Consider the following 71,675-nt stretch of genomic DNA (forward strand, 5'->3'; position numbering starts at 1 on the left):
AGTGGCTGCACCATTTTACATTTCCACCAGTGATATATGAGGGTTTCTCCACATCCTCATCAACATTTGTTCTGTCTTTTGGTGAGAGCTGTCCTAGTGGGTATAAAGTAGTATCTCATTGTGGTTTTCATTTGCATTTCCTGAATGGCTAATGATGCTGAACATGTTTTCTTGAGCTTATTGGGCATTTGTGTACGTTCTTTGAGAAATGTCTATTCACGTCCTTGATCCATTTAAAAAATTGGGTGATTTATGTTTTTATTGAATGTAATAATTCTTTATAGATTCCAGATACAAGCCCCCTATCAGATGCATGACTTGCCAAAGTTTTCTCTCATTCTATGGGGTATATTCATATTTTCTTATTTCTTTAAATATTTTTTCAACTCTAACCACATCCTCCTTCTGGGATGTAGGTGACACAAATGTTAGATCTTTTGTGATGTCCCTGAGGCTCTGTTTACTTCTTTCTAGTCTGCTCTCTGTTGTTCAGATTGGATAACTTCTATAGTTTCGTCTTCAGGTTCAGGGTCACTGATTATTTTCTGTTTCCTCTCTATTCTGCTCTTGAGCCCATCTATTCAGTATTTTTATTTTGGCTGGTGTATATTTCAGTTCTAAAGTTTCCATTTGCTGCTTCTTTTCTCTTCTATTTTTTTCCAGAGATTTTGTTTTTTTTTTTATTGTTTCAAGAGTGTTTGTAATTGTCCGCTGAAGCAGCTTGATGGTGGCTGCTTTAAAACCTTTATCATATAATTCCAACATCTGTGTCATCTCAGTGTTGGCATCCTTTGACTGTCTTTTCTCATTCAAGTTGAAAAATTTCTGATTCTTGGTATGGGTGTTTTGGCTGTATCCTGGACATTTTCAGTATTATGTTATGAAATTCTGGGTGACATTTAAATCTCTTTTAGCAGGCCTCCTCTTGGCTGTGCTGATGGTGGAATGGGGGTGCTGCCTCCTTACTGCCAAGTCGTGGTAGGAGTCCAGGTTCCCTACTCAGGCTCCCCTCTAGGCTTCCCTTCAGCCTGGAGGGGTGAGGAGCACCCAGTGACATATGGGTTGGGGAGAAGGCCTTATGAGGCTAGACGGTCATGAAAGTTCTCAGCCTGTGACATCATCAGATGAGGATTCTTTTTCTGTGATATTTGCCTTGAGTAAGGAAGGTAGTAGGGGCCGCCCTGGTGGCGCAGCAGTTAAGTGCTCATGCTCCGCTGCGGTGGCCCGGGGTCCGGAGGTTCGGATCCTGGGCGTGCACCAACGCACCACTTATGAAGCCATGCTGCGGCAGCGTCCCATATAAAGTGGAGGAAGATGGGCATGGATGTTAGCTCAGGGCCAATCTTCCTTGGCAAAAAGAGGAAGATTGGCATCAGATGTTAGCTCAGGGCTGATCTTTCTCACAAATAAAAAAAAAAAGGAAGGTAGTTATTTTCTAAAAGTTTTCTGTCTTGCTAGGTTACCCTGCCTCTTTAAATATCTAAGAAATATCAAGATATTGTACTTTAGGCAACAAAGGAGAATGACCCCTTAGAGATGGGAAGCAAATAAAATTATCCCCACTTACTATCTGGGGCTCCAGGAAGGGTCATCTCCTCAGGACCTGGTGCTCTCCCTGGGTTGTAAAGATGGAGTTGGGAGTCAAGGGCAGTCAAAGTGACTAGAGTTCAGAGGGGAGAATTCCTTAGAAGAGAGCTGCACAGCAAGGGAGCTGAGGAGATCTGCAGAGGGTTCCCATCAAGCATTCCATTGTGTACCAAACAGTGCATGCCTGTGAGGAAGCTACCCAAGACCAGGGAAAGACCCACCCAAAAGGATTAGAGGGAACAGTGTTTGGAGCTGAAAATAGTGCCTGTTTTCAACAGCCAAGGCAGAAAACTTTGTAATTCACATGGCATTGGAAGAATCCTAAGAAGAGTCTTATCCTGATAGCGGAATAGTTAACCCAATACTAAACCTAGCTCTGGTCCCAACTCACAAACCTTAAAAGCAAGACCCAACTGGAACACAACTGTTTCCAAGTAATTTAACTGTGTTCCAAAACAAAGCTCAAGAATATTTATAGGAATACACAAAACATCTAACATGCAATGAGGTAAAATTCACAATGCCTGGCCTCTAATAAGAAATCACCAGGCATGCAAAGAAGCAAGAAATAAAACTCATAATGAGGGGGGAAATAAGCCAATTGAAACTGACATAGAAGTAACACAATGATAGAATTCATAGACAAGGACATCCAAACAAACTAGTTTCTGTATTCCACGTGTTCAAAAAACTAGAGAAAAAAACATGTTAAAAAGAGAAATAGAAGATACAAAACATGTAAATTAAGTTTCAAGAGATGAAAACTTCAACATCTTGAAAACTTCGATGAATGGAGTTAACAGCAAGTTGGACATTGCAGAAGGACAGATGAGTGTACTTGAAGACATAGCAATAAAAAAAATACTCAAAATTAAACAGAGGGGAAAAAGACTGAAGAAGAAAGGGGCAAGGGAGGAAAGGAATATTAGAGAGCTATGGGACAACTTCAGTAGTCAAATATATATGTAACTGGAATCCTTGTAGAAGGGAGTTATAGAAAAAATATTTGAAGATATAATGGCTGATTTTTTTGTGTGTGTGTGAGGAAGATCAGCCCTGAGCTGACATCCATGCGAATCCTCCTCTTTTTGCCAGGGAAGATTGGCTCTGGGATAACATTTGTACCCATCTTCCTCTATTTTATATGGGACGCTGCCACAGCATGGCCTGACAAGCAGTGTGTTGGTGCACGCCCAGGATCCAAACCTGTGAACTTCAGGCCGCGGAAGCGGAGCTCGCACACTTAACCGCTACGCCACCAGGCTGGCCCCAATGGCTGAGATTTTTTTCAAATTGATAACAACTATAAACCCGCAGATCCAAGAAGTTCAATGAACCCAAGCACAAGAAACATGAAGAAAATTACACCAATGCATATCATAATCAAATTTCTTTAAACCAGTGACAAAGAGGAAATCTTAAAAGCAGGAGAGAAAAAATATATTAAGTATAGAGGAAAAAAGATCAAGACAGCTGCAGATTTCTCATTGGAAATAATACAAGCTATAAGAAAATGAACCAATATCTATATGATTGAAAGAAAAACACTGCCAACCTAGAATTCTTTGCCTAGTGAAAATATCTTTCAGAAATGAAGGCAAAATAGAGGGTTCCAGACGTAATAAAATCTGAAAGAATTTACCACCAGCAGAATTTACCACCTTTAAGAATTGTTAAAGGAAGGGCCGGCCCTGTGGCTTGGTGGTTAAGTGCGCGCGCTGCAATGCTGGCGGCCCGGGTTCGGATCCCGGGTGCGCATCGAGGCACCACTTCTCCATCCATCCTGAGGCCGAGTCCCACATGCCGCAACTAGAAGGATGTGCAGCTATGACATACAACTATCTGCTGGGGCTTTGGGGGGAAAAATAAAATAAATAAAATCTTTAAAAAAAAAAAAAAAAAAGAATTGTTAAAGGAAGTTCTTCAAGCAGAAGGAAGATGATAACAGATGGAAACAAGAAAGCAATGAACAATGGAAACAGTAACTTCATAGGTAAATATACATGTATGTGTATATATACACACATACACATATATACTTTTTTAAATGTAAATATCTTTAAAACAAAACTGACTATTTAAAGCGAAAATAATACCTACATATTATGTGGTTTTAAACATTTATAGAGAAGTATGATGACAACAGCACAAAGGCCAGGAGGGGAGAAATGGAAGTAACCTGTCATCTGGTTCTTATATGTGTGAGGTAATATAGTATCATTTCAAGGTAAATTGGTTAAGTTAAAAGATGTATCCAAAAAACCCACCCTAAGGGAACCACTAAAATGACAGAGAGTTATAGCTGTTAAGACAACAAAGGGGATAAAATGCAATGATAAAAAGAACTCAATCTGTAAGAAGGCAGAAAAAGAGGAAAAGGGGAACAAGGAACAGATGGGCCAAACAGAAAACAAGACACAGGAGGACAGATTTAAACCCAAGCTAATCCATTATCACATTAAGTGTAAATGGTCTAAACAAGTCAATTGCGTCCAGTTGATTGATGGTGCTGTTGAGTTCAACCATGTCCTTACTGATTTTCTGCCTGCTGGATCTGTCCATTTCTGATAAAGGGGTGTTGAAGTCTCCAAGTATAATCGTGACTTCATCTATTTCTCTTCGCAATTCCACCAGTTTTTACCTCATATATTTTAATACTCTTTTGTTAGGCTCATACAAACTAAAGATTGTTATGTCTTCTTGGAGAATGGACTCCTCTATCATTATGAAATGCTTCTCTTTATCCCTGATAATTTTCCTTTCTCTGAAGTCTATTCCACCTGAAATTAAAATAGCTATCCCCCTTTCTTTTGATTAGTGTTATCACGGTGTATCTTATTCCATCCATTTACTTTTATTATTTTTTTATAAGGCAGTCTCCTTATTTTATTTTATTTATTTATTTATTTATTTATTTATTTATTTATTTATTTATTTATTTATTTATTTATTTAGTGAGGAAGACCAGCCCTGAGCTAACATCTGATGCCAATCCTCCTCTTTTTTGCTGAGGAAGACTGGCCCTGGGCTAACATCCGTGCCCATCTTCCTCTACTTTATATGGGGCGCCACCACAGCATGGCTTAACAAGCGGTGTGTTGGTGTGTGCCCGGGATCCAAACCGGTGGACCCCAGACCGCTGCAGCGGAGTGCACGCACTTAACCGCTTGCACCACCGGGCTGGCCCCCATTTACTTTTAATCTATATTTATATTTACATCTTTATGTTTAAAGTGGGTTTATTGTAGATGACATGTACAGTCATGCACCTCATAATGATGTCTCAGTAAATGACGGTCCTCTAAGATTAGTACCATATAACCTAGATGTATAGTAGTCTGTACCATCTATGTTTGTGTAAGTACACTCTATGATGTTCACACAATGACAAGATGGCCTAACAATGCATTTCTCAGAACATATCCCTGTCATTAAGCAACATGACTGTAGTGGGATCTTGCTTTTGGATCCACTTTGACAGTCTCTGTCTTTTAATTGGTGTATTTAGACCTTGACATTTAAAGTGAATATGGAGGGGCTGGCCAGGTTGCCCAGTGGTTAGGTGCACACGCTCCACTTCAGCGGCCCAGGGTTCGCAGGTTCAGATCCCGGGTGTGGACCAACGCACCGCTTGTCAAGCCATGCTGTGGTGGCGTCCCATATAAAGTAGAGGAAGATGGGCACAGATGTTAGCCCAGGGCCAATCTTCCTCAGCAAAAAGAGGAGGACTGGCATTGTGTTTCAGCTCAGGGCTGATCTTCCTCACAAAAAAATAAAAATTAAAAAAAATAAAGTGAATATGGATACAATTGAGTTAATATCTACCATATTCATTTTATTGCCCTTGTTCTTTTCTTTACAATATTAAAGCTGCAATAAAATATATATAACATAAAATTTACCATCTTAACCATTTTTAAGTATACAATTCAGTGGTTTAAATGCATTCATAATGCTGTGCAATCATCACTACCATCCATCTATACAACTATTTTCATCTTGCAAAACTGAAACTCTACACCAACTAAACAGCACTTCCCCATTCCCTCCTCCCTGTTACCCTTGGAAACCACCATTCTACTCTTGTCTCTATGATTCTGACTACTCTAAGGACCTTATCTGAATGAATCATACAGTGTTTGTTTTTTGTGACTGGCTTTCACTTAGCATAATGTCCTTCACGGTTCATCCATGTTACAGCATTTGTCAGAATTTCCTTCCTTTTTAAGGCTGCATAATAATCTATTGTATTTATAGACCACATTTTGTTTATCTACTCATCTGTTGATGGATACTTAGGTTGTGTCCACGTTTTAGCTACTGTGAATAATGCTGTTATGAACATGAGTGTACAAATAACTGAGACCTTGCTTTCAGTTCTTTCGAGTATATACACAGAATGGGTATTGCTGAATCATATGGTAATTCTATTTTGCAATTTTTGAGGAACGTCCATACAATTTTCCACAGCAATTATACCATTTTACATTCCTACCGACAGTGCAACTCATTATCTGTTGACTTTGTGTCCTGCTATTTTGCTGAATTCATTATTCTAACAGTTTTTTTTGTGAAATGTTTAGAATTTTCTACATAGAAGATCATGTTGTCTGCAAACAGAGATCATTTTACTTCTTCCTTTCCAACTTGGATGTCTGTTATTTCTATACATGAACAACGAACAATCAAAAAGATATTATGAAAACAATTCCATTTAAAATAAGATAAAAAAAATAAAATACTTAGGAATTAAATTAACCGTGGAGGTTAAAGACTTGTACACTGAAAACTACAAAACATGGTGAAACAAAAGAAACAAGACATAAATAATGGAAATACATCCCATGGTCATGGGTTGGGAGATGTTAAGATGTCAATACTACCCAAAGTAATCTGTGGATTCAGTGCAATCCCTATCAAAATCTCAATGACATTTTTTGCAGAAATAGAAATATCCATCCTAAAATTCATACGGAATCTCAAGGGACCCTGAATATCCAAAAGAATCTTGAAAAAAGAAGAGTAAAATGGGAAGACTCATATTCCTGATTTCAAAGCTTACTACAAAGCTATAGTCATCAAAACAGTGTGGCACTGGCATAAAGACAGACATGTAGACCAATGGGGTAGAATAGAGAGCCCAGAAATAAACCTTGACAAATATGGTCAAATGATTTTTGACAAGGGTGCCAAGACCATTCAAGGGGGAAAGGACAGTCTTTTTGACACATGGTGCTGGGAACACTGCTTATCCACATGCAAAAGAATGAAGTTGTTCTCTTACCTAATACCATATACACAAATTAACTCAAAGTAAATCAGAGGCCTAAATGTAAGACCAAAACTCTTAGAAGAAAACATAGGACAAAAGCTTCACAACATTGGATTTGGCAATAATTTCTCAGATAGAAAGTCGAAGGCACAGGTAACAAAAGAAAAAATAGACAAATTAGACTTCATGATTTTTTTTTTTTTTGCTGAGGAAGATCATCCCTGAGCTAACATCTGATGCCAAGCCTCCTCTTTTTTTTTTTTTTTTTTTTTTTGCTGAGGAAGACTGGCCCTGGGCTAACATCTGTGCCCATCTTTCTCTACTTTATATGGGACGCCGCCACAGCATGGCTTGACAAGTGCTGCATTGGTGCACGCCCGGGATCCGAACCCGCGAACTCCGGGCCGCAAAAGCAGAGTGCGCACACTTAATCGCTGTGCCACTGGGCCAGCCCCTCAGGAAAATTTTTAAATCTTGCACATCAAAAGACACCATCAACAAGGCAGTTTCCAAAATGAGAGAAAATATGCAAACCATATGTCTGATAATGGATTAATATCCAGAATATAGGGAGGATTCCTAAAACTCAACAACAAAAAAGCAGACAACCAGATTCAAAAGTGGACAAAAAAACTGAATAGAGATTTATCCAAAGAAGAAGACATACAAATGGCCAAGGAGCACATGAAAAGAGGCTCATCACTAATCATTAGGGAAATGCAGATCGGAACCACAATGAGACATCACCTCAAACCCATTAGGATGGCTGCTGTCAAAAAAAACTCAGAAAATAACCATTGTTGGAGAGGATGTGGAGAAATTGGTACCTTGTGCACTGTTAACCATGAAAAGATGCTTCTCGATCATTAGGGAAATGCAAATTAAAACCACTAAGGGGTACCACTACACTCCAAATTAGAACGTGCAAAATTAAAAATTCTTATACCAAATGCTGGTGAAGATATGGGAAAACTGGCGCTCTCATGTGTTGTTGGTGGGAAGGTAAAATGGTGGAGCCACTTTGGAAAATAATTTGGCAATTTCTTAAAATGTTAAAGACACACTTACCCATATAACCTGGCCATCCCCTTCCTCAGTATGTATCCAAGAGAAACAAAAGCCCCTGCCTTTACCAAGTCTTGTATAGAGATGTCCACAGCAGCTTTAGTGTAATAGACAAAAACTGGAAATAATGCAAATGTAACTCCACAGGTGAATGTACACACAAATTGTGTTCTATACGATAAAGATTACTACTCAGCAATAAAAAAGAATTAACTATTGATACACACACAACATGGATGTATCTCAAAATAATTATGTTGAGTAAAAGAAGCCAGTCAAAATGAGCACTTACTATATGATTTCATTTATATAAAATTCTAGAAAGTGAAAACTAATCTATAGTAACAGAAAGTAAATCAGCGGTTGCCTGGGGATAGGAGGGGGGGGTGGGTAGGAGGAGGGTGACAAAGAGGCACAAGGGAACTTTTGGGGTAATAGATCCTTTGTGATAGATCTTGGTTGTGGTGATGGTCTCACAATGTACACATGTGTCAAATCTTACCAAGTGTGCGCTTTAAATGTGTGCAGTTTATTATTTAAAACTCATTAACACTGTTAAAAAGTTATAGTCACAACCACCAGGGGGCAGGGAGCGCTCCCCGGGGGACCCTGTTGTTGAATGAGGCAGAAGCTGATGATTCCAGCAGAAACCCAGCTCTCCTCTCAGAGAAATATCTGCAGTAGAAAATGCTGGCCGAGCATACTGGAAAATCACTCCCATCTGAAATGCTAGACACGGGCTCCCCAGGGGCTATAAGCACCTACTAGCTACATGAGTCAAGTGGTCAAGTGAAGCTTCCAGATTTGTGCTACAAAGACTGTCTTGAAAGAATCACATTTGCTTCTCTTCCTCTCACGAGGGGGTTTTAGAGCTTCTTTCAGCTGCGTGTCACTGCATTCAAGGTGACCTTTATCACAAGACCAAAGTGTAGTCAGGGTCCTGGGGCGGCTGCAGGAAGCACGTGGGATCCCTGAACTATAGCTTGAAAGTCCATCAACTCGCTGTGTGACATCAGTCAAGTTGCTTAACCACTCTGTCCACCACCAGCCCCAGACTCAGCTCTCTAAAAATGAGGAATGAGCTCTACGTGAACCGAGTGTTGTGTATAAAACCCACACGGCCTGCCAGTGCAGCCCAGGGCCCGTATAGCTGCTGGAGGAGGGAGGGCAGCATGCGAGCCAGGGACGCAGAGGAGAGAGCGGTGGCTGGTGGGCTGCCACCAGGGGACAGAGGGCAGACCAAGGAGTGGAGCCTTCTGAGTCAGGCGTCCTGGACCTGTGGTGTGTAAGGCGGAGCCAGCTTCTCTCACAGTCCAGCGCCGCTGCTGCTAAGAGGCCCATCTTTTCATAAAAAGGCAGCACTTGCCAGCAAGTGTGAACTGGGCACAGGGGGGAAGGTGCCTCCCTCTGAGACTCCTGGGAGCAATGAGCTGTCTTGATGCTGCAACCTGTGCCAGACAGGCACACCCCTGCCTTTTTCTCAGTGCTACGTAGGTGATTCCAGACTCTCAGAGACTTGCTCATTGCTTTGATGGTGAGACCCTCATTCTTACTGGAATGTTGTGTGGCGTGTACGTACGTCCTGTGACTTGAACAGTGTTTTACAATGAGCGTGGCGATGGCTTACATTCATTTGAGTACTTAACATGTGCTACACAGAGTTGTAATCCACTTACGTATTGAAACTAACAACCCTTGAGCACTGAGATTCCCAGATTAAATAACTTGCTCAAGGTGACACAGCTGGTAAGAGGCAAGGTCAGTGTTGACACCCAGGCAGGTGTGCTCTAGTGCCCAGCCCCTAAGGCCAGGCTGCCCCCATAAGGCTGGAGAAGTTCCTTTATCCAGAATCCTTTTGGAGGCAGAGGGGAGAAGCCCAGCTCAGAAGGGTGAGGGGAGATCACTGGGTTCCGTAGGCCTTTGGGAAGAAAGTTCCAGGAGCCCTGAGAAGTGATTTTTGCGTAGGGTCTGAAGGGATGAGTAGGAGTTGTGTGGGTGTGTGTCAGGGGCCCTCCAGGCAGAGGGACTGCGGGTGGACGCCCACAGAAATCAGGGAACGTGGCTGGTTCGGAGCCTTAGCTGGAGGCTCTGGTGGGGGAGGGCCAGGGGGGGCCTGAAACATCCCGAGACACATCGCTGCGGGGGCTTTTGGGGAGCAGAGGGAGGAGCTGTGGACAGCCGGGCAAGCGCCTGTCGGGTGTGCCTAACAGTGCCCGGGACTCGGGCCAGCTCCACCTCGCCCCCGCTGACCTTGGCGCCTGGCTGGCTGGGCCGCTATAGTCCTGGACCTTCCCGGAGCCCAAAGATCCTGGTGGGGAGGTGCCCCGAGGATGTCCATCCTGGGCTCCCTGGGTCGTGGAAGTCCTTACAGTCCCCAACTCGGAGTTAGGGAGGGCAGGCGCAGGGGCATGCTCATGTTTGGGTCCTGGTTGGCGCCCCCCCGGGCGTCCCCTCCCCACACGTGGGCAGCCTGCCTACCACCTCGCCTGGCTGGGCAGCTGGACTCCTTGCAGGAATGGGCCTTTGTTCTTTTTTATCAGGCAGTCTCCACCTCCGGGAATGTTTGAGCCGCTGGTGGTTTAAGGAGGGTTCTGTGCCATCCAGATGCCCCTCCTGACATGGTGCTCTCTGAAGGAGGGAGCAGGTCAGGAAGCCACATGTGCTATTTCCCCTGGGAATACCAGTGTCTTGCCCCTATGTGGGACCGGAGTTTTAAGAGAGAGCTGAAGCTCGAGGCACCCAGAGGTAGGGGACACCCACCCCTGCCAGAGTGAGAGGCATCCAGGAGGTAGCTTCCATCAAGGGGGTGACCTGGTGGAAAGATGCACAGAACTCTGATGATTGTGGCTGTCAAACAACATCTTTAGAAAAAACCCAAGAGCTTCAGATTTAAGCACTAAGTGGAACACAGTGATTGGGTGACAGCTGCCTTACTCTGGAGACTGACACATCCATGGGACCCCCACTGGAGCTACCTGCCTGAGCAAACAGCTATAAGCCCTTAGCTTACAGTTCACCTTTGGCAATGGTGATTCCTTGGAAAGAAAGCTGCCCCTGCCTCCTGGGGGTCCACGGGGTGCCCACACAGCAGGGCTATATTATTTTTGTCTCCTCTTATCCCTGGAGATCAGTTCAATTCATGTCTAGTAAACATAAACTATGACTCTCTCTGTAAGAACACTGTAGATATAACTAAAGCTCAGGGTCAGATTTTCATCTTACAAATGCAGATGCTGAGGCAGAGGTGGTGCGGACCCCAGGCCCATGAGGACTCAACTCACAAAGACTCATGTTAGCAAACACTCTAACAGCATGTCACCCTCAGGGCCAGGGAGAGAGGCTCAGCACGTGTTCTCTCTGCCTCCTGAGGCTGGGCCTGGGAGAAGTCTCTGGGGACAGATGCCAGGGGGCTCATCCCATCAGCATGGCCAAGGGCATTCCTTGAGGCAAACAGAGGCCCATTAGGCAGGTTCTCTGTGACTCAGGAAACCCTTCGATGCCTCTGCACTTTGAAAGGGGAGTTTAATCTCACTCAGGCCCTTTGCTAATGCTGGGACCACAGCCGTCTTCAGAGGAGACCCCACAGCTGCATCCTTCCTTATGTCCCATTGGCGACCAGCTCTCCTGCTACCTGCAGTCTCTTCCTGCCTGAATGCTGTCCTGCCCTTTCCAGAGGCCCCCTGCTTGCACTGCCCTTCTGGGTCCCATCCTTCTCCTAGGGAGCAAGACTTTCCCTCCAGCCCCCAGCTGTCCTCACTCACCACCCTGGGGGCCTTATCCCCGTTTACTCCAAGCCCACAGGCTGTCACCAGGCCACAACAACCCTCACCCTCTGCTCTCGGGGGTGGGGAGGGCCTGTCTCCTACCAGAGCCATCCTGGCAGCCCTCAGACTGGCAGCGCCTACCCCAAAGCTGGCAGCCCCCAACAGAGCAAGGAACCGCTCCCACCACCGGCTCCCGTCCGGCCCCTCCTTTCCCTCCATTGAAATAAACACAACCTGAAGGAACTCCTTGTTATTACCCCGGGCAGCAGGGAAGACAGCTGCCAAAGGAACGTCTCCAAAGCACCAGAGCAGGAAAGAATTTCACAGGGTTTGGGGATGGAGGCTTCTGAGAACCAGGGCAGAACTTCTGAGGATGGAAACAGGAGCAGCGTTCTAAGCATCTGTCCTGCAGGGTTTAGCAAAATGGAACGACTGACAGGAGCAAGAACAAAGGCCCCCTGAAGCTTCCTTGAGAAGGTAGGAGTGACTATTCCTCAGAAACTCTGCATAGAATTCCCAGCTGGGGTGAACGGGGCTTGGGGAAAATGCTGTGAGAACAGGGGGATTTGAGAGAGTTCAGGAGAATACAGTCTTCCACCTCACACACACGCCTCCCATGTCCTGTGTGCTCTCAAGATGGCGTCGTCGTCGGGGCTTCCTGTGCCCTTGGGATTCACAGGAACAAAGTCTGATCTCAGCAGAGAGCCATGCAGGACTTTCAGCGGCCATCCAATGGAGCCTGTGAATCAGACACTCACCAGGTCACCCCAAATCCATAGCTTGCTCACACCGAGGGAAGGACCATGAGGTTGGTTGGGTAAGGAGGGCTTGTTCATGATGTCTCTGTGGGCTTTACAGAAGCCTTTGAGACCATTAACACACAGATCCTTCCACTCAGTGTTGGACAGGCTGAGAAATCCCCTAAGAATCTAAGAGTCAGCCTGAAAGGTAGGGGCAGGAGGGAGGAGCCCACTTGGGTGATGCTCATGGTTCCCTCCCCCTCACTACCCCTGCTGTTCCATGGTTAATTGACTCACTCCAACCCCAGCCTCCTCTCTAATGGAGCCCTCACTGTCAGACTGCAATGACTCAAGTCCTGGAAAGCACCCAGGCAGCTGTTCACCCGAGAGGGGCAAGGGTAGAGGTGGGAGTGATGGCCCACCCAGTGGCCAGGGCAGCAGCCACCCAGCTGCTGGTTAACTCAAAGGCCACTGCTGGCTCCAGGGAGGCCCTCTCCCAGGACTTCCCAGGCTTTCTCTGGATGAAGGTCCCTATTTAAAACTTTAAAAATATGGGGCTGGCCCAGTGGCGTAGTGGTTAAGTTTGCATGCTCTGCTTTGGTGGCCCAGGGTTTGCCAGTTCGGATCCTGGGCGTGGACCTACACACCACTCATCAAAACATCCTGTGGCAGCATCTCACATACAAAATAGAGGAAGATTGGCGAACATGTCAGCTCAGGGACAATATTCCTCACTAAAAAAAAGAAATTTAAAAAATAAAAAATAAAATCACAGATTGGCCCCCTACCCAAGACACATATAATAATAGTAGGTGTGCTTCTAGTACCTGTTAATAGAGAACACCAAAATCTATAGAAACCTACTCTGAGTTCAATAGTCTTTTTAAACGACATTGTATTACAGGCATCACAAACACAGCCATACATATGTGAAAAATAACACTAAAGAGTACATAGGTGCTTGGGCCACAGATAGACACTCAGATCCAGTCCCCAGGGTCCTCACGGTGGGAGCCACAGGTGTATGAAATCAGAGAGTCCTCCGATTCTCCAGGGAAAGCTGGATTCGGCAGTGTACACACGGGCACACACCTCTGCTTCTAGCTAGAACTGGCTCAGAGGATCAGGCTGTAAGGTCCGTGGGGGTCCACGTGATCTCTAAGACACTCTATGAACCCTTAGATCTCAACGGTGACGAGGCTGAGGCCAGGACTTTCCAGTAACTTCTGAGTCAGTGGTTTCCAAACCTGGCTGTCCATAGAACCCTCTAAACAGTTTCTTAAATATGCAGATTCCTGTATCCACCTCAGAGCAACTGGAGCAGACTCTCCAGGGCTTGGGCCCAGGGCTGTATTTATTAAAACTTCCCAAGTCCAGGCAGCACATGTAAAGAAAACTACGTCAATCCCATATATGTATCCAAAAGCCAAAATCTCAAATTAATTATGGCACGTATAAAGAACATTACACCATTACTCTGCTGGATCCTGCTGAAATTAGGAATTATTCCCTTTCCGGGTGAAGCTTCACTTTGATTCCTTTGGTCTCAGGGAGACAAAGTTTCAAGACACCAGGAGATGGAGACCAGCTAAAGGGCTGCTCACCCCCAGGCACCTCTCCACCAATGGTGTGATTTCTCCCAAGGCTGAATATCCTGGACTCCGGAGCTCATGGCTCACTTGGTCCAGACTGGACACAGAGGGGCTTGCCTGCAATCCATAGCCAGGCCCTGAGGGCATGACCAGGTGGGTGGGGTATTCTGAGTGCTGCTTCTATCCCTTAAAGCAAAAATCACATGTCTGGATCACAGCCTGGCTTGGCTCCTCCCTCCTTCCGCACCTGAAGTGTGCAACTCTTCACTGAACAATAAGCAAGATATTTGCACCCTTATTTTCATTGCCGAATTATTCACAATGGCCAAGACATAGAAACAACCTAAGTGCCCATCAACAGATGAACAGATAAAGAAAGTGTGATAGATATATACAATGGAATACTACTCAGCCACAGAAAAAGATGAAATCTTACCATTTGAGACATCACGGATGGACCTTGAGAGTATTATGCTAAGTGAAATAAGTCAGACAAGAAAGCCAAATACCATATGATCTCACTCATAAGTGGAAGAGAAAACAACAAACAAACACATAGATAAAGAGATTAATTAGATTGCTGGTTACCAGAGGGGAAGGGGAGAGCCGGAGGGCAAAATGAACAAATGGGCACATGTGTACAGTGACAGATGGTAATTAGTCTTTGGGTGGTGAACACGATGACGTCTACACAGAAATCAAAATATAATGATGTACATGTGAAATTTATATAATATTATTAACCAATGTTAACACAATAAAAATAAATAAATAATAAAAGCTAAAAAAAGATAAAAAGGAGAAAAGCAAGCCCAATCTCCAAAGACTGGTGAGACAAGGAAGCGCGCAGACATGCACAGTGTTGCTCCCTGGGGTTATCTTCCAGGAAGGGGCTCACAGATGCTGGTGAAACTTGCCTGAGAACGTGGGCCCTGGTTTATTCTCTCTGTCTGCTCCCCAAGAAGGAGCAATCCTCACATGCTGGGGTTAGGGTGTCCAGAAGGCTGCCAGAACAATGGCTCCAGGATTGGTTCTACAACAGTCTATCAATGCAATTTAGCAGAGTAAGAGTTTAAAAGGGGAAAACCTTCAGATCTCTCCAAGAGAGGCCAGAAAAACTGATCAAGGTCATACCTACTCTGGATAAAATCTCTTGGCAAACTAGGGGTAGAAGGGAACTTCCTTACTGTGATAAACAGTAATGACCAGAGTAAACCTGGGACTTAATGGTGAAACCTTAGGAACATTCCTTCCACTCAAGGATGGAACGGGACACGCATGCCTGCTCCTCCACCATTCGGTTCTTTCCTGGGGGCTGACCAGCAAAGAAGACAAGAGGAGGAACAGGAAGGGACAAAGCAGTTTCCATTTACAGGGGACCTGATTGTCCACCCAGATAATCCAAGACCAATGGACAGACTCTTAGAGTGAACACAAGCGAGGCTCAAGGTGGCCAGACACAGGAGCGCTCATAGGAAATCATCAGGTGGCCAGTGCCCCAGAGCGGCCAGTGAGTAAAAGTAACATAACTCTTTTCCAACCGTGATGGCAACACAAATTATAAAGAACACAGGAACACATGGAGCAAAGAATGTGCAAGATTTTTAAGGAGAAAACAGTAAATCTCTACTGAAGGATAAAAAAATCTTGATCAAAAGGAGACGTATGACATTCATGGATGGGAAGACTCGGTAGGCTGTTGTGTACATGGATCTGGAGCTTGGGAGATAGGTAGGTGATAAATGGACTTATGGGTCACTGGCATGGGTCTGAGTGATTTCTCCAAGGAAGAACGTGGACACAGTGGGGAAGAGAAGATGGACCCAGATGGAGTGCTGAAGGTCACCAAGCCAGAGAAACAGGGGGGAGAGCAGGACAGTGTGAGGTCACTGAAGCCCAGGAAGGAAGCCGTGTCAAGGAGGGAGGCCCAATGGCATCAAGTGCTGGGAGGTCAGGAGGATAAGGGTGGATTGGGGCTCACTGTACCTGGTAAAGAGGAGTTAATTAGTGACCTGGGAAGGAGCAGTTTTCTGTGGAATGGTGGGATCAGAAGCCAGATTGCAGTGGATTGAAAATAAAAAGGAGTTCCTTGGCGGGGGCAAATATGGCAGATTAAACGTACATATCTACTTTAGTGCTTTCTTAAAACTACACTCAAGTCATAGTAAAGGTTGTTTTTAAAAAGCATAAACCTACAAGGACAGGAATAACGAGAGGAAAAAAGCAAGAAAATTTTGAAAGCTGGAAATCAGGTGGAGGACTATAACTAGGTTTTCAGACTGAAAAGCCCACTGGATCCTGAGGAGGCATTAGGGAAAGCCAACCCTGTCTGTAAGACAGAATCCTCAAAAGGCTCAGGAATCATTGACACCACAGAGCTCAGAGGTGGGGCTGGAGAAGGAGTCTCAAATAAGAATGGTAGGAAGATCTGTTTCCTAAGAATAAGATCCCTCACATTCATTCCTCCACCCAGCATAGCTGGGAGATTTCTCTGGAGAGAGTGAATCAAGTCCTGCCCCCAGGCCCCAGCTCCACAACCCTCTGAACTGGGGGACACTTCAGCCTGCACCAAATGAGGAGGTGCAGGGCAGGCCACTGAACACAGGGGCATCCAGAAACATCCATGCTGGATGCTCTCCTTCTGGGCTCCCACAAGGGAGGCCACCAGCCTTTCCCCTTGAGGCTGGAGAGTGGAAGACGCTGCTCTGGGGAATGTGACCAGGCAAGAGCAAAGACTTATAGACAGTGATATTAGAGATTCCTTCACTAAACAGCCCATGCAGATCACCCCACAGTGATGCTCCAGGAGAGCCCACCCTTGCACTCAGAACTTCCAGGCAGCTTCTAGACCCCACTTTAAATATGAGCTGTCACACAAAGAAAACTCCAGGTCCAGATTAATTCAACCAGACATTTAAAGAATAAAATAATACCAATCCAACACAAACACAGAAAATGGAAAAGGAGGGGAAACTTCCCAACTCATTCTATGTGGCCAGCATACTCTAAAACCAAAACTAGGCAAATACATAACAAGACAAGAAAACTAAAGACCAATACCCTTATGAACAGAAACACAAAAATCTTTTTTTTTTTTTGGTGAGGAACATTGTCCCTGAGCTAACTTGTGTTGCCAATCTTCCTCTTTTTGCTTAAAGGGAGATTATCCCTGAGCTAACATCCCTGCCAGTCTTCCTGTATTTTTTGTATGATGCCTCCACAGCGTGGCTTTATGAGTGGTGTGTAGGTCCGTGCTGGGATCTGAACCCGCAAACCCAGGCTGCCAAAGAAGAACACATGAACTTAACCCCTATGCCACTGGCCTGGCCCCCAACATGAAAATCTTTGGCAAAATATTAGAAAATTGAATCCAGCAAAATGTATTCCTAATAAAAACATTAGGAATACACCAGGAATAAGTGGAATTCTTCTTATGAATGCAAAGTTAGTTTAACATTAAAAAATCAAATGATGCAATTCACCGTATTAACAGAATTAAAAAAAAAACACACATGATCATCTCAACAGATACAGAAAAAGTATTTGACAAAATTTGGGAAAATTCAACAACTGTTCATGGTAAAATCTCTCAGAAAAGTAAAAATAGAAGGAAATTTCCTCAACCTGATAAAGACTATCTGTGAAAAACCTGCAACAAGTATCATATTTAATGTTAAAAGACAGAATGGTTTGTCTCTAAGATTGGAAACAAAGCAAGAATGCCCAGTCTCACCACATTTATTCAACTGGTCCTAGCCAGTGTAATAAGGCAAGGAAAAGAGATAAAAGGCATCCAGATTGAAAAGGAAAAAGTAAAACTGTCTTTGTTTGCAGATGATCTGATTGTATATGTATAAAATCCTAAGGAATCTATGAAAAACTACTAGAACTAATAAATGAGTTTAGCAAGATCATACAAGATCACTATACAAAAATCAATTATATTTTATATATAGCATCAAACATTTAAACAATAAAATTAAAAACAATATCATTTATGATACTACAGAAAAGGAAGAAAATTAACAATATGTACAAGATATGTGTCTAGAAAACAAAACAATGCTAAGAGATTTAATAAATAGAGATATATACCACATTTAAAGACTAGGAGACTCAATATTGCTAAGATGTCAGTTCTCCCCAAATGGATCTGCAGATTCAATGTAATCCCAATCTTAGACCCATCAGGCTTTTTTGCTGAAATTGACAAAAAATTTGTATGGAAATGTAAAGGACCTGGAAGAGTGAAAACAATTTTGAAAAAGAAGAACAAAGGGGGTTTACAATACCTGATTTTAAGACTTATTATAAAGGTACAATAATCAAAACAATATGGTATTGGTAAAAGGAGAGAAGCAGAGATAAAGAGATCCAGAAATCGACCTACACGTATATAATCAACTGATTCTTGACAACAGCTTCAAGGTAATTCAATGAGGAAAAAGATGGTCTTTTCAAAATTTAGTGCTAGAACTCTTGGATATTCAAATGGAAAAAATGAATTTTGACCTTACTTTAGACTACATACCAAAATTAACTCAAAATGGATCGTAAACCTAAATATAAAAGTAAGTGTTTGTGGTGACTTCATAGAACATAACTACTGAAGATAATGAAAATCAAATATATATCTGATAGACATATGCACACACACACGCACAAAAGCATATATATATATAGAGAGAACACCTAATAGAAGATGTGCAAAAGATTTCAACACACAGTTCACAAAAGAAGACACACAAATGGCCAATAAGCACATGAAAAGTAGTCTGACATCATTAGTTATTAGGTAAATGCATATTAAAATCTCAGTGGGATACCACTCCTCACCCAGGAGAATGGCTAAAATTTGAAAAGACTGACCATATCAAGTACTGGTGAAGATGTGGAGGAACAAGAACTCTCATACATTTCTGTGGGAGTGTAAAATGTACAATCATTTTGGAAAACAACTAGGTTTTTACCCAAGAATGAAGAAAACATAAGTCCACACAAAGACAAGGCTTTATTCATAATATCTCAAGCTGAACCAACCCAAATGTCCATTGACAGATGAATGGATAAACAAATTATGACATTCATACAGTGGGATACTAGGAAAATAGAGCAATAGGAAGAATGAACTGCTGAGGACTCAACAACATGGGTAAATTTCATACACTTCATGCTGAGCAGGAGAAGCCATGAACAGAACAGTAGATTCTGTAAGGTTCCATTTATATGAACCTCTAGAAATGACAAATCTCCTCTATAGTGACAGAAAGCAGATTAGTGGTTGCCTGGGGCTGAGAGGTGGGAGTGGTGGGGATTGATTGGAAGGGGCCCAAGAGAACTTTTCTATGGGATGAAAATGCTCTATATTTTGATTGTGGTGATTGTTACATGGGTGTATAGTTGGTCAGACTTATCAAAATGTATGTGCAACATGGGGATATTTTATTATATGTGAATTATACCAGAATAAAGTTGGTTTAAAAATATGAGCTAACAACTAAAGACTAACAAACATCTCAAGAGTGCCTCTAATATGAAATAGAGAGACCACACAAACAGAAAATACAACTTGGAAAAAAAAAGAGATTATAAAGGGAGAAGATAGCATCCACAAAAGTATTAATATCCTGAGAGGGAAAAAGAAGATAAAAGATCTACAAAGCAAGAGAAGATCAACTTAAAAAGGAAAATCAGAGCACAAAACAAAGCTCTTGAAAATTAAAAAAAAAAAATAAAGCAACAGTAAAAATGAAAAACTCAATAAAAGTGTTAGATGATAAATGTGAGGTTCCTCCCAGAAAATAGAGCAAAATGACAGAGATGGAAAATGGGAAAGCAAAGAAGCTTAGAGCACCAGTTCAGAAATTGTAATACCCAAATAACAGAAGCTCTGAAAAAGTACAGAATAAAAGAGAGGAGAGGAAATTATCAAAAAAAATAACAACTCTGGAATCTTGACTGCAACAGAGCAATGCTTTCCACATATGGCAGGGAAATTATTTTTAACCCAAATTCTATACCCAGCTAAACTATTAATTGAGGGTAAAGGTAGAATAAAACATTTTCACACAAGAATAGTCTAAAAAGCAATCACCTCAATTCCCATTAAACTATTTCCTAGGAATTTACTAGAGCATGTGCTCCCCAAAATGAAGGCGTGAACCAAACAAGGGGCAAGGACTGTATGGACTACAGGAAACCGCAGAGCAACGTGGGGGAGAGGAGAGAACACTCAGGCAGATGATGAGGGAATGGGTGGGGACCAGGTGTTGAGGGCAACCTGCACAAACTAGAAGGCTCTGGGAGATACTTCTTCAGGAGGGGGAAACTGATAGAATATCTGACCTGTCTGACAATCCTGAGAGATATTGAGAAGACAACCACCTTATTCAAGTTGAGTTAATGATATATACATAGAAAAAATAAACTCCTCCCCATTAAAAATAAACACAAAACAGAAAACCACAGACAATTATTAACCATATGGAAAATAAAACAGCAACAAGAACAAAACCTTAAAAGAAAGGAAAGGAGTCATGGCACATTAAGTGGTTCACCTCTCAGCAGGCATGGAGCCTACTGGGAAGTCTGACTGTGAGGGGAGGAGAGCAGGATTCAGGGAGGGACTTCTTTTTGGTTTGGTTTGATTTGAGTTGTAGTTAGTTTCCTGTATTTTGGTTTTTGCTGTTTCTTTGTTGATCTGTTTTGGTTGGTGTTGGTGTTGGCATTGTCTTGAGGAGGCAGATGTTTGAGAATATGCTGTTGGGGGAGCCCCAGCAGGGAGCAGGGCAGCCACTGAAGGTTGGGGCTGGGGGAATGTTGGAAGGAGCCCTGAGGTCCAGGAGTGTGGGGGAGCACTGGCCTAGGGTAGGTGGAGGGGCCCCACGTGATGGGAGGGTGGAGGTAGGTCTGTAGTGTGGGAGGGACGGGGCAGGAAGAAGGAGCCCAGGAGGGACAAGGCAGGGGAAGGTCCTCTGATGGGCTTCTTTTTTTAAGTTTTAGAAGTGGGAGGCGAGGGCACTTGCTATGCTGGAGGGGGTGACCAATAGGGGCTTGAGGAGAAAGGTTAATTTCAAATTATGCTTCAGGTCATGGATGGGTCTCCATTGCTGGCTCCTCAGCCAGCAGGCCCCAAAGGGCCTGCTGAGGTTGGAGGCAGGGAGGGCGGTGGCCAGATGCACCAGCTCTGCAAGTCACAGTGTTCTCTAGCACCCCGGGTAGGAGGACAGAAAGAGAGAGAACCATCTCTCCTCGACCAGAGAGGACGGAAGGGTCCCTGGTGCCCACCCTCTGGGCAGGTGACAGGAGAGCAGTCTTGCACGTTGTCTTGGTCCAAGTGCTGATGTGGAGGCCCCAAGGGAGCCAGAAATCAGGACACCAAACCCACATGTGCCTGTGTGGTGCTGCCCAAGAAAGGAAAGGGCCTTTGTACATCCTTGTCCTTGTGACCCTCTCCCGGCCACCTGACACCTCACGGACCCTGACGGCCTCTGCAGCCACATCTTTCTCGCAGCTGTCTGGGAAACAACTTCTCCGGACCTGAAGAGATAGAGTTTGCTTAAGCAAGCCGGGGGCTTCTTACCACACCTCACAGATTAGGGGAGAGTTCATTCCCTGTAGGTTTGTTCTCCCATCCCAGCAGGAAGAACGTGATCACTGAGAGGAAAGTTTCGAGGTGGAAAGAGCAGGATACTGTTGCCTGAAACACCACCATTAAAGCCTTCCTTGAGGAGTTTTGAGGGTTTCCTCCTAAAATGAAAGCATCTCCGGGAGCAGTGGCCCTTTTAAGCCCCAAAGGTGAACTAGGGAAGCTGAGAACCTGTATCCAGGCAGGCCTGGGGTGAGGGAGTGGGGGAGACAAGTGCCCAAGAGAGGTAAGGAATATGGGGGATGCATTAGTCTGTGTGACACTTCCACAAGGATGGCTCCATCCCTGCCTGGGCTCTGGGTCGGCCTGCCCTGGTTCAAGGTTTAACTCAGCCACTTTGCGGTGTCCACAGATGGACATTGTTCACTGTTAAGAACTTGATCCTCATCTGCATGTTGGAAACGATAACAGGATTGTTGTAGGACTGTTGTGCGGTGACAGCAGAGAACATGTGGGGAGCTCTTAGCTTCAGTCACACTGAGAATGCACGCTGGCCACTGGGGACCCTCACGTGTAACACAGGAGGGAACAAAGCTGAGCAGATGGTGAGAGGCTTTCTCGATCCCTCCATCACCCCTCTCCCGCCACCTTCCTGCCTAGTGAGGCCAAAACCCTCGCCCCTTCCATTACAGCAGGGTGCTGTGCCACAGCATGGAGGGCACCCTACCAGGAGATCCCCCGAATGGGTCAGACATCCTTCATCTCTTAGCATCAGGGACCAGAAAACTGCAGGACTCAGGTGAGTGGAGTGAAGGGCAGGGCAGCCCTAGCAGAGCATCTGACCAACAGGTCGGCTCTGGGCACGCTGTCTCGTCATGCATTCCTGTTACTGTTTGCCCAGGGCAGGGCACAGGCCGAGACGGGGGCCCAGCTCTGCTTATAGAAGTCAGAGGTCCTGGAAATATGCTCTTTGTCCTGCACTTCCCCTGCTGGCTGTCCCTTCCTGGCCTGGGTGACAGGAATGAGTCCTAGGAGGGGCCCTCGGGGCCAATTCCCTTCCTCCTCCCTCTGCCACAACCCATCTTGGGGGCTGCACAGAGCCCCTTGGTCCTGCTAGCCTCACTCTTTCCTGTTGGGGTGGGTGTGGGGGAGCATGTGCAGAGAACCCGACAGGGCCTCTGCCTGGGAGATGGGGGTGAAGGGGGTGCTTGCAGGCCTAAGGAGCAGAGGCTAGGGATGTAGGGAACCAGGATACCCAGGAGCAGGAGTCGGCTGGGTATGGGTACAGCTCCCTGGAGGATGTGGCATGCCAGCTGGGCAGGGTTTAGGCCCATAGATCACATTGTTGTCATCCTCACCATCATCTTCATCATCATCATTGACATTCATAGCACACTGTAGGCAGAGTGCGCTGGGTGATTTGTGTAGGATGTTTGGGGACAGCCGTGCCCCACACTGTAGCCACGGGTGGATGTGTGTCCTGTGTGATCCACAAGATTGTCATCAGTCTAACCCCAACACTGAAGGCCACAGGGTCTCCCCATAGGCTGCAGAGTCTGGACATTGGATCCTCACACTCACGGAGTGGCTGTTTTCACCCACCGGCCATGTCATCAGTGCAAGTTACTGATTCAGCCCCTGTCTCTGTTGGGCCTCAGTGCAGGTGGCAGAAAGCAGTGGGGTATCTTAAAAGAGGAGGGCACAATGCCCTGAGGTCCATCCATGTTGTTGCAAATGGCAGGATATCCTTCTTTTTATAGCTGAACAGTATTCCACTGTATATATAGATACACCACATTTTCTTTATCCATTCATCCGTCCGTGGACACTTAGGTTGTTTCCAGGTCTTGGCTATTGTGAAAAATGCTGCAATGAACATGGGGGTGCAGATATCTCTTCAGGATAGTGATTTCCTTATGATAAGTGAGTCATACAGAGAAAGACAAATGCTGTGTGATCTCACTGATGTGTGGAATTAAAAAAAAAACAAGCAAACAAACTCATAGAAACAGAGATCAGGTTTGTGGTTGCCAGAGGCAGGGGGTGGGGGTGGGGGGGAAAATTGGGTGAAGGGGGTCAAAAGGTACAAACTTCCAGTTATAAGATAAACAAGTTCAGGGATGTAATGTACAACTTGATGACTGTAGCTGACAATGCTGCTCTGTATATTTGAAAGTGGCCAAGAGAGTAGGTCTTAAAAGTTCTCATCAGAAACAAAAAAAATTTTGTGACTATGTGAGGGGATGGATGTTAGCTAGACTCATTGTGCTGATCATTTCACAATATACACATACACCAAATCATTCACGTTGTACACCTTAAACGTACACAATGTTATATGACTATTACATCTCAATAAAACCAGGGAGAAGAAAGGAGCACAGCAGGGGCAGGAAGCCGAGGCGGGCGGCTGGCAGAGGAGGGTGCCCGAGGCCGAGTGCCAGCTCCAGCACTAACCTGCCGGGTGCTCTGCGTGCGTTTCTTGCCTCTGGGGCCTCCTGTTCTTCATGGGTAACTTCCCTGCCCCCTCCCAGCACGGCTGTCCCCCGAGGGGTTGAGGCTGCTCAGGCCTGGCTACTCAGGCCCAGGTGACTGAAGGCCCGAAGGGCCTTCAGATGACCCTGACCCTCTCGGGCCCTCACAGTGCACTTCACTTAGTGCTCAGAGGGCTCTGGCAGAAACAGCCTCCTTCCGGGCTGGCCCCGTGGCTTAGCAGTTAAGTGCGCGGGCTCCGCTGCTGGCGGCTGGGGTTCGGATCCCGGGTGTGCACTGACGCACCGCTTCTCCGGCCATGCTGAGGCCGCGTCCCACATACAGCAACCAGAAGGATGTGCAGCTGTGACATACAACTATCTACTGGGGCTTTGGGGGAAAAAAAAGGAGGATTGGCAATAGATATTAGCTCAGAGCTGGTCTTCCTCAGCAAAAGGAGGAGGATTACCATGGATGTTAGCTCAGGGCTGATCTTCCTCACAAAAAAAGAAAAACAAAAAAACAAAAAAAGAAATGGCCTGCTTCCCAAGGGACTGAAGTTTGGTTTACTAGATGGGCTATTTTAACCTCTGTCATGGATGATTAAACTTTCAGTTCTGTGAGGAAAAGCAAAACTATCAATCAAGTTTACAACAGTGTCAGGAACGTGGTTAATGAATACTGAACACAAAGGGCATAACCATCATCTGCCCAGGGTAGAAACTTCAGGATAATTCTAGACATTTCCCTCCTTCATTCCCATCATGGTGACCACAGCTCGCACTTCCTCATCCTTCCTCAGCCCCAGAGGCTTACCTGAACCAAGTCCTGGAATCCTCCCAACAACCCATGAGGCAGGATGAACATTCCCATTCTGCAGACAAGGGAACTGAGCTGAGAGAGGCCATACTCGGGCTCAGGGATCCGTCAGAGCCCCGTCCACTGGCTCTCAGTTCACCAACATCTGGTCAAGTCCATCCCACTCCCCAGCCAGCCCGTCTGCCTGTCCCCCTGCTGCTGCCAGACCCTCAGCGTGTCTCACCTGGACAGCTGCCACTGTCCCACAGGGAGTCCCCGCAGGTGCCCCTGGGTAACGCCAGGCTGCAGCCTCGCTCTCAGGGGCACCCGGGCCTCATAACCTCCTGAGACCTCCCCTCCCCACCCTGCCTGGCTGGATCACCCCCCTGGCTCTGCCCAGGAAAGCCCTCCCTGCCTTCTCTGCCTGGCAAAGTCCCCCTCATCCCAGACACACCTCCCAGGAGGGCGGGGCCCCTGGCTGGGTTTTCCTGACACTGCTTATGTGACGTTTGGAAACTTGCGTATCGTCTGTCAGTGTTGTCAGTGTTGTGGATGTGAAGGACTTCCTTGGCATGTCTGTGCCTCCTGCTCCCAGAGAGACAGCGACTCTGTAACGGTGAGATGTGGCACATGAGAGGCAACTTCAGTGCTCTGGAGCCGGACCCCTGGAAATGGAATCACGTCTACTTGCTATGTGATCTCGGGTAAACCATTTAACCTCTCTGTGCCTCAGATTCCTCATCTGAATGGTATCTACCACATGCAGTTGTCACAGGGACTAAGTGCAGAAGGAAAGCACTTCCAGCAGCACCGGCACCCAGTGTTGTTGGCAGTCCCGTGCCTGGTGTCTGCCTCCTAGCAGGCTCTCGGTGACAGTGTGTTGGCTGAAGGAAGTCCTGGAGGCGGAGCCCTCTGCGTGGACCACACCTCTCAGGGTCCATCTGTAGAGCCTGCACTGGGATTGTCCCCGTGTTCCCTGTGGGGGAAGACAGAGGTCCCAGCTAGGAGCCCAGGGTCTGCCTCCAGCGCCCCAGCTCTTAGAGGCTGCCATGACCGGGTGTGATGGACACAGAACACAGGCCTCTGAATCACACAGAGAGTGGGGAAAATCACTTTAAATCTGTTTTTCCTAATTGTGTTATTTTAAATACTCTGGGTGGGTGCCCACATGCATAGAGACACTTGGCTGGGTCAGAGGCTCTTTCTCCCCTGAAAGTCCCCATTGTGACCCCGAACTGGCCCCGAGTGATTCCCGGAACAACAGCCCTTGTGTGAGCTCTGAAGGCCTGCTCACTCCGCCCACGGCTGGCAGTGCGAACCCTCTGCTGTCTCTTTAAGGTCAGCATAAGGAGGCCTCAAATCCCCCATTCGGGCTGCTGCTGGGGTTCTGATAAGAGGTGCTTTTTAGAGTTTGGTTCTAGAATGTCAGTGAAGCTCAGCTCCTATAAACTGGGTCCTCTCCAGGAGGAGGGCAGATCCAGTGGGACCAACTGTGAGCAGAACAGGGGGTCAGGGGACTGGTTCCCAGAGGAGGACTGTGTGTGGATGAAGCCCCTCCCAGGCCCCCCTGCCCTGCGCAGGGAAGGCCACCAGGAGAATGCCCCCAGGAGGGGCCCCAGAGCCCCAGGATGCAAGGAGGCCACAGCCACGGAAGTCACAGGCGAGAGCCTCCCACATGTCCCGGGTGGACGTGACCCACAGCTGCCTCTGCTGTGGCCCTCCCCTGATGCCACCCTCAGCATATGTTTGTGGGGACCGTGGTCTGTCCTGTCTTGCAAGCTGTGGCTCTTGGTCACATCAGAGACATCAGCTTCTTCTTCATCCTTTCTCAGGCCCGGGGGGCAGTTAGCTCTTTGTCCCAGGAGCTTAAAAACCCCCAGTTACTCACCTTCTTTACAAAGCACAGCTGCACTGGGGGGGCCTCTGGCTTTGTGGGGGCTGCAAAGTGGAACTCGGCAGCTGCCTGAACTGGCATTGTGGTGACTTTGCAGCTGAGAGCAGCCAGCCCCTTTCAATAAGGACCTGGACTCGGCCATGTGGCCTGCTGCAGACCCGGCCAGGGGTCTGGGGCTGTCCCAAATGCCCGGCCTCATCCCCCTCTGAAGCCCCTGCCCACTGGCATCAGGGCCACTACAGGGTCTCCTCTCACTGTCACTTCCTGAGAGGTCAGGGGACAGACCCGCATGAGGACTGGTCTGGACACCCTGGGTAGTAAGCGGGCACAGCGCCCCAGGGACAGAAGGAGCAGCCCTAAGTCCAGCTCCAGGTCTCCCCAGCTGAGTGAGTCTGTTTCCTCACCAGTAAAATGACGGTCGTGGCCATCTCCTGTGCCCACGGGGAGGATGACAGGAGGCTATAGAGATGGAAGGTGCTTACCTAGTGCCTTGCCCAAGGCAAGAGCTCCAAAAATGGCAGGAGGATGGTGACACAGGTGCAGATGTGGGTCCTTTGGGCTGTCGTGTTTGGGTGTTGGTGCTGCCTGACCTTTGGTCCAACTCAGGGCCACCAGGCAGGCAACATCTAAGGATTGTCCCACCTGCCCTTGGGGTGGCACAAACTATGCCTCAGAGGTTCCTCCCTGCCCAAGACCCAGAGGCAGAGAAGTGAGGCATGCTGGCCACAAGAAGCTTTGGGGACCAGACACCATCCCACACCTCCAGGGACCTATGGACCCAGAACACAGTAGGTGCTCAGTTGATGCCCATTCTCAGTGGTCTGATACCTTTTGGCTATTGCCCAGCAGGCTTCTTAAATGCCCCCTTCCCCAGCCCCTTCCTCCCAGGGCACGAGGGCTTCCAGGGGAGCAGAGCCCCAGCAGGAGGCCTGCCCATCAGCCAGCGCTTGTACTTGCAAACCCTTCCTAAGGAGCGGGATGCAGACAGAGCTGAGCAATGAGATGCATGAGCACGGGATCTGGACCAGGGTGTGTTGGGGGGGGGAGGGTGGTCTGGGTGAAGGAAAAGCAAGACCAGGGGAGGGCGTTTTTTGAGGCTGCCCATCCCAGTAACATCCAAGGTGAACAGGATGCAAATCAAGTGCCAAATGAAACTGCAAATTCCACAATGACTCGGGCTGGAGGAAGGAGAGTCACATCAGAGCATCATCTGCAAAGCCTTAGACTAATAAGGGTTTTATCCTTAAACTCATTTGCAACCGAAAAAGAGAAAACAGAGAAAGACCATATCAAAGTTTATTTAAAGAGAATGATTAAAATTTCAAAACATTGAGAAACTCTTGGGAAATTCAACTAAGCCTTTGGTTTCTTGTTTTGAATGGGGGTCAAAAATGTGCCTTTAAGGCAGGGGGCCGGCCCCGACGAGTAGCAGTTAAGTGCCCGCGCTCTGCTACTGGCGGCCTGGGTTCGGATCCCGGGCTCACACAGAGGCACCGCTAGTCAAGCGATGCTGTGGCTGCGTCCCATATAAAGTGGAGGAGATGGGCACAGATGTTAGCCCAGGGCCAGTCTTCCTCAGCAAAAAGAGGAAGATTCCATGGATGTTAGCTCAGGGCTGATCTTCCTCAAAAAAAATGTGCGTCTAAAGGGTAAAAGGGCACATATGTATGGTGATGAATAAAAACTAGACTATTGTATTGGTGGTGAACACTATGCAGTCTATATAGAAGTCGAAATATAATGATGTGCACCTGAAATTTACACAATAGTATAAGCCAATATGATCTCAACGAAATAATTAACAATGAAAAAAAAAAAAATGTACCTCTGTCAGCATCATGGTGTGGCTCCCTGGAATGCGATCAGGCAGTTTTTTTTGAAAAAATGAGACTTCCTTCAATCAACACTTGATTGCACATTTTGTGAAACAAGTGACAAATTTCCTATCATTTCTTAATTTGTACTTTAATTTTTCAGGATAAAGCCCCAGTTAAACCTTTGCTTCTAATTTACTATGAAGGTTTTTACTTAAATTGTGTTTATGTGGACTCACTAAAAGTAGCCCTTTTCTGGTACAATTATCCTGGGATAACAGAGGACCTCCTGGAGATACCACTGAGACCCAAGTTAGTCATGGGTCCCCAAGGTGGATGGGAAGGAAATGTCACCCAGTGAAACCTCTGCCTGAGGCTTGAAGATTTGTCCTCATGGTCACTCCCCAGAGGTCAGCCAGCCCCTGCCCGTCCACCTCCACAGCTGGGGGCTGAAGGTTTCTGAGGCCCCTGTTCTAGTGTCCAGCTCTGGAATGTCATGGCTTCTTTGAGGGAAGGATGAAGGAGCACTTGATACCAGGAGCTGACTTTCAGGGTTCCTGACTGAGCGCCCCTTCCTTATCTCCTCTTCTTTCACCCGGACATCTCACCCCGAAACGTGGCACTTATCACTGTCACCTCACTTCCTGTCACTCTGTAGTCTGGTCCCCTTCCTCTCCTCTGGAGTGGCCCAAGGAAATCCTAAAAACAGTTTATTCCCCACATCACTAACTGGAATAGAACACACAGCCCACTGCCCAGAACATTTCTGATCAGCTTCACAGAGTGAGAAGAAACTTCTGCACCTTGTTTTCTTGTGGCTTGAGGATTTTCAAATTGAGCACAGATCCCTTTGTCTTGTAGGAAAAAGAAGGGGAACCCCCAGGCTGGTATTTGGCAAGCTTCCAGAGAGGGTGAAGCCATCTGACGCCCCCAGTAGCGGGAGGGTGGGACACCGAGCGCTGGGCTCCCTGAGTGCAGTGGCTGAGCACACACAGCTGTCATCTGAACTGCCATTTGATGCCGCCTCTAGAGATTCCATCTAAACCAAAGGATTCCCCAGAAAGAAACTGAAATGATGGTGTTCCTGAGGATACTGAGGACACAAAAACAAAACCCAAGAAACACCCCACAAAAGTATTGAACATAAAGGCACTTTATAATGTAGTTCAAAGGTTTGTCATCTTCTACCACAGACATCTGCAAATATTTGTTGGGTGAGTTTTATCCTTATAACATGTAGAATATCCATGAAGACTTAAAACATGAGATGGCTACTCAAAAGAGCCTGTGGAAAATTCCAGTAGAGAGTTCTCAAGATCCGGTCCAGGGGTCAGCAGGGGATCTTTGTTTCGTGGTCTCTCAGGTCACAGTCCCCACTTCTCACCCCACCACCCCGTCACAAATAGGAAATGACCCTGAAAGACGGCTCGGTAGTTGGAGGTTAAATGCAGCAAGCCCCCAACCCCGACAGGAGGGGACGTGGGAGAGTCAACATAACACCCACGAGAAACAAAGCATTGCTTTTTTGTTTTTGGTTTCTTTTTCCCACCATTGAGAGCATTTCTGCATTCTAAAAAGTTATGCTGGAAGGCAGGCCGATCAGTTACCATCGTCTGGGTTTTCAGCTAAAGTTGCTCTATTGCTTTACGAAGACTTCCATCTGATCAAAGAAAATACAGCATGGACCACGTACAGCAAAGTGGCTACATAGGAAAACACCTGAAATCAAGATAAATGACCATTAACGGGCATGCATGGAAAGAGGACAAGGCATAGGTCATACACTGGGTCAGCCACATGCATTGCGCTCAACGCCAGACCTGGAGTGTGTGGACCGCCACTGCTTCCCATCACTCATGCCGACATCCTCTCTGGCTGAGCCCAGATGTGACCCCAGAATGCTTTCGGCACAGAGCTCCAGGTGCCCTAATGATCAACTGGACATGGAGTGCAAGGTCAACTATCTGCCATCTCACATCGTTATGCTGGTGCCACCCAATTGGAAATGGGGGCCCAAAAAAGCCCCCAGGTGAGTATCAACTGCTCTCCATGGGAAATTGTCTTCCTCCACACCGGTAAGAGCAGAGTCCACCAGCTGTGATCCCAGCGGCCTCGGTGAGGAGAATATGAACAGATGCGTTTGCTGGCTCTGGTTAAGGTCTCGAAGCTGCCTGGACATCCTCAGACCCCTCTCAGAATTTTGTTCTGGATTCTTAATTTCACAGGCACGGGCAAGGGATCCAGGCTCACAGGACTGAGGGACAGGGACAGGGAGGAGGATTTTGAGCTTTTGCAGAAAGGAGCGGGCTGACTGAGAAAGATGCTGGGAAGATCCAGTCAGCAGTTTTTGGCGCTGGGAACAAAGGCCCTGGACATATGGCAAATGGTCACTCTGTGGCCTGTCAAGCCCCTGACGTGTTGTGTCATGTGGGCACCATCTATTCAAAAGGCTTGCCTGCCCCCAAGTCCAATATCTGCACCTGTGACCTTGGCGTAGGGTCAAAAGTTTCCAGCCCAGGCACAACATTTAGGGCGGCTACACTTCCGTGACCCTTGAAAATGCCCATAAACACCAGCCGTCCCCGAGCCTGCTCTCTCCCTGCCCCACACATGGGTGAACCCTTCACCCTCATTGGCCAGAGGCAATGAGTAAGCCGAGTTATTTAATAACAAATTTAAGAGAACTCATCCGAGAACTCTGAAGGACCCTGGCTGAAAGGAGCAGTCACACATGAGTGAGCAGCCCCCGAAAAACACCTCTCCCCGTCAGGTGGGAGCAGTTTACTGTCTGAGCTGTTCCAGACCCCGTGAGAATCCTTGGGAGAGGCACCTCAGAAGTCTTCACAGGAACAGGAAACAGAGACTTATTTTCGAAGTGATGGCAAGAAATGGCACCTTGGGGACATTGACAGCCAGGGACCTGAATGGACATCCTTATGCTTTCAGAAACCCCTCTCCTTAAACGGCTGTCCTTATTGCCCAACCCTGTTAAGATCCAAAAACCTCCAGCTTCCTGCAGACATTTGCAGCTACCCTCAGTCAGCTCCCACCAATCCCAGGGATCCCTTCGGGGCAGACTCTCTGCTGCCAGCAAAGGAGGGGATAGAAGCTCAGCTTTTGAGGCAGGTCCCCATCAGGAACCACAGAGGGCGAGAGGAGGCCAGACGCTTCCAAAGGCCAGGGGTGTGTGGGAGAAGGTCTTGAGACGCCTCCCACACCCTGGACTGGCCATCCCCTAGACCACGGGAAGGGCATGTGATGGTTGGGCAGGGTCTGGGGTTAAATCCCGAGTAATCATGACTCCTTTTCCCCTGTGCACTGAGACAATTGATATTGTGATTAGAAAGGCGAGAATTCACAGTGAACTGGGCTCATATTTCTCCTTGGTGGTTTCAACCCAGTGCCCCTGCCTGCCGAGAACATTGTGATTCTTGATTCTGGCACTCCTGACTGTGCCTGGGCATGCTCATGTTTCTCCAACTCAACTAACAAACAGTGAGGATACAATCAATGGTGGACTGGATAAAGGGACGCTGGTGTAGCCATGAATGGAATACTCCACAGCAACGAGAATAAACACTGTACATCTCCACCCAACAGTGGGGATGAGCCTCACACACCTAAGGTGGAGAGAAAGAAGCCAGACATAAAAGAATACACATTATATAATTCCATTCACGTGAAGTTCAAACGCAGGCAAAACTGAATTATGCAGCTAGAAATCAGGTCTGTGGTCATCCGTGGTATGGGTGCACAGTGACAGTGGCAGGACAAGAAGGGGATTTCTGGGAGCTGTTCATGATGTTCTTTTCTTAATCCGGATGCTTGTTACACAGAGGGGTTTGCTTTATGGAAACTCATCAAGTTGTGCACTTGCATCCTTCTCACTTCTGTGGATGTGTGTTGCATTTTGATAAAAAGTAAAAGAGAAGTCAGAACACAGTGGAGCCCAGTGGTTCTCAGCTAGAGATCTGTCCAGTGGGTAAGGGCATTAATTCAGCCCATCTGGGTTGTTCCATCAAGTGCTGACCCACTAGCCACATTCCATCTACATTTCATTACCGTTGTCTGCAATAATTTTTGGAAATTATTCTCAAATGTCTTGCTGATGTCTGTTCAGAGAGAAGGCTGGGGTTGAGATAGTGGTATGTATAGGCTCTCTAGGTGAAGGGGAGATGAAACAGTCATTTGAAGGATGGCAGAGGAGGTGATTACCATCCTCCCAAGGGATGGGAGAGCAAGCTAGGGGCTGCCTGGCTGTGCTACTGTTTAGAAACCAGCCATCTTGGGAGATGAGCCAATTTGGGAGACATTCCCACACTGTGGGACATTTGAGCGGGGTGCAGGGACCACGAGGTAGCCATGTTGATGGACCTGGGGAGTAGGCTGGGAGCATAAGAGGAGCATGTGTGTTCCCCGGAGCAGGGGACAGGCCCACATGGACCAGTAGACAAGGCTTTGAGGAACTTCTGCAAAGTGGGTTTTCTCTCAGCCTCTGCTCTGTCATTTCCAAAATGGGAGGATGGCATAGCTTTGGTGCCTGTAGCTGACATCCTGTGATCTGTCATTATGTTTGACCTCCAGGTTTTCATAATTCATAAGATGACCTCTAGAAATCTGAGGAGCACTATTTCTGAAACTTTTTCTAATTTTTTAAACAATATCCATGGTTAGAAATACATTTGATATGGTGAGTTAGCATACTGGTGCATGCCCACCCATGCATAGCAGTGGAAAAAAGTTTTATGAAAAAATGCATTCTCTTCCTCCTGTCATTGGAACCCATTCCATCAAAGAGAAAATCCAGGTCATGACCTCACATGACCTCACCTACTAACTCATCTGGCCCTGCAGTTGGAGAATGTTCCTTTTAGAGCTCAGATACCTGCACACAACATGCCCCCCAGTCACACACAGTTGGCACCCCTCTTTCTTCTGCTGATGAGGCCAATGAGGTTCAAGCCCCTGTTCCACCCAGTGCTCCCTGTGAGGCCTCTGGAAGAAGCTGTTTAATATCTCTGCAGTCCTCAAGGGAAACAGACAGGAATTACGATCTCATTTCACAGATGAGCAAGTCGAGGCCCAGAGAGCACAAGGGACCTGCACAGGGAATTGGTGGAGACGTGACCTCCAGCCTCTCCTCCTCCCACAGTTTCTCAGAGCTGTGGGGCAGGAGACACTATCATGAAGAGCTGAAGGCCTAATCATAGCAGCAAACACCCATAGCTGGGGGTCTGCACATACTGGGCCCAAAAGGCCTCCCCACAGTCCCAGCCCCAGAGTCAGGGCCCGGGGATACACTGGCCACTTGATTTTCCAGCCCAGGCCTCAGTGCTCCCTGCCCAACTGTGTGATTCCACGGAAGACCACTCAGGGAGAGCCAGGAGACCCAAGTGGCCAAACTCACTGCTCCAAACTGGTGCTGAGTGTGGGTGACAGAGCACCTGGCCTGGATACCAGGCCCCACCAATTCCTGGTGATCTGGAGCAGGTTATCCATGCTCTTGGTGCCCTGGTTCTCCATCTGTGAAATGGAGATGATAACAGCGCCAACATCCCAGGGCTGTTGTGAGGGTTCAATACGATTGTTCATGGAGAGCTCAGACAGTGCCGGGCACTCAGCGCTCATGTCTCCTCACACATCTGCCCTCCGCAAAGCCCACCCAGGCACGGACCCCCGGGCTAGCCCAGGCCTGGGCAGTACAGTACTGACCAGATGATGAAGGGAGTCTTGGGCACTTCCCATCCCTTCTCTGGGGCTTTGTTTCTTGATAAATGGGGGGAAAGTCTCTTTCATTGAAAAGTTAGTGAACTAAAAAAACATTGGAGAGCTCAGGCAGCCTTCCGCTAAGACCCTCTGTCATTGGGCATTGGGAGCTATGAACAAGGGCAGGTTGACTGGGGGACTCACCACAGCAGAGATGTTTTCATGGTAATGTTTGTATGTGATGCCATTTCTCATGAAAATGGTGGTCAAAGCTTCCAGGACAGAGGCGCTGAGGTAAAACAGGGCAGCAGTACAGTGGTAGGCTGCATCCTGCAGGATCAGAAAGGGCCATGAGAGAGAAGGGGAACCCAGACATGGAGATGTGGGGCAGCTGTGGTCCCAGCAGGGCCCATCCAGTCCACCTGTCCCCACTGGAAATGGCTCAGGGTACTTTGTCATGTTCTGCTTCTTCCTTTGACTCCCCCACCCCATCCACCATCACCAGCCCCCACACCCCTCCTCACAGAGGTCATCTGCCCAGCTGAGTTTATTCTCGCTGGTTTGGGGGCCAGAGTAAGGACTTCAGTGGAGAAGGGACGCTGCTTTCCCTTGAGGGGGGATCAAGTAGGGGGCGCAGTTTGGGATTGCATAGGTAGAAATTTGTTCTGGACCTGAGGAGTGTCATCCATGGTCACAGTCCTGGTTAGGATGTGCCCTTGGTGACCAGTGCGGGTGAAAGAGGCCCAGAACATTTCCATTGTTGTTTTGTGGTTGTTCGTTTTTTGTGGGGGAGGTGGAAGGCTCCAGGTATGTTTACAAGCAAAAAGTACTAGAATGCTGTTTTGAGTAGCTGTAATTTGGAGGTGATTTCACAAGTCTAAGTAGGAGAACTTCTGAGAGTGAGAAGCCTGGCCAAATGGCCCCCACTCCCTTCCAGGGGACATAAGGGGCAGGGGTCCATGTGTAAGTTTCCCCTCTTCATGGGCCTCAAGGCAGAATTTACACAGAACAGAGACCCCAGGCCATCTCTGTCCCCCACCAAGTCCCTCTCTGGTGACCCGGCTTTAGAAGGCTGTGACTGGGAGCTGGGCAGTAAGCAGGGCCTCACACGGGCAGCCAAGGCCAGTCCCCAGGACCCTGCTCCCCTGAGATAGAACCCAGCCCTCCTGGACGATAGGAGGTGCCGACAGGCCCTGGCAGGTGCAGGTGGGATGGGAGGGGGGTTGGGCTGCTGGTTACCCATGAAAAGGCCGTCCTGCAGGAGGAAGCAGAGCAGCCCCAACGGGATCAGACAGCGACAGCCACCCTCTGCCCTCACCTCCTCCTGACCTTGCTGCAGGAGCCCTGGGCTGCTGTGCACACTCGGAGCTGAAGGCCTGGCCAGCTCAGCCTTGGAACGCGGGTGGGAGACGTCTACAGGGCAGCCTCACCCAGCGCTGGAAAAGCCAGCCTCCCAGCGCAGAGGGTCCAATACTACCCACCCCCTCACACATCCAGGAATGTGACTCACCAGGGTGACCCAGGAAGTCTCCCCACCATGGGCGCCAATTATGTAGAGGACGAGCAGGGCAGTGGTGCTGATGAAACAGAACACAGACACGAACATCACCCAGCCCTGGGCAAGGGGGAAGGGCACCAGGGACGAGGCGATGAGGATCCACACCAGGCCCCCAAAGACCTGCAGAGGGAAGGAGGGCAGGGGTGAGCATCAGACCAGGAGAGCCCATGCCCAGGAAGGGCCAGACCCAGAGGTCACACTGGGGCACGAGGGACAGAAAACAGGAAGGAGGCAGAGAACAGCGGTGGGCATTTTCCTCACCAAAAATGACTCTTTCATCCCCCAAGGCTCTAGTCTGGATCTCCAGTCTCAGTCTTTCCCAATCCTCTGCTTGCTTGCCTTTATTCACTTTTAAGTATAATTTTTTACTTTTAATTTAATAAGCACATAGATCACATTTATATGCCAGGCACTGTCCTAAGCACTTTACAAATATTAACTCAGTTAGTCCTCACACAACCTTATGAGCAAGGTACTGACCCATCTGTCAGATGGGGAAACTGAGGTACGTGGAAGTTAAGTAATTCGTCATCCCAAGAAAGGATATATGCCATCCAGTATTATCATTAGAAGGGCTAACTCTGAGATTATATCTTTCATGGCATTTTTCATATAAAAATATCCTTTCTTGTATGAAATGGTAGTGACCAGAAGATTCTTTTGGTCTTTTCTTGGCAAAATAAATTAGCCACACTATGTCACTAGCATTTTTTTTTTTTAATTGACCTCTAAATCCCAAGTCCATGAAGTGCTCTGAGTGCTGGAGTTGGGGCTGGAGAGAGGGCCCAGGTCAGCCCGGTCTCCTCGGGTGGCCGAGGATGGGCATGGGAGAAGCACTCCCCCATCATTACCCAGAAGACACCCCAGTTGACGCTCACAGGGTCAGTGATCCCCAATCAAAGGGGAGAGTAAGGACATATGTGGGGTCATAACACCCCTCAGTGCCACAGTCCCGGTCCCCCTGTGGACAAGCACACCTCAAGCTGGGATTCTCTGCACTTCTCTCCCTTCTCCTTGTCCCTCTTAATCCCAGTGACATCAGCTCAGCCTCATCCACTGTCCCCACCCGGATAAGGACTGTGTTGGGAGTGGGCTGGGACACGGTTGGAGACGGCTTTGCAGTCAGAGGTTCCAAGGTACTGTGACCCTTGGTATCATCCTCCTGAGCATCTGGGGGCTGAGGACGGGCTGATCCCCCTGTCCTACATCCCCTGTGGTGTGAACTCAAGTGGTACGTTGTCCTCGTCTCCTGTACCTGCTGCCCACCTGCTGGGTGAGAGGTTCCACTGTCCTCACAGGTGTTCTCCGAGCCTCTTAGCTGAGAAGCATCAGGAGAGAATCACACCTGGGTAGAAAAGTCAGTGCAATGAAGAATCTGGAGTTATCAAAAGTGAGTTGGGCCTCAAGAATCAGATCTGTGCATCTCTGAGCAGATGAGTTCCTCTACTGACGAATCTGATATTGCCTGAAGGGAGGCACATGACAGAACCAGTGGGACACACTTTACGACTTATAGTAATTAGAGCAAAATCAGTTAAATACAAATCCTCTGACTGCCATAGAGTAAGATGTGTGTGTCGACCTCATCCATAGTCGCCTTTAAGATCAAACAGGTTCCTTGGCCTTTTCCATAATGGGCACTGACAAAGGGACATGAGCGTGCCGATGGCTGAGACAGACTTGGATGTAGGAGGCAGAAGAGTGTGGCATGGAGAAGAGGGAGGATTGCACGCCCATCTCGTGGTCAGAGGCAAGGGCCTGGGACACAATTCTCCTAAGTGCCCTTTGCCTGGTCAACCAGTGTCCATCAAAAGAGGACCAATCTGAGTTAGGTCTCCGTTCACGTGCTCTCAGGGAGCCCTGCGTTCTCCTATTGCAGCATTCAGCACAAGGCAGGTGTATCTGGTTAGTTACAAAATGGCACTGCCCCTGACCAGGTGAGGGAAGGGGTGAGGGTCCCCCTGCTCACGGCTGATCTGCGGTGTGGGACACAGGGAATGCCTGTCCAGCATGCGTCAGTGTCCGAGTTAGTTACCTGTCCCTCAGGGTCTCCTGTGAGAGGGCTGTGCCTAAACACGTGACTGATGGACCAAATCCCAAAGGAACAGCTGGCCTTGCACGTGGAGGGGAGCCCTCCGTTATGGAATCTCGTGTGGGACCCAGCGGGCTGGAGATGCTTGTATGAGGCCAACGGACATGGCATTGAGGGGCACTGAATGCGACATCAGGAAAACGGTTCTCTTTGTCTCTGTCTCGCAGGTTTTCTGACTAAGGCAGGGAGAAGGGCTCTGGTGGTGTCCGGTGTCTGGACCCCCCTAGAACAGGTGCTCCAAGAACGGGCAGGCAAAGGTGATCTGGAGAAGGGCAGTGTTTTTATTTTTGAGGCAGTGATAGAGTTATTTTAGAAAAAAAATTGACTGTAGAATACATAGGAGGTAAATGAATGCACAGGTGGTGCCTGGAAATGCTGAAATCTGAGAAGGCAGATCTCAGAGCCTGGTCTGCAGACTCAGCTCACTGCATCTCCTTCAGCTCGATTCCTCCCGTGTGGCTTGGTCAGAAACCAAAGGCAGGAAAAGTGAGGGGAGGTCAGAGCAGTCACCACCCTGAGTGTTGCCACGGAGTCCTGACTGTGCACTAGCGAGTGTGGCCCCAGCTCTGGGCTGAGCTTCCAGCACCCAGTGCAGAGGGAAGCTTCCAGGTCAATCCCGACTCTCCACCTGCTGTGGGCGTGTGCTCTCACAGTGTGATGAAGACTGTGTGCCAGCTCCCTAGGAATGCTCTCTCTCTCACACACACACACACACACACACACACACACACACTCTTATGCAGCTTCCCGGGGTCTATGGAAGAATCTCTGTCCACAGGAACAAAGCCCCCCTGTGCCCCATCCCAGCCCTGCCCCCTGGTACCTCAGGACCCTGTCACCCATCTGGATGGACCACTTTGCAAAAATCCTTATAAAATCATGGTGACTTTTTTCTTTGTATGGTTTATCTATAGCACTAAGTTTCATAGTAAGATGGTTGGGAGAAATTCTCTCTCTTTTAGACAGCTTTAATGAGAGATGATTCACATACTACACAGCTCACCCATTTAAAGTGACAATTCAATGGTTTTAGGATATTCACAGATGTGTGTAACCATTGTCTCCAGAGCCAATTTAGGACATTTTCATCACCTCAGAAGAAACCCTGTGCCCTTTAGCTATGGCTCCCCTCCCCTCCCATCCCTCAGGGACCACTGATCTACTTCCTGTCTCTATAGATCCCCCTGTTCTCAACTTTCACATGAGTTGAATCACATAATAAAAGGTGGACTTGGGTGACGGGCTTCTTTCATTTAGCATAACGTCTTTCAAGGTGAGAAATTCTCCCTCACGGGGATTTTTACAAAATATCTCTACCCTCACAGCACACCCCCCTGGCCATTCTCACCCACCATTTGGGGACACTGAGTGAATGTGTGTCATCTCTCTGGAGCCTCCAACAGCAAAGAGCTGAGGAACCCCTGGTGCCCAGGGACGTTCCCATAGGAAACATGTCCCCAGGCCCCATCTGTCCCAGAAACATATTTTAAGTGACACATCATGTGAAGGGAATGTCCTCAGCACAGATGAAATGATTAAACCTGGAGGGTTTGCTCCCAGGAGATGGGCAGTGGGCCTGCCCTCTCCCCCTCACAGCCCTGCCCAGCAGGTGCCCAGGGGAGAAATGCAGGGTGACCTGCACAGGGGACCATCTGGGAGGGGGGCTGAGTTGGGTGCAGAACAACCCTGAGAGAGGACGGGGGGAGAAGGAAAAAAGACGAGGCTGAGAATAGAGAGAGTCTGTTCCCCGCTAGACGTCTGTGACAGTGCCCTGGACACAGACCCCGCTGCTGTGAGAATTACAGTGCAGATGCGTGTCGGAAGGGGTAACAGCTGTGACGGCTGTGCAGGTGTGCAGGCTCCAGTCCTCCCGGGCACATGCCAGCCCCCGCAGCACCTGCACCACACAGCGTCTGCACGGGCTGGACGCACACGTGAACCCTTGAGAGGGGCTCTCAACCGAATGTGCTGGAGGAGGCTGGAGCACGTGACTCAGCCTCTTGGGCCTCGGATCCCTCATCTGTAAATGGCAATTTGCAGCTGTCTCCCCACATCGCGGGCTGGTGCAAACTGGCTGAAACTGTGGATGTGAGTGTGAAGCTTCTAGCACCGTGCCCAGCGCCACCCAACAACTGGGGTGAGACACTGCCCACCCAGGAGCCGACAGCCCGGTGGAGACAGACGCAGAGGCAGCCAGTTACAATGTAGGGTGATCTCCAGCCCCGAGGGGGCAAAGCAGCCTGGACTGGGGCACGGCCCCATCGGGTCTTGAGGGGAGAGGTGGCCGTAGCTGGTTGACCTGGCCAAAGGGTCAGGAAGGAGCTCTCCGGGGGAGGAGAGAGTACACGCTGAGTCCAGAGGAGCTGAAGCACAGTGAGGGCTCAGAAGGCCGGGGAGCTGCGCACGAGGTGGCGGACAAGGAGTGGCAGGAGATGGGGCTCGAGGGAGGGAGAGCTGGAGACAGCACTGGCCGTGGGGCCGGTGTGAAGGCCTCCGAGGCCCCGCTCAGGGGAAAGCCGGGACTCAGCGTGAATCGTGGACACAGCCCGTGTCTGCCGTGCTCCCCCACTCAGTGTGCAGAGAGCAGCAGAGCGCGGGCGCTGCGCCCACCCCAGGGAGAGAAGGCCTCCTGGGCAGGGAGCATCCACCCACCCTGGCCTCAGGACCCCACTGGACAGATATTGTCAAGAGCAAAGGGGTAGGTGAGGGTCAAGCATTTCCCTTCATACAGAAAATTCTAAGCGGCTCCCAGCTTCCAGGTGACAGATGCTCAGAGGTGACCATCTTGACAACGTCAGGCACACAGGTGGAGGCGTGGCCTCAGTTTCCCTTCATCTCTGTCTATAGTACAGGCCAGACTTCCCACTACCCCCTGCCTGCCCCTCGGTCACTGTCCTCCACACTAGAGAGGGTGCAGCTGGCTAGGGTACTCTCAGAGAAAGGTCTCTAACTTGGTGGTCTGCGGGTCACTAGGTTGGAGCTCTCTCTCTGGGCCCCAGGTCCCCAAACTGGGAAATGGGGGTGGGGCCTGCGCTAATGCTCTATGGCTCTCAGCCCTCAGTCTACACCAGGATCACCCAAGACACCTGGAAAAACACCAGTGCCCAGGTCTCAGGCTCAGGGTCTGACTAGACTGGAGAGAAGCAGAGTCACAGGACAAGGGACAGACAGCCCGGGCTCTTTGCCAAAGGCCTGGGAATGTGTTTCCACAACACAAGACTGTGGATGATGTTCTGGTAACTCCCAGAAAACAGAAGAAGTAACGCCTGCTGTCTCCATGCCCTGCCCTGCTCTCTAGCGATGTTGCCCAGATGCCTTTCTAGGTCCTGCCTGGGCTCTGGATGCAAAGTTCTCTCTCCTCTCCTCTCCTCTCCTCGCCTCTCCTCTCCTCTCCTTAAGCTTCAATTTCTGTCTTACCTTGAACGTGAGACTTGCTCAAGCTTGGGTGTCCTCTAGATGCCGGGTCACAGCCTCAATGTCTGTGAATGGGGTGGAGATGGGGACCTGAGGGCCCACTCATCCTGGTGTTTCATGACTGGAAACTGTTCATCTTTAAATCAGTCCAGTTTTGGACACTGAGCAGAGTTGAAGTTCTCTAAGAACTAAGAATATTGTATAAAACTAGACAAAATATTTCCAAAGACTTAAAAGTGTTTACATCTGTGGTCTACATGATCAAATTATTTTTGTGAAAAAAATTTCCTCAGGAGATAGTCTTAGGGGGATCTCTCGTGTAATCTCAGAGAAGATTCTCTCTTTTTCTTTCTGAATTAATCTACTGGAGGCAGGCGAGAGTGGTTAAGGGTATAGACTTTAGAGGCAGAATTACCGAGTTTGAGTCAGCTCTTACTTACTAGCTGGGTGTCCTGTTGTCCCTGGGCAAGTTACTTAACCTCTCTCTTCCCTACGTGAAACATGCTGATAACAACAGTGCCCACATCATGGGGTTGGGCCAGATTGCCTGGCACATTGTGGGCACTCTAAATGCTCGCTGTAACAACTGTCATGTGAGGAGGCAAAGCCTCACCTGTAACCACGTGAAAATCTCAGGAGGTCTAGGATCTCCACATACACAAGTCTCCCCTCCAAACCTTGGTGGGACCCAGGATTTAAAAATAACTTCAAAAGCATCAAAAAGAGAAAAACCTATGATCTCCCAGAAACCAAAGCTGAAGAAAATGTGTGTGCCTCCGCAGATGGAAACATAAAAGAACATAAGAATGTTCTTTTTAAGAACATTCTTAAAATGTTCTTAAAATGTTCTTTGTGTTAAGGAAACACAAAGAACATAAAAATACGAGAAAGTCTTCCTACAAACAATGAGCCTCAGTCACAAAAGGGGGAGAGGAATCCTCTGGCACATTCTTGAGATTAGTACGGCGTGCCCATTGCTTGTGTGGGGCTGAAGATGCTCGGCATCCACAGTTGTCCAGTGTTTTTGCTGCAGGACGTGGATAGTTGAGGTCGGTGCACAGGAATTGCCCAAATTCTCTGGATATTTCTCTGGGGCTCCATTTTGCTCTGTCAGAGTCCCCACAAGCAGACCCTCTTCCAGTAACAAGTCAAGACGTGACCCACAGAGGACTTCCCACACACACATCTGGTAGTGCGGCCCCTCAGAGCCCAGCGTCAGATTCCCAACAGCTCCAAGGGCATGGTGTGTGCCCTGAAGGAGCATGTGACAGGAATTTGAGCCTTGAACTCTTGAGAAGTAAAGGACTCTGGCCACAGACACAGGCTGTGCACCCAACACTCAGCCGTCCTGCCACTTAAGTCAGATGGGCAAAATCATCTCTCCAGGGAGGAAAAGAAAAGATGGCCACACCGGCTGAGACTCGTCCCAGCTGCCGTGAGCTCGGAGCCCTCTGCTGCTCTCCCAAGGCCACCAGGACTGCAGCCCCGGTTCTGCTGCTGGAAGTGTTTACACCCACTGACCTCTTCCAGCAGTCAGGGGTCACTGCCATGCCAGGAGGGCGTGTGCTGTGGGGACTGACCAGCATAGTGACTGTGTGCTCAGGGAGGGGCTCAACAGTCAGCTCTAAGGGGTGTGTGTGTGTGTGTGTGCGTGTGAGAGTGTGTGTGTGTGTGTGTGTGTGTGTGTGCAGAGGCGGATTGAGGATGAGCTACTGCAGAGAAGGGAAATACCTTCAAGGTGAAGTCAAGAGGACATAAGCACCAGGGGGCAGGAGGATGCACAGAGAGGGAGGTCAGAGGAGAAAGACCAAGACCCCGACACACTGAAGCCTCCCGGAGACCCCAGAGAACGGGGCTGAGAGGGAGGCGGGGGACTGAGAGGCAGGGGTAGCAGGAGGCCAACACAGAGGGGCTTCTGCCAGCTCCTCTAGTTCCTGTGTGACCCCCACCCCCTTGTACGGAGGACTCAGCTCTCAGCAAGTCAGAGGAGAGGCGTCCTTCAGTTGCTCACTCACTCACCCACTCATTCATTCATTCATTCATTCACTCATCTAACAGACTCTGAGAGTGACAATGACCACGGCCAGCACTGAGGCAGGAACATCCAGGGAGACAGACTTTATCCAAAGACACACACTAATAAATGGAGCCCCTCTCTCTCTTCCTGTCTCTCTCTTCCCGTCCTGCCACCAGGCCCCCCTGGAGCAGCTCTGGGTCCACCAAGGGCAGAGTCAGGTCCTGGTGAAAGTGTCAGGGCCCAGCGAGGGTGCACACCAGCTCACACCTCTGCCCAGGACAGGGAGCCCAGATATCTGCACAGGATCCCCCATTCTGACCCCATGGTGAGGCGTCTGGGGGGAGTCAGAAGATTCCTGTGTGGGGACCCCTTCCTCTTTCCCAATTATTGGGAGTCTGAGCTCTGAGGCTACTCTAAAGGTGAACACCAGGAGAGGTGTTGAGGCCACCTGACTCAGTTTACCTATGCCTGTTGCTCTGCCCTCCTGGCCCCTCAGCAGCAGGCTCCTTCCTTCCAGGGGACCTATCGTGCCATCATCCCTCCCAAGGCCAGCTTAGATAGTGTCCTTTCATCTACACTGAAGGCAAGACCAGGACTCAGGGGGCCTGGTGTCTGTTTGTAAAGAGGGGGATGGAGATTTGGGATTCAAAGAGAGAGGAGGGGAGTTCAGGTCTGTAGTTGATATTACCAGGGTGAGTGTGGACTGGGAAAGGCCCTGTTCAGGCCTGCACCCCCACTTCCCTGAAGTCCCTGGGGCGATCTTCTCTCCACAGTACGCACTACACCTCTGCTCCCCAGCGCTGGCCGTGAGCATGATGAACAATCCATGACCAGTATCACCCTCCCGCACGAGGCAGAGGACGGTCACCAGCTCCTGAGTGGAGGAAAGCTCCTCCAGATTCACAAAGCTGGGAGCTCTCACACAGGCTTGTCCTGGTCTAGATGGAAAGTTTTCCTACCACACCTGTACCCCGCTGGTTTGACCCAGGAGGATAAACAGAAACAAGCAGGTTCTGGGTAAAATACGGGTAAGCCACCTAAAGAGACAAAATCTGTGGAAATGTAGACCAGACGGGAGAGGCTTCGGTGCAAGAAAAACAAAAGATATTGATGGGAGTCACCAAATAGGTCACTAATGTCATCAGCCAACAAAACAGGCGTCCTCCTGCCAACAGTGAGAAGAAATCCCCATCAATGACCCAGTGCTTCTCTGAGGTTCCCGGGGGTCTCCCTGGGGAATTGGTGGTGACTGTCAGTTTCACCCTCTGTCTGCCCTTGGGCTCAAGGACTCTCTTGTGGCCCCTGTCCTACCACTGCTCACTGAGAACAAATGTGTCAGAGGGCACGGTCTGTGAGGGGACATCAGCGGACTCAGGGTCCAGGTGGGAGACAGACCATAAGCAGGGGCCTGCAGGACAGGAAATGGGTGTCCTCCGGGTGGGCTTCCAGGTGGAGGTGATGGGTATGCCAGGCCTGAAGGACAGAGGACTTAGCCCCCCCATTGCCACCTGCACCAAAGGAGCGCCACAAATGGAGACCAGAGAGGACTGTGGGGCTGGTTCTGGAAAGACTCTTAAGACATAAAAGCTGGGTGCTTCCTTCCTGCCAGATCCCTGAATCCACCTCTGCCTGGCTTATCACCAAGCAGCTGCAGGGCAGGGTGGGGGCTGGGGGAGGTGGGGCACAATTTTGTGCAGAGGCTGCCTTCTCCCTGCTCCAGTGCCCGCCCAGACGGTGATGCAGTGACACCGATGACAGATCAGTTCTGAAAGGTTTAATCCCGGGCCCTCTGGTGACTGGTTCCTTCACCTTCGAGGAGATGCAGCACTTTGCTCTGCACTCAGGATTCACAGAGCTTTCCCCACCCGTCCTGGCACCAGGCGGGCAGGGCCGTGCTGGAGAGGCTCAGGAAGTCCCCACCCCCAAGGCAGAAGGCAGGACAGGACTGCTAAGGCCCCCACATCCCTTTGGCCACACGATCGGGCTGACCAGGGGTAGTTCCCAGCAGAGGAGCCACTGGGAAAGCCCTACAGAGGGTGCTGTCTGTGCAGTACTGGGGGACCCCAGGGACAAGTCACATGTCCCCTCCACAGCCCCACCCACCCCCAAATCTCACTCTCCCCTATCTTAAGCACCTTGCCTGGGAAGATCATCTAAGGTCAAAGGTTGTGCGGGATCAACTCACAGCCCCTCCTGCAGTTGCCCCCTTTCAGCGCGGATTGGCCAGTGGATCTCAGGACAGGTGTTTGACTTAGTAAATCAATGATAATTGCACCTAATGGCTATTAGCAGCAGCTGTGTGCACCACGTTGTTTGAAGAGCTCTTTGTACATTACACTCACCCCTCACAGCAAGCCTTGAGGTGGGTGCTATTACAGCCCCATTTCATTGATGCAGAAACTGAGGCGCAGTGGCCTGCTCACATTCCACAGCTGCTGAGGGCCAGCTCTGACAGGCTGCTCATCGAGCCAGGTCAGCACGTCCCTGCGTGTGGCAGGTACCCAAGGAGACCCACAGGCCGTTCACCATGAAATCTCCCCGGTGTAGGGTCAGCTTTGGAAATGGCCATGAGAATAGTAACATGGGGGGAGAGGAGACTAGCCCCTTAGCCGTCATCCTGCTCCCAGCCGCCCTGGGTCTAGAGGAGAGGAGATCACAGAGGAGGAAGCGATGGGAGGCAGGCTCCCCTCCCCAGCCCTCCACTGGCTCAACAGGCTCTGTTCCTTCAGAGGAAAGAACACCAAGGTTTGTGTTTAAGACCAAAACACAAGAAAAGATCAGAACCCTAAAGGACATGGCTCCCTCTTCAGCAGACACGGTCCCGTGGTCCTCATCCCTGGGACCATCAACACGACCCTTGTCACCCCCACCCCCACCCCTACTAACAGGGTAGGGACATGGGCTTCACCTTCTGTCCTTCCTCCTTTGCTCTTTCCTGGAGTGACCCCCCCTAAAGCCTGTACCCTGGGCCCTCTAAGGGCCTCCTTCTAAGTTGGACCCAGGAGTTTCAGGGGTCCTCCCCCTCCTCCTCCTCTTCCTGCCCCCTCCCCTCACAGCCCAACTGCCTTCTAACAGGAGTGGGGGCTCTGGTGTGGCATTTCAGGTCAGCTGAGACTGGCTGTGTGGCCCTGGGCCTTCCTCCTCACCCTGCCTGTGCCTATCAGTGTGTGTTGGCTGCTGACAAGGCTTTTCTTTTAGTTCCTACACAGTTTCTCAGGCCCTAGGGCCTTGGTGCATTGAAGTGATTCAACACAGGGTTGTGTGGCCCCAGTGTGGGCAGAACAGTAGCTATTACTGAGCTGGACTAGTGAGAGCCTGGAGCGGAGAACCAAGGCCAGTAGGTCACCCTAGGAAGTCATTATGCTGCTGACGCCCAACAGGAGCCAACCAGGATCCAAACCTTCCACCAGAATCTAGAAGGCAAGTCAGGGTCCCCTGATGCAGAGAATCCAGGGGCCTGCTCCGTGCTCCCGGGAACAGTCTGAAACCTGTGGGGAGTGGGCCTGCACCTCCCCATGGCATTAGTGCTTCACGGACGAGGGGACCCCTCACCCACTGTCCCCATCCATCAGCACTGAGGAGAAGCCCTGCTGGGCTATCCCATCAGCCCTGCCCTTGAAGGCCTTTGGTCCAAAACACTATTTCCAGGGCCTGGTACTTGAGAGGCCAGGAGGGAGCCCCAGACAGGCTGTGTCACAGGTGGAAGCCAGGGCTCAGCTCCGAATCCATCAGGAGTCAGCCCCCAGACCCCAGCCCGTCTAGACTGGCTGGCCTATCCCACATCAAGGCAGGCCCCAGGGGACCCCAGTCCCCCACCCCAGCCCTTCCCTCAGAGAAGGTGCCTGAGCCCAGAGCAAAGCCAAGCCCTTCCTGAGGCTGCAGAAGTGGCCTCGGCCAGCAGCCCAGTACACTCTCTTCTCTTCGTGTGCCTGCAGGTGCCAACAGTCAGCCTTTGTCCCTGGCCCCACCTGAGCATGAGCTCTCCCCTGCCATGGCATCTGGGGTCCTCCTGCTCTCTCCTGGAAGCACTGGGACAGAGAGGGGTCCTCGTACCACCCCCACATTACGCCACCTGTGTCATATGGAGGAGTGACTCATGGAAAGCTTAAAAGCAATCTTTCTCAGTGGAGCCTGGTTGTGCTGACATATGCATGACCACCCAGAGTCCCCATCACCACACTTAGCAGCTTCCAGAGAACTGCTCAGTCACTGACTGCTGATCAGAGCAGGCCTCTGGTTCTAGAAAAACCGGAAAAGTCACTTCTCAACTCCAAGAACAAACACCTTAGAGACCTCTACCTGTAATTCCCCCTCCCTTTAGAGAGGGGGAAAGGAGAAAACCTGGCAGTATCCTTAGCCCCTTCTAAACAGCTGCAGAGAGGGGCCCCCAACACAAGAAGATGACACAGGGCCAGGGGTCAGTGGGCACACCAGGGAAGGCCAGCCTCAACCCCCACTCTCTGGTGAGTGTATGAGGGGTCCCAGGCTGGGGCAGTGCAGAGTGGGTGACTGCCCTGAACCCGGGAGAACCTCAGGGCACCTGGCTCCCTCTCCCAGCCTCTCACTGAGAACTGTCCCCACTATCCTGTCCCCCCATAACAACATCGAGGGGGTGGGCTAGCCTACCAATGACTACTCCAAATTTCAGTGACTCGATGGGGGCTGTACAGTGTTTATCAAATACAGATTCCTGGGCCGCCCTGGACCTAGTGACTCAGAACCCCCAGGGTGTGTATTTGATAAGCAGCCCAGGGTGGTGTGAGCTCCCCAGTGGCTCTGAGCTGTCCCTTCACTCCCTGGGGGGAGAGAAGGGAACCAGGCCTTGCCCAGGGCTCCCAGGTGGGCGGGGCACCTGTTCATGGTCCTTCTGCTGTGGGCAGAAGTTCATCCCGGGTGTCTGGGTGAGTGCAGAGACCTGGACGTGATCTGCTGTCACTGCAAGAAGCAGTGACAAGCTGCCCCCCTCTCTGAGCCTCAGTTTCCTCCCCGCGCTGGAAAGTCAGGTCTCGGACTCTACGTGTCTCATCTCCCAGGAGTCCTCACGGGGCCTTCTCAATGGAGCAGAATGTGGACCTCCCACCAGAAAGCTGCTCCATCATCCTGCCCGCCCACCCCACTGCCCAATCCTGGCTCTGGGGCCGCTGTTCCCCAGACAGGTGAACATCTAGGGCAGGTCCCAGGACTTGTTTGGTCACCTCAAATAATAAAAAGTCCCCAGGCACTTTGGGTCACAGACACAGGCTCATTTTAGTAACTACTATGTCCAGTTCACTGTAAGAATGGAAACTGCAAACCGACTCCAGGTGGCTCCCCCCAACGCCCACCCCAAAAAGTGCACCCTAAAAGCGTTCCCTCCCACAGGTGACTCTACTTCTCTGTGTCCTCAAGCTCCTGAGAGGTACATGCAAGGAGGGGACGTCTGCCCCTGGAGAGGTGGGTGGCACTTCTAGCAGGCTCTTCCCAAGGAAACATTCTCTCTGAGTTCCCAGCCGTTCTCTCTGTGGATCCACTCCTTTTATTGGCTGGGGAGGAGGGAGCTGGGTTAATGATTTCATAGCTCCCTTTCAGGCATTTCCCTCCCAAATTCTGACAGTGGGGTGGGGGAGGGTATCTCCTGGTGCTTCGTGAGAGAAGTTTCCTCTTGGGGCCCTGGCCAGAACTGAGACAAAAAGCGTCCTATGTTAACAACCTGTTTTGTGAATGGTGGCCAGAGTGTCATGAAGCCCCCGGCTTAGAGGAGGAGGAAGAAGAAACAGACACTGTGGTTCCAAAAGGAAAGTCCCCCTTGGGTGGGGACAGGGGAGGAGGCCAGAAGCAGAGCCCTGGGTGCAGTTGTTGGGGAGGGGAGACACTGGACACTCCACCAGGGCCTGTATGGGGGTGCACATGTGACCCCACTGCCTGCAACAGCAGCGCGGCCTGTGGGGCTCTGGGGGTGCTCAGAGAGGCAGGGTCACACCCTTGGTTGGGCTGCCTTCCACTTCCTGTGGGGACCCTGCAGCTTTCAGGGGTCAGGAGCTCTGGGGTAGGGGTGTGGGCCAGGGTAAGGTGACCATGCCCTGCCCTGAGCCATCACCCTTTCCCTGTTCCTGTGGGCAGTGTCCCTGCCTTGGGAAGGGAGTGGACCCCATCCTGTGGGCCCTGGAGGCCAAAGGTTTGACACCTGCCCCTCCCAGGCAAATGCGAGGTCGGGCATGAAAACAGGAACTCGGAGTAATCAACTTGCTGGACGACAGATTTAAAAACAAATCAAGTGTTTCACACCCATTGGACTAACAGAAAATTACAAAGTCTGACGCTACCAAGTGTGGCAAGAATGAGGAACAATGGGGACTTTCATCCATTGCTGGTGGGAATCGGGAAGGCCCAAGTTTAACCTGAAACTTATATAATTTGGGGACCTTCTTTAAAAAGAATAAAAAATGAGTCTGAGTCTTGGAAGGGGCCTGAGCAAGTGGGGGTCCTGAGCTTAATTAAGCTTCATAAGCTTCCCAGTGACTCCGCTCCTGGGCTGTGTAAATTGGAATAACCCTTTTGGACAGCAATGTGGTAGCATCTGGGAAAATGGAGATATGCATTCCCCATGACCCAGCAGGTCAAATCCTCTGTGTGTTCCCTCAAGAAATTCCCAACATGTGACCAAAGAGGCAAATACAAGAATGTTCTTTGGCAATGCTGTCTGCAAAAGCAAAAAGCCACAAATTGGAAAGAGCCAAAATGTCCCTCAACAGAAGATTGGATAAACAGTGTCAACGTGTATAAACCTCAAAAGAACGTTGCATGAAAAGCATGTTGCAGAAGCATACATACAGGATGATACTATTTCCATAAAGTGTGAGGACACATAACAGTGCCGCGTGTAGTTCACAGGCAGTCAGGTGTGCAGGGAAGGTCTGAACCCTGCTTGGGAGTCAGGAACTCACTAACCCAGGGGCGTCCTGAGGATGGAGGGAGGAGAGTAAGACAGCGGAGAATCCAGGGGCTTAGATGCACCTGAAAAGCTTTATTTCCTTGATACTAAAACTGAATAAGGCAAAATATTAAGATTTGACGAAGTTGAGTGATAATTACATGGGTGCCTATTAAAGTATTGTATATACTTTTCTGTAATATTTAAAATATATCTCAATTTGTTTTTTTAAAAATTGAAGTGAAGTTTGGCAAACATAAAACCAACCATTTTAACTTGACCATTTTAATGGTATTTAATACATTCACAATGTTGTGCAACCACCACCTCTATCTAATTCCAAATCATTTTCATCACCCCAAAAGGAAACTCCGTACCCATTAAGCAGTTACTCCCCATTTCCCCCTCCTCTCAGCCACTGGACAACCACCAGTTTTTGTTTGTCTCTCTGGATTTACCTATTCTGGAAATTTTATATAAATAGAACCATACAATATGGACCTCTGTGTCTGGCTTCTTTTACTCAGCACAATGTTTTCAACTTTGTGGTCTGTCTCAGTACTTCATTCCTTCCTACGGCTGAGTAATACTCCACTGTGTGAATATATCACAGTTTGTCCATTCCTCCGTTGATGGGACACTTCGGCTGTTTCCACCTGTTGGTTATCGTGAACAGTGCTGCTATGAACACGCGTGTACATGTACCTATTCAGGTCCCCGCCTTCAATTCTGTAGGTTATAAACCCAGGTGTGGAATTGCTGGGTCATATGATAATTTTTTTGAGGAACCATCAAACTCTTTTCAACAGCAGAAGAACCATTTTACATTCCCACCACCAATGTATGAGGGCCCCAATTTCTCCACACCCTGGTCTGCACTTGCTATTTTCCAGTTTTTTGATAAGAGTCATCCTAGTTTTGTGTGAAAGGGTACCTCATTGTGGTTTTGATTTCATTTTCCTAACGACTAATGTTGATGATCTTTTTGATGTTGAGTTTCTTTTCATGTGCTTATTGGCCATCTGTATATTTTCTTTGGAGAAATGTCTATTCAAGTCCTTTGCCCATTTTCTAACTGGCTTGTTTATCTTTTTGTTGTTGTGTTATTATAGTCCATAATTTAAAAAAACTCTCCCAGGGTGGCCAGTGCCTCCTCGGGCCCTTCAAGTCTCTGTTCTTTTACCCACCAAAGCACATCCAGCTTCCCATGTACAATCTGTGCAGAGGAAAACTTAAAGGAATGGTGTCTGCTTTTTTTCCTGTTCTCCCAGGCATCCCGGGACCCATCCCCAATCTAGAGAGGAAGAAAGAGTTTGGAGGTGACAACTGAGGTGTCCAGCATCTCTCAGGAAGTAGGAGGGAGAAGGTCTGCGTCTAGAGAGAGGAGCTGAGGGGGAGGAGTAAAAACAACTTCTATGACAGCTGAGAGCAAAGTGGTCTGGGCAAGGGAGAACTATTTCTTGTAGAAGCCTCTACTATTACAGGTCACAAAACCGCCCTGGAGGAGTAAACTTCCACTACTCCATGGCTCTGAGATTTCCCACACCCCTGCTCTCTCCTTTCACTTGGTAGGATGGGGGGGATCCTTCCATCCCCTCCCCCACAGATCACCCTGCCTGGCTGGGCTGTTCCTACCCCCAAGAGCACTCCTTCCCCTAGGCTGGGATGCCAAGAGGAGTCAGCGGGCACTGGGAGGCTGTCCCCTCTGTGAAGCCAGTACCCCCACACCTGCTGCCACCTGAGGCAGCTCTTGTGAGGGCAGGAGAAGGAGGTGCACCTGAGTCTTTTGCATGAAGCCCTGCTAACGCCCTCTCTCGTGATTCTTGTCACAATGCTCCCTGAACAGCTACAAAGGCAAAGGAAGCCACTCATTAGGGCAACTGAAGAGACACTAGGAAGACTTCTTGTTGCTTCAAAATCTCTCTGCCCCATCACACCTCACCATCAGCCATCATCTCTTTTGGTCATGAAACTCTGCCTTTGTAAATACAGTGGCCTCTGAAGGAACACCCACTACTTACTCCCGGGTCATGCGCACTGTGTGCTCATCTTCAGAAATCAGCCTTGGACAAGCACAGGCCAAATGCTGAATAGATGCACCCAGAGGAGCCATTTGGGGAAAGAATGTTCCAGTGGGTGCAAGACCCTCCCCACTCTGGGCCTGACTGTCCCTATCCAGAAATGGTGGTAGTGGTGTCCAGGGTTTCTTCTAGATGTCACTCCTTGATTCTGGCTAGCCCCAGGACTTAAAGTCACTATGGGTACATGCAGGTGTGAGCTCAACTCAACTCTCACAAATGCAGTCATTTGGTGCCACCCCACAACCTCGGTCCCTTAGCCCTTTCCCCAAACCGTCCATGGATGACAGAACCTACTCCTTTGCTGTTCACACCCTCCGCCTCCAGTCAGGCCATAAGAAGCTGGGGTCCCTTTTTAAACAGTCAGGTTTGGACAAGCTCTTTTCCAGCCAACTCTTCTGTGGGATGCAGGGAAGGGAGGCGCAGGAAAGGAGTCTCTGCAGCTGCAAGGCTCTGCACCCACAGTATACACACAGCACATCCTTTCCCAGCTGAGGGCCTGTGGCCCCTGGGGAGTTTATGCTGAGGGTGGTCTGAAGTGTGGAGACACAGTGAGCACTTTACCGGGAGCCCAGGGTAGGAAGCGCTTTCCCGCTGCCACCTGCACTGCTGTGTGGCTCCAGCCTGAGGAGGGACCAATGTCAGGTACGGAGGCCTTCCCACTTCTCAAGGTCAGCCAAGGCAGAGGACAGCTCTCACCAGCCCCCTCCCTCCCCTCACTCCACACACAGGGCGGAATGACTGTGGTGCAGCAAATGGTGGCCTGTTTTATTATTTTTCCAGATCAAAGTTGTTGCAAATACTTTGTCTCGCCAGAAACTTGCAATGGTCAGAAGAGAATCATCTGGATTCAGCTCCTCCTACACCAACCCAATCCCCAAACCTTGGTTGGTGATGCTCAGGTTTCTTTTGCTGATTTTTGTAAACGAAATCCTAACCCTGGAGAGAGCTGGGCGCCTCTACAAGAACGTCGCTCTCCAATAAGGGCTTCCTCTGCGCGGCCCTTGTGAACCGGGTGGGGAGCGCAGCTTCGGAACCAGCGTGACGAATGGACCCTGGCCCGCTTCCAACATCTGCCCCATGCTGCGACCTTGGTTTTTCCTCCGAAGTCCTGGAGACTGTTTCCCCCATTGTAGTTGGTCTAGAAGGGGCCCAAACGGCTGGGGTGGAGGGAGACTTTCCTTATCCTGGCCCCGCTATCCCGATGCTCCCCGGACCCCACAACTTGTGGATCTGGTCCAGTCGGCTGTGCGGAGCCCCCACTACAGCGCGCGGCACAGCCCATCACGCCCCCTCCCCGGCTCCGGCGCCAGCTACTCACAAACTCGAAGATGAACAGCAAGTCGGGGAAGGTGGTGAAGACAGCGAAGCCGCTGGGCAGGGTGCTGCCACTCGATGCCGCTGTGGGGGCCATGCCGGCGTGCTGGCGTCGGCCTGGGGACAGGACGCGCGGCTCGGCTCCCGGCTGACCTCTCGCTTGCTCGGTGGAGCCCAGTGGCCCCGGCGCCCGCTGGCGTGCGGGTTAAGAGCGGAGGCGCCCGGGGCGCAGGAGGGAGGAGCCCGGGACACCGCCCGCCCCGCCCCGCCCCGTCAGAGCTGGCCGTGCGCGCCCCAAGGGACCCGGCCAGAGTGCCTAGGGCGCCGCCCTGAACCACCCTGAGGGCGCCCAGCGGGCGTGCCGGGCTGGGGACGGGGACCTGACTCCTGCGTCCCACCTCCGGGTGCCATCTCCCGTGGGGAGCAGGAAAAAGACACTTTGACGAAGCGTGTCGCACGCTTTGAACTCTTCGCAGGGGATCACCATCCCTTAAAAACGATAACCATCAGTAACTAGGCTCTCCAAACTCCCCACCCTGTCAATCCTCAGGTCACCATTGCTGTAGCTATTCTTAGGTTGCGTCTTCATCTTTCCACTGGGTGGGTTAATATATGTGACCTCCGCATTCAGGCTCACGGTGGGACGAGGTCCTACTTCTGCCCGCAGCTGCAGGCTGGGGTTTGCAGGGGCGGCGTTGAGACCACCTCTGACCACCACCCCTTCTCCCCGCGCCTTTGGAGTCCGGCGCCAGGAACCCTGCACCCAGGGTCCGCTCCACTGCGTGCTGGAGCTTCCAGTTTGTCTGTTTGAGGGTAGGAGGTTTCTCTCGGCCCTGTCAGCCCCAGAGGAGGGGTGGTGGTGGTGCTGGGGCAGATCTGCATGGAAGCCAAGAGACAGGAAGGGCCCTCCTTGAGCAGATCTATGCCCTCTCTCAGAGGGGCAGCTCTGCGCCTCTGCGGTGCACGACTCCTCCTCCCCATGTCCTATGACTACCTGTTGCTGCTGGATTTTTGTTTTCTGGACCATGATTTCTTTATTCTTTTTTTAAAATCATTTTATTGAGGTCATGTTGGTTTATAACATTGCATAATTCCAGATGTACATTATTATGTAACAGTTTCTGTGTAGACTGCATTGTGCTCACCACCAATAGTCTAGTTTTCATCTGTCACCATACATATGTGGCCCTTTACCCTATTCGCCCTCCATTTACCCCTTCCCCTCTGGTAACCACTAATCTGTTCTCCTTATCTATGTGTTTGTTTATCTGCACGTATGAGTGAAGTCGTGCAGTATTTGTCTTTCTCTCTCTGAGTTATTTCACTTAGCATTATACCCTCAAAGTCCATCCATGTTGTTGATTTTGTCTTTTTTATGGCTGAGTAGTATTCCATTGTGTGTATATACCACATCTTTATCCAATCATCCATTGTCAGGCACTTGGGTTGCTTCCACATCTTGGCTATTGTGAATAATGCTGTGATGAACATACGGGTGCATATATCTTTTTGAATTAGTGTTTTCGTGTTCTTTGGATAAATACCCAGTAGTGGAATAGCTGTATCATATGGTATATCTATTTTTAATTTTTTGAGAAATCTCCATACTGTTTTCCAAAGTGGCTGCACCAGTTTGCAGTCCCACCAGCACTACATAAGGATTCCCTTTTCTCCACATCTGCTCCAACATTTATTTCTTGTCTTGTTAATTATAGCCAATCTCATGGGTGTGAGGTGGTATCTCATTGTAGTTTTGATTTGCATTTTCCTAATTAATTAGTGATGTTGAACATCTTTTCATATGCCTGTTGGCCATCTCTATATTTTCTTTGGAAAAATGACTGTTCATATCCTCTGCCTATTTTTTGATCAGGATGTTCATTTTTTTGTTGTTGAGTAGTATGTGTTTTTATATATTTTGGAAATTAACCACTTGTCAGATACATGATTTGCAAATATTTTCTCCCAGTTAGTGGGTTGTCTTTTCATTTTGTGGATGCTTTGCATAAGCTCTTTAGTCTGATGTAGTCCCATTTGTTTATTTTTTCTTTTGTTTCCCCTGCCTGAGTAGACATGGTATTCAAAAAGATACTGCTAAAACTGACGTCAAAGAGTGTACTGCCTATGTTTTCTTCTACGAGTTTTATGATTTCAGGTCTTACATTCAAGTCTTGAATACATTTTGAGTCAATTTTGGTGTATGGTGAAAGATAATGATCTACTTTCATTCTTTTGCACATGGCTGTCCGGTTTTCACAACACCATTTATTGAAGAGACTTTCCTTTCTCCATTGTATGTTCTTGGCTCCTTTGTTGAAGATTAGCTGTCCATAGATTTGTGGTATCACACTCCCAGAATTCAAAATATACTACAAAGCTATAGTAATCAAAACAGCACAGTACTGGCAGAAAAACAGACACACAGATCCATGGAACAAAATTGACAGCTCTTTATTCTTTTTTGACTGTATTTTTAACAAGTATCACACTTTGGTAGTTTGCCTGTTTATTTTAATTTACATACTATTACTGAGTTTTCTCTTACAAGTCCTAAAGCTAAAAATTGGCCCACAGTCCAGTGCCTGCCCCCAGGTCAGACTCCCCAGAACTACTGTGGCTTCACCCAAAGCCATAGCGGGGCACAGCCCCCCTCTCTCCATTGGGACCCTCACCTTTTCCCCTCTACACAGCTCTTTTTCCTTCCCAGTCCCTATGGAGAAAAGTAAATTCCTGGACACATTACCAAAAAAAAAAAAAGATCCATGCCCATGAGCTGTCCATTCTGCCCACTTATGGAGAGGGACCAGGCATTTGAAATGAGAAAATCCCACTGCACCTCTGTGAGCCTCTGCGGGGCTGCTGGCCTTGGTGGCCTGAGACCCAGGGAGTCCATCTCCTCCCTCCTCCTGAGGAAACTCTAGTGGGGACGAGCCACAAGCCGTGCTCAAGTAAATCCATCCAAAGCTGTTCGGCAATTTCTGTGTCAGTATTCACTAATTAAAACACACAAAGGTCTTCTCACCTCTTAATAATCTCTTCTCCCGGCCTTGAGGTTTTTTGTTGGTTTGTTTGTTTTTTGATTGGGTTTTCTGCTGTTTCAAACCTGTGTTGCTGAATTCCTCAGGCTGGGCTGTGACTCTGGGGAGAAGGCACAGCCCCTCGGTGTAGCCCGGTGAAGCTAAGCAGCCCCAACCCTCCTGTGAGAAGGCCTAAGAGGGCACACAGGACTTAGGAAGGTCCCTTTCTCTGTGACCCTCATCTCACCTCAATCCTTTGCTCGATGTTCCTCTTCCTGACCACACTCCACCCTCTGCAGGGCAGCCCCACCCCACCCCACCCGCCTGTCTCCTTCCTGCCATATCACGTCCTCGGTGCCCAGCCAAGACCCCAGCCCACGCACGGTGCTCAGTACATATCATCCACTGCCAGGATGGCCTCGGCCTTGACCGCCTGAGGAGGAAGTGGAATGACTCTGTGTGAACGGAGAGTATTGTCAGTAGAGACGGGTCTGTCCTCATGTCACAGAGCTTCCCCAGGGTGCTGTGGGCCACCAGCTGATAATTTAGGTGGTTCATATGTATAGGGAGACCAGGACCACACTTTGGCTTCCAGCAGGATATGAAAACACAACCTGAGCCGATAGTAACTCATTGCAGTGTCCTCGGTCTTCCTAGCTGCATAGTGGGTGTGACTGTAGGGGTCAGTCTGGGGTGGGTCTGGGGCTTCTGTCAAAATAATAACATGGTCTAGGGTGGGTTTCTACAAAGTAGGAACTAGAAAGTGACATTTGCTGTGCCAGCCTGATACTAGAAGAGGTCATCTCCAGTTTGTGTGTTCAGAGGAGAGAATTGGGTGTGGGACAAGGGATTAAGGGAGAGAGACCTGTTCAGGGAAAGATTCCTGGGGCAGGTCTTGCCAGTAAATAATAGTAGGTGTGATTTATTTTGGGGTCTGTAGAATGACTCCCATTTTACTGATGAGGTGATGGAGGCTCAGAAAGGTTGAGTAGCTGCCCAAGGCCACACAGCTGTGAGTGGTGGAGCTCGGCCTTGACCCTGAGTGACGCTGTGCCCCCACAGCTGCGAGCCCTTGATGAAGCCCATGCTTAATGGAGGGATGATGGATAAGGAAGTCGTGGTATATATATACAGTGGAACATTATTCAGCCATAAGAAATGAGAAAATCCAACCATTCCCAACAACATGGATGGACCTTGAAGACATTATGCGAAGTGAAATAAGTCAGGCAGAGAAAGACAAATACTGTATGATCTCCTTTATGTGTAGAATCTAAAGAAACAAAAAACAACCACAAAAAAACCCACCCAACTCATAGAAAAAGAGATCAGACACGTGGTTCCCAGAGGAGGGGGCTGGGGGAAGGGGGGGATTAGAGGAGGGTGGTTACAAGGTACAAACTTCTGGTTATAAGATGAACAAGGACCAGGGACGTAACGTGCAGCAGGGTGACCACAGTGAACACTGCTGGATGAGACACAGGAAAGTTGTTAAGAGAGAAGATCCTGAGAGCTCTCACCACAAGGAGAAGTTTTTTTTCTTTTCTTTTTATTGTATCTATATGAGATGACAGATGTTCACCAAACCTACTGTGGCAATCATTTCACATATATGTAAATCAAACCATCATGCTGTACACTTTAAACTAATATAGTGATGCCTGTCAATTATTTCTCAATAAATCTATGAAAGAATTCAAACAATATAAAAATGAAAAAAACATGCTGAAGATGGACAATTGCAATCAAATGCCATGTTCCGTGCAGACCGTCGGCAGCCCCCCAAATCCAGCCTTCGTGGTCATCTCAAACGTGGCTCTGGGCACTGGATCCCTGAGGCATCTCTGCCCAGCTGACAGGGCTCAGGACCTTTCCTCCCCTGACTGGGGACACAAGGTCGGAGGTCATCATCCGCATTTATGGACGGGGAAGCTGGATGAAGGCCCGAGTTCAGAGAGCTACCCTGGGCCAGCGCTGACCCCGAGGGGTTGTATCTGTTTAACAGTCTCCCGCAGCCCTGGATTTCCACTCCTGGCAGGAAGCAAGGGCACCTGTGGGCCGATGGACTAATGGTGGTCCCAGCTGCCTTGACCCTAGGAGGGCAGAGGGGACACATCACTGCTGAGGGCCTACTAAGTGCCTGGCCCTACCATAGGCACTTTGTCTACATGACCTCATTAACCCCACAGAGCCTTTCTGGTAGCTGTCACCCCACCCTACAGGCTCAGATGGGGAGGGAATGTGCCCAGGCCACAAGGAGGACACCCGGACCTCCTGACTCCAGAAGGCAGACTGTCCCCACTGCCCCTGTGCCTACTGCATAAAATCCACTCACTTGAAACAAGAGGTGGTGAGTGGTTGCTCACCAGGAGCTGTCCTGTGATGGGCCGACAGGGCACCTGTGCCCTACTCCATCCAGTGACAATGAGCCACCATGTGTGACCATTCTCACTTGTTCTCAACCTCTTCTAGGCTCATGTCTCTAGTCCCAGGGAGACTCGGCACTTCCTCATGAGAGAGTCATCACCAAGCTCCAGACCTGAGCACGCAGCAGGGGCTGGCGGTGTCTGGTGTCTCAGGGACAGGAACAGAGGGGGAGGGTCTGCGAGTAGGGGAGACAGAGTCCCTGCTCCCAGGCCAGCTCCATCCAGAAGGGACAGCACATTCAGAGTCAGTAGACACCTGGGCTGGGCCTGCACTGGGTGCTTTCCCGTCTCTGCAGCCAGACGCTGAGAGGCGGCACACGGCCAGTCATCCCCCACCCAGGTCGGGGTGGGGACAGGCCCCCATTTCTGAGCACCTCTAGGTGCACTGAAGCTGTAGCAGCAACAGAGGCCCCTGCCCTCGATGCCCCATCAGTGCCAGTGCAGTGAGTGCCGGGCAGTGGGAGCAGGGCAGACGGGATCCCTGCCTTTTTGAAGCTTATCATGGGGGGCAGGAGACAGGACCAATCACACACCCGCATAATAAATGTGTAACGAGGTCTGGTGCTGGAAGGAGCCCCAAGAGCATCCACCTGCACAGCCTGGCTTGGCCTAGGGGTCGGGGAGATTGTGGGAGGAGGTGACCCCTGAGCGAGTGAGCAGTGGTTAACTAGGGGGAGGGAGAGAGCCTTCCCCACAGAGGAGCAGCCTGCGCCAGGCCCCAGGCCATCTCCTGGAGGAGCACCAGGCCCTGCTCCCCACACTGCAGGGCTGCAGTGTAAATAAGGAAATCCATCAGAGAGTCAGAGGCGCTCGGGGAGGGGTGGGAGGGAGTACATGGGCAGCCATGGGAGCCCAGGGCAGAAGGAAATGGGCACAGGCAGCGAGTTCTGGAAGAAGACAGGGCCGATGCCCACAGGGCAGTCTGAGGAGGGCGTGTGCAGAGAAGAGGGAGAAGGGACATACCAGGCCAGGAGAGCAGCATGGGTGAGTCCCAGAGGCCAGAGAGCCTTTGATCTCTGTGGGGAGCAGGGGGGCTCCTGGGGCAGAGCTGGAAAGGCCAAGGGCAGGCTGGGCTCAGGAGAAAGAGGCAAAATTCAAAGAGTATAAAGCATCCATCAAGCTTAGACATTTCCCCTCTTTGGCTTGAGAGTAATGGCTCATTCTGTCTGCCCCAGAGAGGGGCCGGACCCAGCACCTCTGCATGAGAGCTCATGACCTGCCCAGTGAGGTGCACCTGGAATTTGGCCCAAGATGCCTGAAACATGAGAGGCACAGAGCAGGGCTGGGCCAGTGGGTCCTCGGAATGCAGCCTCAGCAGGTTGGGGCTGGGCTACCTGCTCCTGAGTTAAGCACGTTCCTTCCAGGTTTCACCCACAACACCCTTCAGAGAGCCTTTGCCACACAGTGAGCTTCTTAGACTGGGAAGCAGTCTTTGAGTGAATATCAGAATTTAGCAGATGCATCCTGGAACAGCCTTGGCCCCAGTCTTTCACTCTCAAACTCATTCTTCTACCTTGGGCTTCCTCCAAAGGCCCTCCCATGGGACTGACCCCCTCATGGATGACGAGGAGCCCACTTTCTAGAGAAGCCACCTGCCCTCCAGTTATTGAGAGAGTGAGGAGAACCTTTAACCTCCTACTACTGGGCTACTGCGCCAGGGAGCACTGTCTGTATATCTGTTCTTCTCCTTAGCATTTCTGTTTTCTGTTGGAGATGATATGCTTACACTTAGATTACATAGCACTGGAAATTGTACTAATGCCCCGATTCTTCCAAATCAAAGCTAATATTTTCATGTCTGCATACTATCTTTTAGAACTCGTGGAGAGGCAGACTTGTTACCTCTCTGAGCTTCTATTTCCATGTAGTGACTTGTTCATTCATTCAGCTCCAAAGGCACCATCTGAGTATCACGTCCAAGCTGTCTGAGCACAGGTACCAGGCCAGAAAGGGAGGTGCCTGTGGGATCGTTGGTGGTGGAGGTGAGGCCACTGATCCTGCCAGCATTCCAGGGTGGGGACCATCGAGGTCCTTGACAAGGTCAGTGTGAGGTCCTCTCTGGGGGAAGAGAGGGGACTCCAGCAGGTGCCCACGTGTCTTCAGTCCTCGGGACGCTTGGTCAGTGCCGAGAGCTTGGAACAGTGCCAAAAGAAACAGGGGTCCAGGGACCAGCCCAGAGGTCTCTGAATTGACCTTCGAGCTTGGAGATCTGGAACAGCATGAGATCAGAAAACACAGTAAAATCAGAGAACCTCAACCAAATAGAGTAGGAAATTTGGTGCAAAGAAGAATGGAATGTTCTTGTGGAGAGTAGCAGGGACTTGCTGATTCATCTCTCAGTGCCCAGTGCTTGTCACAGTGCCTGGTCCATGGGAGGGGCAGTGAGTGTTCGTTGAAGGACAAGGAGAGAAAGTGGAGGAAAGGGAGAGAAAGAAAGAAGAAAAGGAAAAGGAATCATGCAGACAGGCTTCTGAAAAGCTGAGGAACCCTCCGACTCCACTGGGAACGTGTTCCGTTGGTTTCCTGAACTTGCCAACCGTGAAACAAGGTGTGTCCTTTGGGTGAATTTATTCCTGTCATGACAAACAGACCTGTTTTTCCAGCTGTGGGGACTAAAGGAAGAGGAAAGAAAAGCTCTTGGCTGCCCTGCATCTTGGGTTTTGACTCAGAGCAGCCAAACCCTTGGAAGGAAGGGAGGGGACCCATGGCTGCCTCACCTGGATGACAGCAGAGGAAGCTCCAGAGAAGTGCACCCCAGAGGTGTGCAGGAAACAGCCTGGCTGAGGAGGGTGAATGGCAACCACAGCCTGTGGGGAGTAGGGCTGGACCCTTGTCTGACCAACTCAGCTGGTTTGGGAGCAGTGCTGACTATGCAGAGCTGACCATTGCATCATGGGAGATGATTCAGACTCCGCATCACCTCCCAGACCCCATCACTTCTAGACTCATCTCCTCACAAACCGATCACCTTGCAGACCCATGACCTCCCAGACCCCACCATTCTCTCAAACCATCACTTCCCAGACCGCATCACTTCTCAGATCCAACATCTCCCCTAAACCCCTTAAATACCAGAGAGACCAGAATCCTAGCACTACCAGGTTCTCTGAGACATGACATCCTCTCCCTGCCTCCCCCACCTCTGATCAGTCGCTCAGAGGGAGCACCTCTGTGGGAAAGGACAACCCATTCTCAACACGGCCTTGTGACCACATCCACTCAGCATAGGACAAGTCACCCAGACACACGAGGTCTGTGTCCACACTGTGGGAGACCACACCAGTGCTGGAAAAGGGGCAGTGGACACCCATGTGCTGACACAGAGGATGGCCAGAATGGCATCTTTGGAGGTGAAAACAGGAAGTTGCAGACCAATGCATAAGGCATAATCAATGTTTTTCTTATAAGAAAATATGCCTGTAAATGCACAGATAAATAAGTACCTGGAAGGACAGAAGCCACACTTTTCCCAGTGGTTCCCTCTGGGGATGGGGATTAGTGGGTGAGGGAGATGTGGGTCTAAGGGCAGGAAAGAGATGTCACTTTCCCTTAAATAGTGGACATAGAATATTGAACTTGTGATTGGAAAACCCATTAAAGGAAAGGAAACCAGGCTCCAGCCTGCTGACCTGTGGAGGGCCCTCCACCCTGCCATGCCGGGACTGCTGCAGGAGGCAGAGCCCGCCTCCTGGCCCCTGGAGGCCCAACTGATGGACGCCCCAAACACTTCGCTCCCTTGGGCTCCCTCAGGTCATCGGCTGTGACAGCCCTCTTGCCTTGGGTTCCTTCCTGAGGGAAGGAGCTGAGCACTGGGGCATCTGGTCATTCTGAACTTTCTCTTCTGGTGTTCTCTTCTGCACATCGCCTTCCACAGAGACAGCTACACACTGGGTCAGGGCTGCGCCTCTAATGTTATCACAATCCTCACCCTCCCTCTGGCCCAATGATGAATACACAACAGAGAACTTGAGAGCCCTCAGATTATAGACAGTGAACTTGGGACCTGGATTAAAAATCTCCCTTCTGCTGCTTACTCGCTGTGCAACTTCAGACAGACTATTTGATTTCTGTGCCTTGGTTTTCTCATCTATAAAATGGTGATAGTCATCCCTCTCTCGCTAGCTATTTGTGGGTTCAAGGAGACAATGTGTGTCCAGTGCCCTTTGCAGGGCCTGCCATGAAGGAAACTTCAGAAGTGGAAGCTGCTATTCACAGATGCTCACAGAATTCCCCCAGGACTCATCATAGTCACTTGTGTGTGCCCTTTACCCTCAGAAGAGAAGTCGTCTCCTCTACTTGGACACAGATTCCATTAGAGAACATTCTGGCTCTTGCTCACACACCTGCGTCCCGCCTCATTTCCTGGCAGTCACCTCCCAGGCCTGAGGATGTTTCTGTCTCTTCCTCTTTCAGCAAGTGGAAGTTTCTGTTCTGGTCACTGCAGGAGCCACCAACCGTGAATTCCTGTAACTCAGAAGATGGGAAGACCATGGGAGCCAACCCCACAGTCGGCAGCTGAGAACTAAACCAGAGAATGACCTGTGTGAGAGTCACCCCTGCCTGACTTGGAGCTCTTAACGGCGTGCTCATGGCCTTGCAATGCTAGGGAAGGAAAACCAATTCCAAAAGGCCCCAGAATTTTCATCAGAAGATAAAATCCCAGCCCCAGTAGGAACCTGCTCTTGGTGGACTCGCTTCTTCCGTGGTTCACCCCCATTGCTCCCACAGTGCCATCAGGGGACACCCAGGGCGGCAGCTGGATGCCTCCTCCCATGCCTCACCAGGCCTTAGTCACCCGGCCAGCCTGCTCTAGACATTTCACCCTCGAGTGACCTCTGGGGCCTGTGGCGGGTAGAGGGAAGCCTCCCAGCTCTGAAGTAGACACAGAAGCAGAATTGCCACTGGCAGCCCCTCGGGCTCTGCCCTGGGTCAGGCCTGGTTCCTGGGGTCCTGAGCAGCTGCCTTCAGCCCAGAAGGCTCCATGTTGCCTCCATGGAAACCTCTTGCCTCCTACTCCAGCACCGCCCACTCAGGGGGGCTGGGTCCTCTCACCCACCTACAACTGCGCCCGCTGGCCTCTGAGTCCTGCCCTGGGAGGTAGAGGAGGGGAGCATGACTACCTTCCCCTGCTCCTCACCCCTCTGCTTCCCCACCGCCCACATCCTGCTCACACCTTCCTGCCAGTGCCCATCCCCCACTACCATCTGTGGGAGCCCCTCCCAGCCCCCAGGAGCCCCCTCTACACCCAGACCAGGACCAGCTCAGTCACAGGTTCTCTTTCCCTCTCCAGGGATCTCTCGTAGTTCACAATATAGGTTCACATCTTCCTTCTGGTGATAAGATGTTAGAATGTACATTGCTAATATATAAACAATACCTTGCTCCCTTTTACACAAGTGTTTCCATGTGCTCACTATTTTATGCATGTTATCTCATTAATTGACCAACAAATCTACTTAAGAATTTTTCTTATTGTGGTAAAATACACTTAATATAAAACTTACCATCTTAACCATTTTTTTTTTTTTTTGTGAGGAAGATCAGCCCTGAGCTAACATCCATGCTAATCCTCCTCTTTTTGCTGAGGAAGACCGGCCCTGAGCTAACACCTATTGCCAATCCTCCTCCTTTTTTTTTTTTCCCGTTTTCTTCCCAAGGCCCCAGTAGATAGTTGTATGTCACAGCTGCACATCCCTCTAGTTGCTGTATGTGGGACACCACCTCAGCATGGCCGGACAAGCAGTGAGAAGGTGTGCACCTGGGATCCGAACCCGGGCAGCCAGTAGTGCAGCGCGCTTAATTAACGGGCAAGCCATGGGGTGGGCCCTACATCTTAACCATTTTTAAGGGTACAGTTCACTGGTATTAAATACATTCACATTGTTGTGGAACCATCACCACCATCCATCCCCATAACTCTTTTCATCTCGTAAGACTGAAACTCTATACCCCTTAAACAATAACTGCCCATTCTGCCCTCCCCCCTGCTCCTCACAACCCCCATTCTACTTTCTGTCTCTATGATTTTGAGTACTCTAAGTACCTCATACAAGTGGAATCATATAGACTTTGCCTTTTTGTGACTGGCTTATTTCACTTAGCATAATGTCCTCAAGGTTCATCCATGTTGTAGCAGGTGTCAGAATTTCCTTCCTTTTTAAGGCTGAATAATATTCCATTGTAGGTATAGACCACATTTCGTTTATCCTCTCATCTGTCAAAGGACACTTGGGTTGCTTCCATGTTTTAACTATTGTGTATAATGCTGCTATGAATGTGGGTATACAAACATCTCTTCAAGACCCTGCTTTCAACTCTTTGGGGTATATACCCAGAAGTGGACTTGTTAGGTCATATGGTAGTTCTAATTTTAATTTTTTGAAGAACTACCATCCTGTTTACCAGAGCAGCTAAACCTTTTTACCTTCCTATGTACAGTGCACAAGGTTCCTATTTCTCCACATCTTTGCCAACATTTATTATTTTTTTTATAGTAGCCATCCTAATGGTTGTGAGGTGGTATCTCGTTAGAGTTTTGACTTGCATTTTCCTAATGATTAGTGACGTTGAGCATCTTTTCATGTGCTTATTAGTCATTTGTATATCTTCTTTGGAGAAATGTCTATTTGTGCCCTTTGCTCATTTTTGAATCAAGTTGTTTGTTTTTTGTTGTTGAGTTTTAGGAATTCTTTATATATTCTGGATATTAATCACTTATCAGATATATGATTTGCAAATATTTTCTCCCAGTCCCTGGGTTGCCTTTTTACTCTGTGGATACTCTGATGTAAAATTTTTTTTTCAATTTTCATGAAGTCCAATTTGTCTATTTTTCTTTTATTGCCTGTGCCTTTGGTGTCGTGTCCAAGAAATCATTGCCAAATCCAGTGTCGTGAAGCTTTTGTCCTTTATTTTCTTCAAAGAGTTTTATGTCCTACATTTAGATCCTTATGCCTTTTGAGTTAATTTTTGTCTATGGTGTTAGGTAAGGGTCCAATTCATTCTTTTGCATGAGGATATCCAGTTTATCCAGCACCATTTGTTGAAAAGACTGTCCTCTCTCCATTAAATGGTCTTGGTACCCTTGTCAAAAATCATTAGACCATATAAGCCAGGGTTTATTTCTGGGCTCCACAATCTATCTCATTGGTCTATATGTCTGGCTTTATGCCAATACGACACTCCTTTGCTATAGTAGTGAGTTTTGAAATCAGGAAGTGTGAGTCCTCTAGTTTTGTTCTTCTTCAAGATTGTTTTGGCTACTCAGGGTCCCTTGAGATTCCACAAGAATTTTAAGATAGGTTCTTCTATATCTGCAAAAAATGTTATTGGGACTTTGATAGAAATTGCATGGAATCTGGAGATTGCTTTGGGTAGTACTGACATTTTAATAATATTAAGGCTTCTGATCTATGAACATGGGATTTCCATTTATGTCTTCTTTAATTTCTTTCACAATGTCTTGTAGTTTTCATTATACAAGTCTCTCATTTCCTTGTTCAATTCCTAATATTTTATTCTTTTTAATGTCATTGTAAATGGAATTTTATTTTATTTTTTTTAGCAATTTTTTTTGCTGGGAAAGATTTGCTCTGAGCTAACATCTACTGCCAATCTTCCTCTCTTCGTTTTTTTTTTTCCCTCCCCAAAGCCCCAGTACAGATTTGCATATTCTAGTTGCAGGTCCTTCTAGTTCTTCTATGTGAGCCACAGCCACAGCATGGCTACTGACAGACGAGTGGTGTGGTTTTGCACCTAGGAACCAAATCTGGGCTTCCAAAGTGGAGGGTGCCAAACTTTAACAACTAGGCCATCAGGGTTGGCTCTGGAATGTGTTTTGGAATTTCCTTTTCAGATTGTTCATTGTTCACGTAGGGAAATGCAAATGATTTTTGTGTGTTGGCTATGTATCCTGCTACTTTGCTAAATTCATTTATTAGTTCTTACAGTTTTTTGGTGAAATCTTTAGGATTTTCTACATATAAATTCATGCTATATATATATATTCAAATATAAACAACAAATATAATATAAATAAACAAATATAACTTTACTTGTTCCTTTCCAATTCAAATGCCTTTTTTTTTCTATTTCTTGTCTAAATGCTCTGGCTAGAACTTCCAGTACTGTTGAATAGAAGCAGTGAAAGTGGGTATACTTATCTTGTTACTGATCTTAGAAGAAACACTTTCAGTGTTTCACCATTGAGTATAATGTTCACTGTGAGCTTTTCATATATGGCTTTTGTTATCTTGAGGCGGTTTCCTTCTCTTCCTAGTTTGTTGAGTGTTTTTATCAATACAGTGTGTTGAATTTCATCAAGTGCTTTTTCTGCATCAATTGAGATCATCAGATGGTTTTTTTCCTTCATTCTGTTGATGTGGCATATTACATTGATTTTCATGTTGAACCATCCTTACATTCCAGGAATAGATCCCACTTGGTTGTGTTGTATAATCCTTTTAATATGCTGCTGAATTCTGTGTTTTTCTGAGGATCTTTGCATCAATGTTCAGAAGGGATATTGGTCTATAGTTTTCTTGTAGTGTCTTTGTCTGCCTTTGGTATCAGGGTAATGCTGACCTTATAAAATGGGTTTGGGAGTGTTTCTCCCTCTTTAATTTTTTGGAAAATTTGAGAAGGATTGGTATGTGTTCTTCTTTAAATATTTGGTAGAATTCACCAGAGACACGATCAGGTCCAGAACTTTTATTTGTTGGGTTATTTTTGATTACTGATTCAATCTCTGTACTAGTAAGAGGTCTACAGATATTCTATTTCTTTGTGACTTAGTCTTAGTAGGTTTTGTGCTTCTAGGAATTTGTCCAGTTCATCTGGGTTATCCAATTCATTGGTGTACAATTGTTCATAATACTCTCCTATAACCTTTTTTTATTTCTGTAGAATTGGTTGTAATATCTCCACTTTCATTTCTGATTTTAGTAATTTGAGTCTTCTCTCTTTTTCTCTTAGTCCATCTAGCTAAATGTTTGTCAGTTTTGTTGAACATTTTGAAGAACCAACTTTTGGTTTCATTGATTTTCTCTGTTGTTTTTCTATTCTCTATTTTGTTTATCTCTGCTTTAATCTTGATTATTTCTTACTTTCTGCTAACTTTGAGTTTAGTCTGTTCTTTTTCTAGGTCCTTAAGTTGTAAATTAAGGTTGTTCATTTGAGATCTTTCTTGTTTTGTAATGTGTTTTTAGCTATGCATTTCCCCCTTAGCACCACTTTTGCTGCACCACTTTTGCTGTAATATTTGGTATGTTGTGTTTTAGTTTTCATTTATCTCTAAGTATTTTCTAATTTCTTTATTGATTTCTTCTTTGGTCTACTGATTGTTTAAAAGTGTATTGTTTAATTTGAACAATTTGGTGAATCTTCCAGTTTTCCTTTTGTTATGATTTCTAACTCCATCCTGCTGTGGTCAGAGAAGATACATTATATAATATGTACCTCCTTAAATCTATTGAGACTTAACTTTAGGCCTAACATATGGTCTACCCTGAATAATGTCCTGTGTCTATGTGAGAAGAGTGTGTATTTTGTTGCTTTTGGGTACAGTGCGTGTTAGATCTGCGTGGTTTATTGTGTCATTTAAATCCTCTGTTTCTTTACTTACCTTCTCTCTGGTTGTTCTATCCATCATTGTGAGTGGGGTATTGAAGGCTTCCCCAAGTCTTCCTTTGGAAGTTGCAAGTCTTCATGATTCCAGAGTTCCAAAATTGTTACATGAGACAGATTCTGCCAGTGCAGTTGTTGTCCAGGTGGGGAGACAGATTCCTGGTGCTTCCTACTCCTCCATCTTCCCAGAGTCCTCTGACCAACAGCTATACTATTTAAGTGGAAACTTTGTCACTTTTGTAAATGGAAAAACAGCATGATTTACCATGTATACAAAGGAGCTCTGAAAATAGATACCATGAAAACCAAACATCAGGATTACGTTCCAGAAGATTCTGTGGCCAAACCAAGGTCTCCACTGGGGCCTGAGAAAGTGTGGAGATGTGGCTCCAATGACAGCATGAGAAGGATGAGACCCGCTGGCCCTCAAGGTACAGCCTCATCTGCAGCTCCCTGCTGAGAGGGGTGAATTGACTCTCCCTCCCCCAGGGTACGGATCCTATCACTCCACATCTCCAACACCTACCATTGTCAAGTTCTTTAAATTTTGCTAATCCAAGGGGTCTGAGATGGTATTTATAGGTGTTCTTTATATTTTCAAGTACTAATCCTGTGACAGTTTTATTCTTTGCAAATGTCCTTCCCAATCTGTGACTTCTGGGAGAGAGGTTTGTTTGTTTTTAATGAAGTAGACTTTATCAGGGTTCTCTCTTATGGTTTGTGTTTTCTGTCTCTTAAGAAATTCTTCCCTATCCCAAGTTCATGGTTCTTTGTTTCTCATTTAGGACTTAATCCACATAGAATTGACATTTATGTGGGGTGAAGGTAGAGATGCAATTTCACTTTTTCAGATGATGGATCTTTGCCCCAGCAACATTCCCTGAATTGTCCAGACATCCCCCATTGCTCTTGAACCTGCTTTTAGAAGCCTGGGATATTTTGGACACGTGCACAATAACTTGGTAGCAGCAGTTGCCTCCTGGGAGGTCAAGTGGGTGGTTGGGGGAGAGAGGGGGAAAGAAAAATTATTTTTCCCCATTCACTATGTTGTACCCTTTAACCTAATCAAAAATAAAATGAATGATTTATTTAAAAAATTGAAAAGAGAATACTTTTCTCACCATAATTTGATGCTACTTACAACCTGAAATCCCCTGGCTCAAGTCCTCAGTTCTGAGTGAGGGAGGGAGTGTAAGGAGCACATTTACTCCTCTGAATGAAGAGATTGGCTCAAGTATGGGGCCCCTTGGGGAACTGTCAGGCTGCTCCCCACAGGCCAAGAACTGACTTAACAAATCCTTCCCTGAATTGTTCTTGGTTGATCTCGTTCTTAACAAGCAAAGGACAGCAGGCTCCCTGGACTTTCCAAATAACTTGAAGACATCTCATGGAGCAACTCCTCAGGGACTTTCTAAGCTCTGCTAAGATTGATATTCATTAATGATCAGTTTGGTACTAGAGTTTTCTGAGGCCCTAGTTCAGCATTTCCCTAAGAGATCTGTGCAGCAAGGAGTGTTAGGCTAAGGCGCCCACTGCAAGATCTGCACACACCCACGTGGGTGTTTATAATTTTTACAATTTTGAGAAAGGCCACCATATCACAAGTGTTACCCTGAGTTTCTCATGGGTTTCAATCACTACTACACTTGTATTAATATAGCCTTAGAGTAACTTATGCTTTCTTTTGTTGATTGCTTTGTTCCTGTGTCGATGCATCATTTCTATTTTGTTATGGTCTTTGAGGTCACCTAGTTCTTCCTGCATTGGAAAGCAGGAACCAGTCTGGTGGCCGGCGACCAAAAACCTTGCAACTCTTGGCTCAAAAGCCCACAAGGGGCCAGAAGGAAAGCCACTTCTTAGCTCCCTGCTCTGGGTTCTGTCTACCAGGGCATCCGGTAGGGAAAGATAATGAGTCAGGGTTGCTTTCATCAGCTGTGGCCTGGTCAACAGAGTTGACAGCATGGAGAAGAGAGCCCAGCTCTTGAACAAGCAGGAGTAGAACCTGGGGCTCTGCACAGGGCAGGGGGCAGAGCGGGACCAATGCGTAAAAAGGGTGGTGGGAAAGCAGGGCATATGGAGCCCTAGGAAGCAGAAGCGAGAGTGAAGCTGGAAGCTGGAACCTCTCTCCTGCTCTAATCCGGGCCTGAGGACACGCATCAGGCAGCATGATTTCCTGTCAACGGCTTCGCACCAAAGCCCGTGGAGTCTCCAAAAGATCTCACCCATCTGTCCATTCTCTCCCTCTCTCTCACCGCCCTGGTCCAAGCCTGAGGCCTCCCTGGCTGCGGCCACTGCGCAGCCTCCTTGCTGGTGTGGAGGAGCCTTCTGGAGCTATGCTCAGGGCACTTCAAGCCTGTGCTCACCACCTTCTGATGGCCTCTCCTGCACAGCACTGCCTGGTTCCCCCCACCCACTCCAGCCTCCTCTCATCTGTTCTGGCTGTTCAGGGTCTTACCTCCCCTCCTCTCCACTCCTCAGACAGAGGAAGGCTGTTCCCATGTCAGGGCCTTTGTGCTCTGTCTACCCAGAACTCCTTTGTGTGGCCCCCCATCTCTCCTTCCTGCACCCTCTAGGGCAGCTCCTTCCCAGGCCTCTTAAGACACTTTATTCCCTCCAGCATATTTTCTACATTAATTATTTGTTAACCCAGGGAACAGGCCTGGGAGCTTTTCAATGAAAGAGCAATTTTAATCATCTTTCTATCCTTAAGGCCTGAAGCATACATGTTTGATAAACAAGTGAATGACTGAGTCTATGAATGAGTGAGTGAGGGAATGAATGACCGAATGAGTGAATGACCCTCCAGTCTAGCACTGTCCATGGGTCTTTTGGCTCAGTTGTTGTTTTGGCTGGTGAAAGACAAGTCGGTGGGTCTTTGGGCTTCAGAGCTTGTATTAGCCAAACCCGAGGAATGGCACGTGGGCCTTAGC

The 71,675-nt window shown here is 48.7% G+C and overlaps 1 protein-coding gene across 1 annotated transcript; it reads right to left on the reverse strand.

Moving 5' to 3' along the window:
• Positions 1 to 29,740: 29,740 nt before the first annotated feature.
• On the reverse strand, positions 29,741 to 53,850 carry LOC101394492 (myelin and lymphocyte protein). The gene is made up of 4 exons (XM_004435799.3): positions 53,683 to 53,850; positions 35,803 to 35,970; positions 34,497 to 34,622; positions 29,741 to 30,305 (listed from the first exon to the last, which is right to left on the reverse strand). The coding sequence occupies exons 1-4, from the start codon at positions 53,773 to 53,775 to the stop codon at positions 30,231 to 30,233; spliced, it is 462 nt and encodes a 153-aa protein (XP_004435856.2). The 5' UTR covers positions 53,776 to 53,850; the 3' UTR covers positions 29,741 to 30,230.
• Between the last annotated feature and the right edge of the window lie 17,825 nt (positions 53,851 to 71,675).

Source organism: Ceratotherium simum, chromosome 40 (assembly GCF_057802395.1).
Source record: "Ceratotherium simum simum isolate JZ-2026a chromosome 40, ASM5780239v1, whole genome shotgun sequence".
NCBI classification, from domain to species: Eukaryota; Metazoa; Chordata; class Mammalia; order Perissodactyla; family Rhinocerotidae; genus Ceratotherium; species Ceratotherium simum.

What these genes read in the sequence shown, in the direction of transcription:
- LOC101394492 (XM_004435799.3), bottom strand. Translation starts at nt 53,775, where the DNA reads ATGGCCCCCACAGCGGCATCGAGTGGCAGCACCCTGCCCAGCGGCTTC. An exon ending in AGACTTCCTGGGTCACCCTG is followed by an intron (nt 34,623 to 35,802) that starts GTGAGTCACATT and finishes CTGATCCTGCAG; the next exon opens with GATGCAGCCTACCACTGTAC. An exon ending in ATGAAAACATCTCTGCTGTG is followed by an intron (nt 30,306 to 34,496) that starts GTGAGTCCCCCA and finishes TCTTGATTTCAG; the next exon opens with GTGTTTTCCTATGTAGCCAC.